The 62209-nt window shown below is 49.2% G+C and overlaps 2 protein-coding genes across 2 annotated transcripts; one reads left to right on the top strand and one right to left on the bottom strand.

The window, feature by feature from the left end:
- Positions 1 to 2291: 2291 nt before the first annotated feature.
- LOC122451774 (collagen alpha-1(III) chain-like) lies at positions 2292 to 17179 on the bottom strand. The gene is made up of 6 exons (XM_043484677.1): positions 17138 to 17179; positions 16269 to 16753; positions 11708 to 11832; positions 11215 to 11304; positions 10882 to 10938; positions 2292 to 2592 (listed from the first exon to the last, which is right to left on the bottom strand). Exons 1-6 carry the CDS (start codon positions 17177 to 17179, stop codon positions 2360 to 2362), a joined length of 1032 nt encoding a protein of 343 aa, XP_043340612.1. The 3' UTR covers positions 2292 to 2359.
- Positions 17180 to 34172: 16993 nt separating this feature from the next.
- On the top strand, positions 34173 to 34856 carry LOC122452461 (tumor suppressor candidate 2-like). The gene has a single exon (XM_043486091.1). The coding sequence runs from the start codon at positions 34308 to 34310 to the stop codon at positions 34638 to 34640; it is 333 nt and encodes a 110-aa protein (XP_043342026.1). The 5' UTR covers positions 34173 to 34307; the 3' UTR covers positions 34641 to 34856.
- The last annotated feature ends 27353 nt before the right edge of the window (positions 34857 to 62209 follow it).

Here is a 62209-nt window from a genome sequence, read left to right as displayed (position 1 = left end):
TGCCTGCAATGCAGGAGACCCTGGTTTGATTCCTGGGTCGGGAAGATCCCCCTGGAGAAGGGAGAGGCTACCCACTCCAGCATTCTTGGGCTTCCCTGGTGGCTCAGATAGTAAAGAATCTGCCTGCAATGTGGGAGACCTGGGTTTGATCCCTGGGTTGGGAAGATCCTCTGAGGGAGGGCATGGCAACCTACACTCCAGTATTCTTGCCTGGAGAATCCCCATGGACAAAGGAGCCTGGCAGGCTACAGTCCATGGGGTCGCAAAGAGTTGGAAACAACTGAGCAACTAAGCACAGCACAGTACTATATGCCAGTTGTTGAAGTGTGAGCTGGCTTCATTTCCAGAACCCTGTGAAATGGCTCTGTTAATCCCATTTTACAGATAAGCAAACTGAGGCTCAAAGTGAGGTTATGAGATATGTCCAACGTCATAGAAGTGGTAGCCAGTGGCTCTGGGACACTAACCCAGATGCATCCAACTTTAAAGATGGTGGTCTTTTCAACACACCAAGCTACCTCTCACCTAGAGAGACCAGAATGAAGACAGAAGCAAAGACGGTGGCAGAAAAGGGCGAAGACTGTGTGGCACACAGGCGAGGCTCCCCACTGCCTTGGCCAGGGAAGCAGTTTTGAGGTTGGGTAAGCTTTGCTGAAGAGAAGTGCAGAGGGTCAGGCCCTTGCTCATGCCTCCCTCTTTGATTGCTTGGCTGGACTGCCCACTGCCTATGGGAGCTGGCATCCCACTTAGCACTGCCTGACTTGGTTCTCTGAGTGTGTGAGAGGCCAAGACACAGCAAAGACCTGTCCTGTGGATAAACCAGCCCTGTCCCCTCCCCACAAGGGGGAAACACTATCTGTCCAAGAGGGACCCTTGTTCTCAGGGCCCAGGGAGCACGCAGGAGATGTCAGAAAACAGAAGGGGTCTGACCTGCACGGATGAACATGGCTGTCAGCCCACACTTGCCCGCCACTGCCTGACAGGTGAGCAGCTGTACTCCACATCTGTCTGTCCATCTGCATCTCAGGGGCCTGCAGGGAGCTAATGCTCCTCAGATGGGGGGCCTGGACCTGAAGGTCCTCCTTTGCTACAGGTGTTAACCAGCAGAGAACAGGCAGGGCGGGCTGGGAAGGAAAGTGGGCCTCAATTACCCTCCCAAACCTGAACCCCCTCCCCACTGCCAAGCCCCCCTCCGCTCCCCCACAAACTCCCCTAGCTCTGCCTGCCAAGCTCTGCAAATTACCACACATGCCAATAAGTCATTAGGAACCAGAACAGCAAATGTGGGGTTGCCATGGAGACCAGCACCGGGAGCTGGCAGCCCTGCGGGCCGGCCCGTGGCCCCTGTGTGCTGCGCGCAGGGCTGGCAAGGCCAGAATGCCCGGCAGAGGGGAGAGGCGGCCCCCGCAGGCGCGGGCTGCGGGGGGCAGCAGGCCAAGCCTCCCGTCCTCCCTGAGGCCCTGCGCGCTGCCAGAGGGCAGGAGCACCAGGCCAGCAGGCAGCCCCTCCCTTCAGAGAGCTGCCTCTCTGCCCGGAGGAGGTGATGAAGCACATTCGGGGACCAGCCCTGGGGAGGAAAGCTGATGCCCCAGTAACCTGAGCAGCTGGCCGGAGTCTAGAGGAAGAAGCCCCTGAGGGGTGAGGGCAGGACTACGCTCAACCACCCTCTCCCACCTTCCTAGACGAGGAACTCACATGCGCTTCGGCCCAGGGCTTAGCACATACACCCACTGGCCACAAACGGGTGAGTAGATGGGAATGAACATGGTCAGTACCCGAGATCTCTGACAGGACAGGAGCAGGCTCTGGACCGAACACGTTTAGGGGGACCTCCGACAAAGCCACTTCTCTCTGGGCCTCGAGTTCATCATTGAGAAAATAACCAGACTGTGTTCCAGACACAGTGTACCTCAAAAGGACTCTGCTGAGCCTCTGAGTTCTGGAGCGATTCCTCCAGTCAGGATCAGGAGGAGGCTGAACAGGGGGGGCTGTGGTTCAGCATTGCTCCAGCTACAGCAGCTGGTATTAATTTCCTGTTGCTGCGGTAACATACTACCACACATTTAGTGGTTTAAAGTAACATAATTGTCTACAATTTGAAATGCCAGAAGTCCAAAATGGGTCTCGTGCATGTGTGCTAAGTTGCTTCAGTCATGTCTGACTCTGCAACCCCACGGACTGTAGCCCATCAGGATCCTCTGTCCATGGGATTCTCCAGGCAAGAATCCTGGAGTGGGTTGCCATGCCCTTCTCCAGGGGATCTTCCCAACCCAGGGATCAAACCTGCGTCTCTTACTTCTCCTGCATTGGCAGGCAAGCTCTTTACCAATAGCACCACCTGGGAAGTCCAAAATGGGTCTCACTGGGCAAAAATCAAGATGTCAGCAGGTATGTGTTCCTTCCTGGAGTCTTGGGGAGAGCCTGTTTCCACGCCTTTTCCAGCTTCTTGAGGCTGCAGCATTCTGTGGCTGATGGTCCCTTCCACCTTCCAAGACAGCAACGGCCAGTCTTCCTCACATGTCATCACTCTGACACTGACTTCTGCTCCCTCCTCCACATTCAAAGGACTTGTGATAATAACATGGGGCCCACCTGGATAATCCAGAATAATCTTTTCATTTTAAGGTCAGCTGATTCACAGCCTTCATTCCCTTTGCCCCGTAACATAACAAATTTACAAGTTCTGCAGATCAGGAGGTGAGCATCTTTGGGAGGCCATTATTCTGCCTACCACAAATATAGCTTTGTTTTGAAAAACGGATCAATTTCTAGCAATGTTTGAAAGCCACGTGACTCTCAGTGGCCATCAGTTTTAAATGCTCCGACCTGGACACCTCCTTTTCTCCCTGGGGGACCCTTGCAAGGAAATTCAGAGGAACTCTAGGGCCTGCCCATTGAGAGTGAAAGCTGGCAGCCTGGGCTGTCCCAGCAGGGTATGCAGAGAGGTGGGTCTCTGTGTCCACCAGAAGAGCCCTGATTTGGGGAATCCACCAGTCTCAACTCTTTCCTCTCCCATCCCTCTGTATCCACATATTTGCATTATCCTGCAGTCATCTGTTCTTGTTTTTGCTTCCGGTCAGGTCGGATGGAGCTGTGTGGGCGGTGTACCCAGGCATGCAGTGAATGACCTCCCCATCAGACCGGGTGACCCCAGAGGCCACGTTCTTGCTTGCTTTGCACCCCACTACCCATTCCCAGCCCTGGGTGCTGCATCTGGTGCAGAAGGTGCACTAGCTTGACAGTCAAAAAGAAGAGATAGCATCTCTTCTCCCCTCACTGTCCCCCTCCTAAATCCATCCAGAGGAGCCCCCAGATGATCTGTAATAAACTCCAGAAACAGCACCCAAGTTCAGAAAGCAAAGGTCTTAGAATCTCCCGGCTAGCACGTCTCTAGGCCCCTTGGGAGCCTAGACTTGCCCTGGGGGAGACGGTGGCCCTCCCTTACAGCATAACCTCTTCTCACTCCTGCTAGATAGTCTCTGCCAAACTGCCTGGGACCCAGTGGAGCTGAGTAACCAAATTCTTATAAGAAGGGTACCCTGAGTATTTATCACAGCCCTAGTGTTTTTTGATTTTATGCAAATTATTCACCCTCTCTCAGCCTTTCTTCCCCCTTGGTATCAACCGATGGCTCATTCCCATTCCTACTTTTATCATGTGCCCCAGGGAACTCTGGAGAAGAAATTTGATAGAGGAGGGGAAAGTTGTTCTTTGGAGGTGGGGCCCTGGAGAGATTGAGGAGAAAGTGAAAATTGCTTAGTCATGTCTGACTCTTTGCGATCCCATGGACTATATAGTCCATGGAATTCTCTAGGCCAGGATACTGGAGTGGGTAGCCTTTCCCTTCTCCAGGGGATCTTCCCAACTCAGGGATCGAACCCATGTCTCCCGCATTGCGGGCAGATACTTTACCAGCTGAGCCACAAGGGAAGCAAGAAGAATTAGCATTTATTGAGCTTCTACTTTGGAGCAGGCACTCTACACAGATTAGCTCATTAGCTCACTTGGATGGGAACCAGGGCTCTGGAGTCAGAAAGACTGGGAGCTGAATTCCGGGCTGCCATTTGCTGGCTGTGTGTGGCCTCAGGCAAGTTACTTAATGTTTCCCAGCTTTAGTTTCCTCAACAGCAAAAGGGGAGAAAATAACATCTACTTCACAGCATTATGTGGATTAAGTGAGATGAATGCAGCAGAACTTCTGGCACATCACAAGCACTCAGCAACTCTGCTGTGATCATTAACAAGCCTATGAAGTGGGTGCTATTAATCCAGATGTAGAGATGAGGAGACTGAGGCTCAGAGAGGCAAAACGCCCAAGGGCATACGGTCAGGGAAGGGATGTTAAGCAGCTCTGGTTACAGCTCCTCTGGTCGGCAGGCAGCCCCAGGCTCAGGCCTGCATCCTGGAGGTGACGGTGCTAGGCTGCCAGGGGCCCCGAGGAGGGAGAGCGGACCGCTGGGGAGAAGGCTTCGCCCAAGTGACGCTTGGCTCAGGTCGGCCGCTGTCAGGCAGGGGAGGCACCACCAAAGACCCCACCCCACTCCAGGGCTGTCTTTCTTCATACTCCAGAAGGAAGCCCGACCCCCAGGACCCAGGCAGACCCTCTCCAAGACAAACAAAAGGATGGGGGCACATCTGGGCAGAATTTCATTTCCATTTCGCGCTTTCTCTCTCTCTAGTTGCTCAGTCATGTCTGACTCTTTGCGACCCCATGGACTGTAGCCCACCAGGCTCCTCTGTCCATGGGTTTTGCCAGGCAAGAATACTGGAGTGGGTAGCCACCCTCTTCTCCAGGGGATCTTCCCGATCCAGGGATCGGGCCCAGGCTTCCTGCACTGGAGGCGGGTTCTTTACTGTCTGAACCAGCAGGGAAGCCCCATTTCACTACACATGAAACTACTGTGATGTTCTAGGAGTAACCTACCCAAGAGGAGCCTAGGCAGTGAGAAATGAAGAAGAGAAGTTGGCTGCAGACAGGGCCCCAGGGAATTGCAGAGAATCGAGCCCCGAACGTGAGGAGGCTGGGGGCTCATGGATGGCCCCAGACTGCGAGACATTGGGTCCATGAAAACCACCAGAGAGCTGGGGCTGGGACTGAGAAGAGCAAGAGGGTTTCAAGGGACAGAGGGCAGCTGGCTCTGCAAAGGAGAGGCCAAGAACACTGAAGGGCTGCCTTCCTGTTCCCCGAGAGCATAAAGGGGACCCAGAAACCCAGGTGATGGGGAAGGGCCACTCCAGAGACAAACGCCTGCCCTTGCAGCTTCTACACCTGCCGCCTTACCCCCAGCCACACACCCTCCCCTGGCCTGGCCACCGGTCCCCCCTCACACCCCACAAGCTCCCCTCCAGAGAGTCCTCCTCTCTGCAGATCCAAACCCCACCCTGTTTTCCAGGCCCAAATCAGCTGTACCTCCTCAGGGAAGAATATACTCCCACACAGAGCTCACAGCTCTGATAACATTTATAGTCTAAATCACACAGTTTAGCACTTGGTTTTAAATACTGTCTGGTATTATTCCCTCTTTATTTCTTGTGACTGTAAGTTTTGCCTTTCCAGTGACCAGGAGGTTTCCTTACCAGTAAAGACTGTGTCTACTGTTTCTTTATCTTCTCTCCCCTCTACCCACTATTGCCTGGGAGGCCGTGCCCTTCATGAGATGACTTGTTGGGACAATGTGGATTGACTAAACCAGCTTCAAGGCCTGGAGAACTTCTTCCCACCTAGTAAAACATGGAAATGGATGGCCCCAACCTTGGGGTTTCAAAGTATCAGACCATACCACCCCCTGTCCTAAATGCTGCAAAATCTCCCCTCACTCTGAGAAAAAAAAAAACTCCCTAGCCCAGCTCCACGGCTCGCCAAGATCCGCCCTCCTCAATCCCGCCAGGCACAGCCCTGCCTCCAAGTCCTGTACCCGCACCTTCTGCTTTCCTCATGCCACTTTCTCAGCAAGGTCAGCCTGGACAAAGCTAGAGTCTCCTCCTCTAAGGCTCTCCTATCCCCCTTCCTGGCTTTATTTTTCTGTTTAGCACTTGCCAACTTTCTATTAGGTTGGTACAAACATAATTGCAGTTTGGGACTGTGACTTTTAAATCATTATAACTAAGCTCAAATACTCTCTTTGGGATTGGAATGAAACTGACTTTTTCCACTCCCGTGGCCACTGCTGAGTTTTCCAAATTTGCTGGCATATTGAGTGCAGCACTTAAACAGCATCATTGTCTGTGTGTTAGTCGCTCAGTCATTTCTGACTCTTTGCAACCCCACAAAGTGTAGCCTGCCAAGCTTCTCTGTCCATGGAATTCTCCAGGAAAGAATACTGGAGTGGACTGCCATTCCCTTCCCCAGAGGATCTTCCTGACCCAGGGATCAAACTCTGGTCTCCTGCATCACAGGCAGATTCTTTACCATCGGAGCTACAGGGAAGTCAATCATCATTGTTTAGGATTTTAAATAGCTCATCTGGCATTTCATCACCTCCACTAGCTTTGTTCGTAGTCATGCTTCCTAAGGCCCACTTGATTTCACATTCCAGGATGTCTGGTTCAGTAGTGATCACACCATTGTGGTTATCTGAGTCATTAATATCTTTTTTGTATAGTTCTTCTGTGTATTCTTGCCACTTCTTAATATCTTCTGCTTCTGTTAGGTCCTTGCTGTTTCTGTCCTTTATTGAGCCCATCTTTGCATGAAATATTCCCTTGGTATCTCCAATCTTCTTGAAGAGATCTCTAGTCTTTCCCATTCTATTGTTCTTTGCATTGTTCACTTCAGGCTTTCTTATCTCTCCTTCCTATTCTCAGGTACTTTGCATTCAGTTGGGTATATCTTTCCCTTTCTCATTTGCCTTTCACTTCTCTTCTTTTCTCAGCTACTTGTAAGACCTCCTCAGACAACCACTTTGCCTCCTTGCATTTCTTTATCTTGGGGATGGTTTCAGCCACCACCTCTTGTACAATGTTACGAACCTCTGTCCATAGTTGTTCAGGCACTCTGCCTACTAGATCTAATCCCTTGAATATATTCCTCACCTCCACTGCAAGGCTAATCACCTAAAGGGATTTGATTTAGGTCATACCTGAATGGTCTAGTGGTTTTCTCTACTTTCTTCAATTTAAGTCTGAATTTTGCAATAAAGATTTCGTTGTCTGAGCCACAGTCAGCTCCAGGTCTTGTTGCTGGCTCAGAGAAAAAGCAAGGGAATTCCAGAAAAACATCTACTTCTGCTTCATTGACTATCCTAAAGCCTTGGACTGTGCAGATCACAACAAACTGTGGAAAATTCTTAGAGATGGGAATACCAGACTACCTCCTGCGAAACCTGTATGTAGGTCAAGAGGCAACAGTCAGAACTGAACATGGAACAACAGACTGGTTCCAAATTAGGAAAAGGAGTAAGTCAAGGCTGTACATTGTTACTCTGCTTATTTAACTTATATGCAGAGTACATCATGTGAAATGCTGGGCTGGATGAATCACAAGCTGGAATAAAGATTGCCGGGAGAAATATCAACAACCTCAGATATGCAGATGATACCACTCTAATGGCAGAAAGTAAAGAGGAACAAAAGAACCTCTTGATAAAGGTGAGAGAAGAGAGTGAAAAAGCTGGTTTAAAACTCAACATTCAGAAAACTACGATCATGTCATCTGGTCCCATTACTTCATGACAAATAGATGAGGAATAAGTGGGAACCGTGACAGATTTTAATTTTCTTGGGCTCCAAAATCACTGTGACCAGTGACTGCAGCCGTGGAATTAAAAGATGCTTGCTCCTTGGAAGAAAAGCTATGACAAACCTAGACAGTGTATTAAAAAGCAGAACATGACTTTGCTGACAAACGCCCATCTAGTCAAAGCTATGGTTTTCCCAATAGTCATGTACAGTTGTGAGAGTTGAAACATAAAGAAGGCTGAGCACCAAAGAATCGATGCTTTCGAATTGTGGTGCTGGAGAAGACTCTTGAGAGTCCCTTGGACTGCAAGGAGATCCAACCAGTCCATCCTAAAGGAGATCAGTCCTGGGTGTTCACTGGAAGGACTGATGCTAAAGCTGAAGCTCCAATACTTTGGCCACCTGATGTGAAGACCCTGATGCTGGGAAAGACTGAAGGCAGGAGGAGAAGAGGGTGACAGAGGATGAGATGGTTGAATGGCATCACCAACTCAATGGACTTGAGTTTGAGCAAACTCCAGGAGATAGTGAAGGACAGGGAAACCTGGTATGCTGCAGTCCATGGGGTTGCAGAGTTGGACACAACTTAGTGACTGAACAACAACAACAGGGTCAAACACATCTTTATTAATCAAAGTAGGAACCATTACAATCAACACAGTTTTGCCAACGAGAAATGTTTGCTAATTCCTATGGCATAAAAATTCATGCTTTGGGATTCAACCAACTCTTGGAAAGCTTTTTCTGCCTCCTGCTGGTTGTGGAAGTGTTTTCCCTGCAAAAAGTTGTCAAGGTGCTTGAAGAAGTGGGTTGGGGAAAGGTCAGGTGAATATGGCGGATGAGGCAAAACCAATTCTTTCAACTTTTGAAGCACTGATTGTGCAATGTGGGGTTGGGAGTTGTTGTGGAGAAGAACTGGGCCCTTTCTGTTGACCAGTGCCAGCTGTAGGCGTTGCAGTTTATGGAGAATCTCATGGATTAGCTGAGCATACTTCTCAGATGTAATGGTTCACTGGGATTCAGAAAGCTGCACTGGACCGGCAGCCGACCACCAAACAATGACCATGACCTTTAGGGGGGCCAAGTTTGGGTTTTGGGACGTGCTTTGGAGCTGCTTATTCCAACCACTGAGCTGGTTGTTGCTGGTTGTCACATAAAATCCACTTTTTGTCATATGTCACAATCCAATTGAGAAATTGTTTGTTGTTATTGTGTAAAATAAGAGAAGATACTTCAAAATGACGATTTTTTAAATTTGAGGTCAGCTCATGAGGCATTCACTTATTGAGTTTTTTCACCTTTCCAATTTGATTCAGATGTCGAATGACCACAGAATGGTCAACACTGAATTCTTCCGCAACTTCTCGTGCAGTTTTAAGAGGATCAGCTTTGATGATCCTCTCAGTTGGTCCTTGCCAACTTCCAATGGCCAGCCACTGTGCTCCTCATCTTCAAGGCCCCCATCTCCTTTGTAAATCCTTCTGAACCACCACTGCACTGTAAGTCCATTCACAGTTTCTGGGCCAAATGCACTGTTAATACTGTGAGTTGTCTCCACTGCTTTATGACCCATTTTGAACTCAAGAAAATCGCTCAAATTTGCTTTTTGTCTAACATCATTTCCCTAGTCTAAAATAAATATAAAACAAACAGCAAGTAATAAGTCATTAGCAAAAAAACATAAAGCGAGAAATGCACGTTAAAATGACATATAACATAACCACATTTAAGAATATATTCCAATATCAATAGGCAAAGTTCGACAATGCAAAACTGCAATTACTTTTGCACCAACCTAATAATACATAGCTGACTACTGAACGATGTGGGGTTTGGGGCACTGACCCTCTCTCTGCACAGTTGAAAGTCTGAGTTTAATTTATAATCAACCCTCTATTTTGTAGTTCTGTATCCACAGATTCAGCCAAGCATGTTAGGGGTAATGTAGTGCTTCAGCATTTGCTACTGAAAAAAAAAATGCAGTTAAAACCTATGTGGTTCAGGGTCAACTGTACTATTTATTTACTGTATCCTCAGACAATAAAGTATAAACTCTGTAAGGGTGATGATCTCTGGTTGCTTAGTTATTTGTACCCAGTGTCTGACACAGGTGCTTCATAAATACTTGCTGAACGAAGACACCCCAGCGCCACCCTGGTCTGAGATGGCTGAGGCACAGCTGTGCTCAGAGCAGGACAATGGACAGGAACTTCTGTAGGTTCTCCCTAGATGAAAGTGAAAGTGACTCAGTCGTGTCCGACTCTTTGCGACCCCATGGACTGTACAGTCCATGGAACTCTCCAGGCCAGAATACTGGAGTGGGTAATCTTTCCCTTCTCCAGGGGATCCTCCCAACCCAGGGATCGAACTCAGGTCTCCCGCATTGTAGGTGGATTTGTTACCAACTGAGGCACAAGAGAAGCCCAAGAATACTGGAGTGGGTAGCCTATCCCTTCTCCAGCAGATCTTCCTGACCCAGGAATCGAACGGGGGTCTCCTGCATGGCAGGCAGATTCTTTACCAACTGAGCTATCAGGGAAGCCCAAGGGTTCCACAATTCCAATCCCGGGCCAACTCTGGGCAAGCAACTTCTGCTGGGAGGGCTCTCCAAGGAGCTGGTGAAGGGTGAGGGTGAGGACCAGGCAGAGTCAATGTCAAGTGTCCAGCCCCTCCCCTCCGCCCACACAGCGTTCACACTTCCAGCCTGCCCATCCGCTGCCCCTGTGGTCGCTCCATCTCCTGGGCATCACCACCCCTGTCCTCCCAGTCCAGACACTTTCATCACCTGCCTCTGATGCTCACTCTGAGAACACTGTGTAAAGGAACACAGCCTTCCCTGCCTTTCCTCTCTCCTCGCCCTTTTCTTCCCACTCTGGAAGGGATGAGGGAAGACAGACCTGCTTTTCCTGGGGGACCCACGCTGGCTGCCTCACAATCACTGCCCCTTCTTCCACATGTTTGCTCCTGGAGGCTCTGCCTTGCAAGATGTTTGCAAAAAGGAACGCTTGTTCTTGTTCTTCCCAACACACAGGAGTCTCATCCCACTGGCAACACCAATCGCAAGCTTTCCCCCTGCCACCGCCGTGTCTGGACTCTGCACTCTGGTTCCCAGGAGCCACTGGGACCTCAGTCACTGGGAGCAGACCTCTCCCAGAAGTCACCTCTGCGTTGGCCCCACTGCTGTGTCAGCCCCCAGGGACTTACTCTTAGGGTGCAGCTCCTCTGAGGTCACTGGCTCCATGTGGTCCCTGAGGCACTTAGCTGAAGCAGAAGGAAAAAATGTTGGTTCTCCAGGAGCTGTCATTTGAGGGAGGAAAAAAAAGGGAGACCCTTCCTGAAGGTCCCCAAAGAGGGGCAGGCAGCCCCTGGCCTGGACAGGACTTGTCCAAGGGGCATCTTTTTTTTTCATATTTTTTTTAATTGAAGGATAATTGATTTACATAATTTTGTGGTTTTCTGTCATACATCAAGAGGAATCAGCCACAGGTACACCCAGCTCCCCTCCCTCCCACCTCCTTCCTTTGGGGAGCAGCTTACCGCAGGAAGTGGAGGAGAATGGGCAGGATGCCACCAGGGCACCTCTTGGCCCAGGAACACTGGGTTCTGGGGGCGTAAGGAGCAGGAGCCCTGCAGTCAGAGAGAATGTTGAGTCCTCCCTCAGGTTTTTTCTAGCGACATGTCCTTGAGCAAGTTACTGAACCTGAGTCTCAGTTTCCTGGTGTTTAAATTAGGGATAATAAGGGGACCTACCTAATGGGGTACTTTTTGAGGGCTTAATGGAATAACGTAGGTAAAGCACATGGCAGAGTACCTGGCGTATAGTTAGTGCTCCACAAATGCCAGCTGCTGTAATTAATGCCATTACGACGTGTGAGGTGAAGGCTGAATAACAGTCAGTGCCCCACGAACCCTCTGCCTGCTCTTCATCTGGGAACGTCAAGTCCATCAAACGCTGAGCAGCAGGGAAGGTGTGGGTGGAAGAAATGTACAGAGAGAAACTGAATTCTAAACCAAGCCTGGTTGAACTCACCTTCTAAGACGGGCACCTTCTGAGACCCAGGCCCAGGCGTCTCCGGGGTCCCAGGAAGAGCAAGGAGGCAGAGAACAAGGCCCGTGGCCACACTGGCTTTGGAGCAGAGACTGCCCGATGAAGGCTTAGAACAGTTAGGATGCCACGGTCACAAGACCAACCCTAGCAACCCTAGGGGTACACCAGGCCCCCTGCCCAAAGGCCGACTGTTTGTGGCTGGAGGGTGTTGGAATGCTCTGGATGACCTGCCAGCCCCACTGGAAGCCCAGCTCTGAGTGCTGGAAACAGAGGCTGAAGTGGGGTGTGTCCAAGGTGCTCCTGCTCGCCACAGAAGACAGCACGCATGCAGCAAGGCCCTTCCACATGCAGTCCTGGGCACCAGGGCCTTTGGCCCACTGCCTCTGCCTGGCTGACTCCTTTCCAAGCCGCGCCCCAGTATCCTGTCCTCCAAGGTCAATTTTGTAAACTGGGGACAGACATAGTCACCTCTTTATCCGCTATCCCTGTATCACAGCACTTGTTTCATTACAAAGACTAACTGCTCTATGTGCTTAGTCGCTCAGTCACATCCGAATCTTTGTGACCCCACGGACTGTATCCACCAGGTTCCTCTGCCCATGGAATTCTCCAGGCCAGAATAGTGGCATGGGTAGCCATTCCCTTCTCCAGGGCATCTTCCCCACGCAAGGATCGAAGCCAGATCTCCTACATTTTAGGTGGATTCTTTACCATGGGTTGGGAAGATCCCCTGGAAAAGGGAACAGCTACCCACTCCAGTATTCTGGCCTGGAGAATTCCATGGACTGTATAGTCCATGGGATCGCAAAGAGTCGGACACGACTGAGCGACTTTCACTTTTACCATCTGGACCACCAGGAAAGCCATGTATTATAGCACTTGTTTCATTATTGTAAGGCTAACTACTCCATTTAATAAGACTAAGAATAATATTTATCTGGCGCTTACTGTGCCAGGCACTGTTCTAAACTCAGGCCATGCATTAACTCATTCAATCATCACAATTCTATGAAGTAGGTACTGTTATCATCCCATTCATACACAAGGAAACCGATGCACAGAGATGTTAAGATAACCTGCCCAATATCACTCAGCTAGAAGTCATGGGGCCTGGATTCAAGCCCCAGCGATGTCGCTTTAGAACTCCTAGAAGGCAGGGGCCACACCTGATGTGTTTCTATCCCTCGCACCTAGCACTGGGCTGAACGCACAGCAGGTGCTTACAAAAGATGGGGAAAGCATGTGCCTGCATACTGCTAACATGGCGAATGTCCCAGCCTCTGAGCTGCAGGACAGAGGGACCAAGGCCCTCTGGAAAGCATCAGGTAAAGGCATCCTTCTTATGCACCCTCTCTTAGCAAGTGCACCGCATACTGCAGTCTGTCCTGCCCGCTGAGCCTTCTCCTGCACGTCTCCTGCCTTCTGGTTCTTGCCTTTGTTTATCTCCTGCCTTTGTCTGTTCGTCGGTCACTCTCCCCTTGTCCTGTCCCGTTCAGCCTCCATCCATCGTCCCTGCCCTTCCGTATAGTTCTTGCAGGCTTGAAAGCCTTCCACCCTCATTCTCTGCCTTAGAGCTTTTCTAGAATCCAGACTTGCCCAAGGAAGCTGAGAACACCAGTGACACTGATTCGTTAGACTGGCCACAGACCAAGCTCCTACACACAGACCCTGAATGAAAACAGCGACCTCTGCTTACGTGTGTGTGTGTGACTGCCTGCCTGCAGCATGTCACAGACCTGTGTGGGATTAGGAAGACTCACTGCCCTGTCTCTTCTCCCAGGGGCCCAGCTCCTCCAGGGAGCCTTTCCTGATCCCTTGAGAAAGCTTATTCATGCAACCATTCAGCAAATCTTTATATATCTTAATATTCTGAGACAAGGCATGCTTCTGCAAAGTTTGGTTAAAATGTAACCTTCAGAGAACTGCATAAGTTACCAGCTGTCACAGACACAGGTGCCAAATGAACTGCAAAGAGGCAGTGATTTCAAAACGGAGACCTTTGTGACCTGGGACAAGCGGCTTATCCTCCACAGTCCTCAGTGTCCTCAGTTATAAACTGGATGATAACCCCAAATTTATAAGGTTATTAGGAGGATCGAATCAGATAATTTTTGTAAAGTTCCTGACAGATTGATGCTTAGTAGGTACTCAATAATAAATGCTTCTTTCTCCCTTCTCCATCTAAGACACTGGCCTTCTATTCTGCTCTCCCAGATAAACGATGAGATATGAACTGGTCCATCCTTGGAGGTCAGAAATGTCTTAAGGACAGGATGACCCTGGGTCTGTACGCTTTGCAGTATCTGGTTTATTGTAAGGAGATGCGCCTGTCATATTAGAGGTTACTCAGTATGATCAAGATGACAATTTGCTAGGACTGTTCACACCCCTCCCCCAGCAACACCACAAGTAATGGGTAAAGAGTCTGATGGGCAGAGACCTGATCGGCTGGGACGTCCAGATACAAATTCAGCCCTGAGATATAAAGGTTTAATGGCTGTACCCTCAGCTCCTAAAATAGTGCTAAGCAGAGGAGGTGCTCAATAAATTGTTGAATGAATGAATTTTTTTTTTTAAACAATGGGTTTTCTTTCCCATTTCAAATTAAAAAAAAAAAGAGAGAGGGGGTAGAAGGGGCAAATGCCCTGGTTCAGGAGTGATGCCAGGGGAATGCAGCTGCCAGGCCAGCCACCCAGGCTCCGCCCCTGCAAAGGGGCCGCAACAAAGCTACCAGCACAGGACAGGTGTTCCCACCATTAGGAGGCTCCGGAGCCAGGAGCCCATGCACCACCCGGCTTGTGGCTGAAGCTGCAGGTTACAGAAGAGAAAGGGAAAAGGTGCACACAGGCCTGGAAGGGAGGGAGGGAGAAGTCTGGGGAGAGGAGGAGGGTGAGAGAGGAGGGGGAACTCTGTGAGGGGATGGGGAGAGGAAGACACTCCTGAAGGAGACAGGAGGAGCACCGAGGGGGAGAGGCACCGGAAATAAGGATGAGGAGTGGGTAGGAACTGTGGAGAGTTCCAGAGGAAATCTGCTGTCTCAGCCTGGGTGGAATTCGTCTTAGCGAGACTTCCGAGTTCCCCCTGCCACTCAGCGTCTCCTCTGGGTTGGGCTGTGCAGGGGGAGGCTGTCGATTTGGGGGTGCCCCTAGATGCCAGGTGTCTGCCAGACCCTGGGCAGGTCCCAATCCTGAAGCCTGAGGTGGTTAGCTCCATCCTTTCCAAACAATGAGGTTTCACCCTAGGTCTAGGAGGTGGCCCCTCCCCAGCCACCAAGGGAAGGAGACTCAGTGTGAGCCAGCCCAGGGGAAGGAAAGGTATCCAGAAGGCTCAGACCCCTCGCTGGTCTCTCTTTCCATCTTCTCCCCACAAGGGCACCTGGCCAGCCAGAAAAGTGGGTCAGGCTGCTCACATGTGACTTTCATCTAACAACAACAGGCAAGGGGGCCTCGGTGCCCTGTACACGGCCCTACCCACCCCACACCCAGTGCTCCTGTTGGAGGGAACTTTAAAGAGCAGTGGGCAGTGGGAGAGGATCCGTGCCTTCTCATTCAGGAAGAGGACATGGGCCAGAGCCCATCCCAAGCTGTCAGGGAAAGGGGAGCCTGCGGCTACCAGGGCGCATGGAAAGACCCAGATCTCCCCATGATGATGGCCAAGCTGGCAGGGAGCCACCTCTACCCCCTTGACCTGGGGTACGGGGGGGGGGGTCTGTTTTCTCTACCACCCACCTTCTGGGGTCTTCAAGAAGAGGGCCCAATCGGCCCATCTCTAGCAACCGAGCGCTGCGCCCAGCCCACCCCCTCCCGACCCTGCCGGCTGCCCAATTAGAAGCTGCGTTGGCTCCAACAGATGGGAGCTGCGGCAGGCTGAAGAAGAGAGCACAAAGCCCAGCTGACATTTTCCTTCCTTTTCCTCTGGTGGGGGAGGAAGGGCAGGGCCCGCCGAGGAGCACAGCAACATCCCCCGGACCCCCCTCCTCCAGGTCCCAGTCTCCGCACCTCCGGGGCTTCTCCGAGCTCAGTTTCCCCCGACCCGGCGGCTCCCCGCTGGCGGGGCAGCCGGAGCCCGCGCCGCCCTCCGCCCGCAGGACGGACGCACCACCTGTAGCTGGCCCACCCTCGGTCGGCCGGCGGCCGCGGCGGCCCGGGCCGGCCCCTCCTCCACGCCGCAGGTCCCCGCGCAGAGGCCGCGCACAGGCTCCGGGCTCCAGAGACTTCGGACCGACACGAAGGCCACCTTGGACGCCCAAGCTCCCGGGGAGGGCAAGTCCGCAGGCTCCGGAGCCCTCCCTGGCGAGTCTGCCCCCGTCACGCCCCCCCTAAGATCGCGGCCCCCCGACGTCTCGGGGCCCCCGCTCTGCCGAGCCACAGTTCGGGGCGGCTCGGACGCCCCTTCCTCGGGTCCAGCCCGCGCGGCCGGCGACCTTTCCGGTCTCCGGCCCTCCTTCCCCGCCCCCGCGCGGACGCCCCCAGCCCAAGCCCCCAGCTGGCCCCCCGGCCCCCCGGCCCCCGGGGCCCGCCTGCGAGCCGCACGGCACACTCACCCCGGGCGCCGTCTGCTGCCCGTGCACCGCTCGGCTCCCGCCCGGGCCGGGCTCAGGGAGGCCGCGCGCACAGGCCGGGGCGGGGTCGCGGGCGCCTCCCCGCCGCGGAGTTTTCCTGGGAGTGGTCCCGGGGCAGAGCGGGTGACGGCGCCGGCAGAAGCACCCGCTCCCCGCCCGCGCCGGGCCCGCGCGCCCGGCTGGAGGGCGGCGGCCGAGAGCGGCGCTTCCTCCGCCCGCCGCGCGTTCGCGGGTTCGCGGGTGCGGCCGGCAGGCCCCCGCGGCGCCCGCGCCCCTCCGCGCGCCCTCCGCCCGGCCTCTTCTCGCCGCTGCGCCGCGCCCCGGCCTCCCCAGCCCGCGCCGGGCGCCTCCTCGCCGTCTGCCTGCCGCGCCGCCCCCTCCCTCCAGGCCCGCTGCCGTTTTAACTCCTGAGTGGCCGGCGGCCCGCTCCCGACACAGCCCGCGGGAGGCGGGGCCGGGGCCGGATGCTACGGCTGGGCCTCCGGGGCCGCGGCGCCCTTGCGCCTTCAGACGCAGGGCTGGTCCGAAAGAAGAAGGGAGATCCGAGAGGGGAAAGGGGCCGGTCTCATATTGCCTCTTACTCCCTTGGAAAGGAAGACAGAGGGGAAATTCCGCAGCTTTTAGAGGACAGGTGCAACTCACAGGCACAGCATTTTTGCCTTGCGCGGTGCTGTTCCCCCCCCCCCCCCTTCCCCCTAAGTTAACAGCGGACTAAGGAATGCAAACAGTGGGATAGAATTTGTCTACGGGCACAGGCGTCTTTTATCCTAAAGAATAGTGTGGAATATACACCCCACCCCCGCCAGTTCCATACACTTCTAGCATGGCCCCCTGAGCACGGTAGCTCTGACCTTCTGGAAGGTTCCATCCTGGCCTTTAGCAAAGGTGTCCATCTCCATAGGTATTAGACAGGAACTGGCAAGCCCACTCTGGGGCTTGGCTTGGGCGGATGCGTTGTGAACACCAGGAAAGGAGAGCAGGGCGCTGAAGGTGATGCTCGGCTGCTACGTGGTGGCTTACAAAGGCTGGGTCACCACCCCTGTCAGAGCGTAGGAGCGTGTGTTTCCTGCTGGGGCCAACTGCTTGAGTCCCGTGCCTCAGTGGGGCCTTCAGCCTGGACCACTCAAAACAAGCTCAGGGCCATGACAGGCCACACTCTTAACTGATGGGTTCTGACCAGAGCCTGCAGAAGCAACCGTAGAGAAGCAGGTGGGCCGGAGCCCAAGGGATGGGGAGTCCTGCCAGGAGTGGCATCCGGTCTTCCTTCCTTCATCCAGTGCTAGAGCTCAGCTTCGAGCTTCAGAGAGCTTTTTGGCTCTGTCTTCTCCAAGGGCACAGCCAGTGCTAACTCCACCCGCGGAGGCTTTTATCAAATCAGCCTCAGGGTCTGTGTGTTCTGTATGCGCGCAGGGGGTTCTCACCTCCGTGTATTCATCAAGCACGTATTAAGTTCCCATTGTACCTCCTAAACCACTCCCATGGCATGCTCTCCACCCTTGCTGTGGGGCATGATGGCCTCTAGGAGCTTAGAGGGACAAGTTGGAACTACAGGAAGCAATTTTAAACATTTAAAGGCAAGGGAAGTGCCATAGAAATACAGAAAGAAAAGGCTGTCATAGGTTAAGGTTATTCAGGAAAGCTTTTATGGAGGAGGTGAGCGTCAGGCTGAGCCCGGATGGAGGAGCTGACAGAAGACAGGGACCAGCAAATGCAAGCAAGTAGAGACGGCAGAGCAGAGTGGGTTGCTTGGCGGGCAGGGGGCAAGGGAGGGAGTTTGTGGAGCTACTATTGGACGCCAGGCGTGGTCACACACCCCTGTCCCTCTCATTTTATCGTCTGAGTTGACTCTCACACCCCCCTTTAACAGACAGTAGAATAGAGGCTCAGAGAGTTTAAGTTCTATAGGCAGAATTTGAACCTCTTCTTGGAACCACAGTGCCCTTGCTGTAACACCATGCTGGGTCTGCAGAGCAAAGAACATGAATTTCCAGGCTGAACAGTTTAGCCTTGGCCCAGAACACAAGTGATTTGGGATAAAAGAAGCTGGAAGATGGGAGGCTGGAGAGAAGGCTGTTAGTGGAACAAAAGGGAGGGTAGCGGTGAGACTGGAGAGTAAATGCAATAGGCCTCTTTGAGAAGACTTGGTAGAAATTTGACACTGACTGATTGCTTGAAAGGGGCCAAAACTTGACTCTAAGCTTTTGAGCAGGAGTGTTGGAGTCCCTTGTCAGTTCACCATCCTGAGGGACGATGTCAGTGTATTCAGGCTAATCTTACAAAGGAGGAAGTGTCACCAGCCCTTTACCAACTCAGCGACACTCCAGCGCCCCAGCCCCTGAACACGTATCCGTGTTGCATAGTGTGTCTTAGCTCCCAACCCAGATGGGAAACTTCTGGAGGGCTAGGACTTCCCACATGGCGTTGAGTCGAGATTAGTGCCTTATGGTTGTTTAGTCGCTAAGTCAAGTCCAACTCTCTTGCGAACCCATGGACTAGAGCCTGCCAGGCTCCTCTGTCCATGGGGTTTCCTAGGCAAGAATATTGGAGTGGGTTGGGGATTGAACCTGAGTCGCCTGCGTTAGCAGGCAGATTCTTTAGCACTGAGCTACCAGGGGAGCAATGCCTTATAGTAGATGCTCAATAACGGATAGTTACAGAATAAGTGGGGTGAAAGCAAGTAACGTTGCCAGTTGGCTGTTTCTAAGTGGCAGACCCTGTAAGACGTGTGCTGGGTAAGGGATAAGGGAATTGTATTGTCTCTGGGCAGAGAATGGGGGAAACCTCTTGCTGACTCCAGATTTCTTACAATCCAATGGACCTGAGCATTGGTTTCAGAGCCTGAGGTTTGAAACTCTCCTCATCACTTAGTCTTTTCTTTGGGAAAAGTGCATTAACTTCTCTGAGTTCCAGTTCTTTTCTGTGTAAAAAAATTCAAGTAATAGCAGTTAATACTTTTTGAACACCTACTACACATAAGGCATATTTATGCCTCAGCTCACTGAAAATTCCATCAACCCTAGGACTCTGGAGACGGGAAGACAAAAGAGGTTTAAAATTATGTAACCAGTACATAGTAGAGCTGAGATCTAACTCAGGGTATCTGATGATGGAGTCCTAACTCTGAACCACTAGCCTGCACCACCTCTTTAAGATGAGGGTAGCGATAAGCGCGTTCACTGGGACTCAGAGGATTGTTGTGAGATGTCACAGGGATACGTGTGTCTGGCAGCGAGCATGTTATCGGGCATGTAGCACATCTCAGTAAATGGCCGTCTCTCTCTCTCTCAACTCGTCTTCCATGGCTTCCATTCCGGACCAGACACTTTCCTGGGGAAAGATGGGCACTCAACTCAGTCCTTTGGAAGCTCTTAGGTAATTACCCGGGAGATTTAATGGCCTGGGGAGTGACCTTTTGACCTCCAGATTTAATCTCTAGGCTTAGCTGTGCATCACTACTGCCAGAAGCCTGGGACTCTGTGACCTCAGAGTGTCTTGGGAGAAGGATGCCGGATTACACACCGCTACAAATGATTCTCAGCTCAAGTCCGCTTGGCTCTTTCCTGTAAGAGTCAGACACTGAGCTGGAAGCATGCTGTTTGTGTGGGGGAGGGCGATGAGGAGAGAAGGGGTGCTCCTGGAGCCTGGCGGTGAGCCAAGTTAGAGAAGGGAGACTGCAGGTTGGTGCCACCTCTTTCAACGGACCCCCCGCTGTTGGCTGCAGCCTCTGCTCAGCCCCCACCTCAGGAGGCCCTGAATGAGGCCTTTGGAGTCGCTGAGGACTCAGCTCCATAGAGAGTGTGGCCCCAGAGCGGTGGTCCTCAGGCTTAAGCATGTGTGCAAATGCAGACTCACAGGTCCTACCCCAGAGTTAGATCCTCTAGTTCTTGGAATCTACAGTTTGGCAGAGTCTCTAGGTGATTCTGATTCAAGTGGTGGTTGAAAGCTGCTTTGAGACACTGGTGTGGGGTGTCCGTCACTCTCTGATCACTCTCTGCCTGGGCACAAGAAGTACAGAGCCCTATATTCTGTCTGTTGGGGAACAACGGTGAAAGGAGAACACGGGGTCCCTGCCAGAGGCAGATTCTCGATGAAGCTGATGAAGTTAAAGCTTTATGGTTGTTCACTTGAGGGGAGGAAGGGAGGGGAGGTTGGTTTACAAACAGCAAGCATTTTTATGCAAGCATTTCTGGTGAACTGAATGAAGAGGTATCAGAAGAAAAGGACCTGAATTTCCAAGGTTCACATAAATTGTTGTGGTTTTTCTAGTTCTAAAGAAATAAAACCATTGGGCCTAATTTTGTATTTGTTCTTTTTCTTAAGAGGGCCCCACAAAAACTGGATCTTCCCCTGGCCCCTGCCTTCAGGGAGCTCCCAGGACCCATGGAGCCCAGAGAACCAGAGAGGCAAGAGGACACTGCAGATGGTGGAACTGAGTGGAACTGCAGGGAGTCCTCAAATGTATCTTGGGTTATATTCCTGGAAAAGGTACTGCAGGGAAAGTGATGTAGGTTGAGTCTGTTTTTGCCCAGAAACAATGTGATGATGGAAATTATAATTCTCACCAAGGTCCTGGTGCCCAGCTTTTTATAGAAATAAGTATAAACACCATAAACATCATATTTAATGACTCTAAGTGAGACACCTGCACTCTGTATTTGTTAAATTGACTTTGAGTATATAATATAATATAAAACAGCTAAACTGGGCAAAATGGTAACCAAATCCCATTCTGTTTAATTTAACGTATTCAGAAGATTCCTGGGAGAAACGCTCTTTTGGGGGAAAGGAGGGAGCCACAGAGGGGGCTACAGAGTCTCCCCCTTCCCTCCATTGTTGCTGTTCAGTCGCTCACTCGTGTCTGACTCTTTGCGACCCCATGGACTACAGCACTCCAGGCCTGCCTGTCCATCACCAACTACCAGGGTTTACCCAAACTCATGTCCATTGAGTCGGTGATGCCATCCAACCATCTCATCCTCTGTCGTCCCCTTCTCCTCCTACCTTCAATCTTTCCCAGCATCAGGGTCTTTTCCAATGAGTCAGCTCTTCACATCAGGTGGCCAAAGTATTGGAGTTTCAGCTTCAACATCAGTCCTTCCAATGAACACCCAGGACTGATCTCCTTTAGGGTGGACTGGTTGGATCTCCCTGTAGTCCAAGGGACTCTCAAGAGTCTTCTCCAACACCACAGTTCAAAACCATCAATTCTTTGGCGCTCAGCTTTCTTTATGGTCCAACTCTCACATCCATACACGACTACTGGAAAAACCATAGCTTTAACTAGACAGACCTTTGTTGGCAACGTAATGTCTCTGCTTTTTAATATGCTGTCTAGGTTGGTCATAACTTTTCTTCCAAGGAGTAAGTGTCTTTTAATTTCATGGCTGCAGTCACCACCTGCAGTGATTTTGGAGCCCAGAAAAATAAAGTCTCTCACTGTTTCCACTGTTTCCCCATCTATTTGCCATGAAGTGATGGGACTGGATGCCATGATCTTAGTTTTTTGAATGTTGAATTTTAAGCCAGCTTTTTCACTCTCCTCTTTCACCTTCATCAAGAGGCTCTTTAGTTCTTCTTCACTTTCTGCCTCAGGGTGGTGTCATCTGCATATCTGAGGTTATTGTTATTTCTCCCAGCAATCATGATTCCAGCTTGTGCTTCATCCAGCCCAGCATTTCTCATGATGTACTCTGCATATAAGTTAAATAAGCATATAAGCTAAGTAAGTTCTAACAAGATTAGAACTTAACAATAGAAAGATTTTACTAGACCCATTCCCATAATATACATTCTAAGATATCAGGATTAGTCAGAAGGTTTCCAGGAAGGAAAAACTGTCCTCAAGTAGGATATATTGTTGTTATATAATCCTTAGTACAGAGTTCAAATTGAGTTGTTTGCTGTGTAATCATCAGTTCTAGGCTTAACACCTTTCACCTTAAGCTATGAAGATCCTCATAAGTATCTTATTTGCAGAATCTTTGGAATAAATGGCCATGGTTTGATAGAGACCGTGGTAAGATATACATTGAACACCACAACATAGTACACACATAAGATTTCATGAAACTGGAGCAAAAGTATTAATAAAAAATTATTAAGAAAAATTAATTAGTTTTATGTAACTAAGACTAAGGAATGTCGAGAAAAAAAGATGTTTGTCCTTTCCTCCTCCTCGAGAATTCCAGACATCTGTCTCCTCCTTGAGAGCCCCAGACCCGTGTCTCCTCCTTGGGGACCCTGGACTTCTTATCAACCTGCCTAGGAGTTGACTCAGTCTCACATGTTAAAAATAAAGTGTTTACTCAAATCCAGGTTTTTTCCATGGCATGACTTCTCTGATTTTTTTCTTTGCCAATCAGACTCTGTTCATTTATGAACATTTTATTTCAGAAGTGGTTGGCAGGGCAAAGAAACTGGGACTCCCTCTAGTCTAATCCTGTCCTTTTCTCTTGGCACTGTCTCTAACCCCTATATTTTCTTTTTTTTTAATTAATTAATTTTTTTATTGAAGGATACTTGCTTTACGGAATTTTGGTGTTTGCTGTCAAACCTCAGCAGAAGTCAGCCATAGGTGTACATAGATCCCCTCCCTCTTGACCCTCCCCCCATCTTCCTCCCCATCCCACCCCTCTAGGTTGATACAGAGCCTGTTTGAGCTTCATGAGCCACACGGCAAATTCCTGTTGGCTAACATGGCTAAGTCTCCATGTTACTCTGTCCATACATCTCACCCTCTCCTCCCCTCTCCCCATGTCCATAAGTCTATTCTCTACATCTGTCTCTCCATTGCTGCTCTGTAAATGAATTCTTCAGTAACATTTTCCTAGATCCCATATATATGTGTTAGTATATGATATTTATCTTTCTCTTTCTGACTTATTCACTCTGTGTAACAGGTTCTAGATTCATCCACCTCATTAGAACTGACTCATATGTGTTCTTTTTTATGGCTGAGTGATATTCCCTTGTGTATATGTCCCACAGCTTCTTTATCCATTCATCCACTCCATTCATTCTTTATCCATTCATGGACGTCTAGGTTGCTTCCATGTTCTAGCTATTGTAAAGAGCGCTGCAATGAACAATGGGATACCTGAGTCTTTTTCAATTTAGGTTTCCTCAGGGTATATGCCTAGAAGTGAGATTGCTGGGTCATATGGTGGTTTTATGCCTGGTTTTTAAAGGAATCTCCCATAGTGGCTGTATCAATTTACATTCCCACCAACAGCGTGAGAGCATTCCCTTTTCTCCACACTCTCTCCAGCATTTACTGTTTGTAGACTTTTTGATGATGGCCATTCTGACTGGTGTGAGGTGATACCTCATTGTAGTTTGGATCTGAATTTCTCTAATAATGAGCGATGTTAAGCATCTTTTGATGTGTTTGTTAGCCATCTGTATGTCTTCTTTGGAGAAATGTCTGTTTAGGTCTTTTTCCCACTTTTTGATTGGGTTGTTTGTTTTTCTGGTATTGCATTGTGTGAGCTGTTTGTATATTTTGGAAATTAATCCTTTGTCAGTTGTTTCATTTGCTATTATTTTCTCCCATTCTGAAGGTTGTCTTTTCACCTTGCTTATAGTTTCCTTTGCTGTGCAAAAGCTTTTAAGTTTAATCAGGTCCCACTTGTTTACTTTTCTTTTTATTTCCATTACTCTGGGTGGTGGGTCATAGAGGATCTTGCCATAATTTATGTCATCGAGTATTCTGCCTATGTTTTCCTCTATGAGTTTTATAGTTTCTGGTCTTACATTAGGTCTCTAATCCAATTTGAGTTTATCTTTGTGTCTGGTGTTAGGAAGTATTCTAATTTCATTCTTTTACATGTAGCTATTCAGTTTTCCCATTTCACCATTTATTGAAGGGGCTGTCTTTGCCCCATTGTATATTCTTGCCTCCTTTGCCAAAAATAAGGTGCCCATAGGTGCATGGGTTTATTTCCAGGCTCTCTATCTTGTTCCATTGGTCTATATTTCTGTTTTTGTGCCAGTACCATGCTGTCTTGATGACTGTAGCTTTGTAATGTAATCTGAAGTCAGGAAGGTTGATTCCTCCAGCTCCATTCTTCTTTCTCAAGACTGCTTTGGCTATTCATAACACCTGTATTTTCTTTCTTATTTTCTCTCAGAGAAGGAATTCTTTATGGTCTTACTTCCAATATTTGAATTAATTCCAACAGATCTTAGAGCTCACAGGACTCTCCAGAGATCACTCCTAAGGTCTGTCTCAGCAGCCAGTGCCTGGGTCTAATTTTGCTTTCTAAACTCATGCTTCTGAAACTGTGCATACAAAAGAACCACCTGGGCAACTGATTAAAATGCACTTTCCTGGATCCCACATAGATCTGAAGTGGGGCTCCTGAACTGCAATTCTGACCTGTTCTTTAAGTGATTCTGAGGAACACACTTTGAGAACACTACGTATTTATAAACCATGGATAAAATTCAGCTCCTAGCAGGAAGCTTTCTGATTCACTCATGATTCTGATCACTCCTCTGTTTCTCTTCTGCAGGAATAGTCTTATTTTTGCCACTTTATGTTTATTTGCAATCATTTGCACTTTGAAAATTTATTTTATCTGGGTATCCTGCCTTCCTACTTAAATTATTAGCTCCCTCAAGGAAGTGTCTCATTCATTACTATTTCCCCAGAGTGCTCAACAGAGGACCTTGCTCATGGCAGACTTCTCAGATGCTCTCTGTACATAATACAGAATCCTCCCATATATCTCCCTGCCCCTTGCAGCCCCTGTCTGCTTCGGTGGTAGTCTGTACCCTGGGTGCTCAGGGCAGGGGTAAGTGTTTGAGTTGTTCCCTGGATCAAACAGCCTTATTGATTGGGTGATTTCAGCTCTGTCTGACTTTGTCCTTTCCATCTCGCCTCCATAGCGTTAGGGAGAAGTGAATTGGTAAAAACTGATGAGTCTAGATGACCCTGCTGGGACTGTAGCTTCATCAAAGCTATTATGTGCTTCCCATCCAGAAACACGTTGAAGAGCAAAGGCAGGGGACTGAGCAGCAAGGCTAGTACTAGAATGAGGCAAGCTAGCTGCCTAGGGAGCAAAATTTAAGGCAGTACCCACTCTCACATGCCTTCCCTGGGTGCTCAGTCAGTAAAGAATCTGCCTTCAAAAAAGAAAAAGAATCTGCCTTCAGTACAGGAGACTTGGGTTTGATCCCTGGTGGGGAAGATCCCCTGGAGAAGGAAATGGCAACTCACTGCAGTATTCTTGCCTGGAAAATCCTATGGGCTACAGTCCGTGGGGTCACAGGAATCGGACACGACTTAGGGACTACAGCACCAGCACCGCCACTCTGAGATGCTGACCTTGCACTTGCAGGCCCTCGAGAGTGGGCACCTCCTTAACTTTCGGCTCTAGGCAGCTTTCCTCACCCTGCTCCCAGCGCTGCTAAGCAGCCTAAAGCAAGCATCCTGGACCCTAAGTTTTGACGCTTAAGCCTTAAAATGACGGATGACAGAGGAAGGCATGGGCACTGTCCTATCCCTGGATTAAATGCTTCTTCAGGCAGAGTTCAGCTTGGCCCATTCTCCTGTCCCAAGGCATTGTCTCGCATGATAAGCAGCTTGGACAAAATTGACTCTAAGCTCCCGGTTCTGTGCAGGGAGTGGTCAGTGTGTGGCCTCCCTTGGTCCTTATGGGTTCCACCAACTCAGCCCCATGTCCTCTGGTCAAAGTCTGCTGTGTCTTTTTTGTTGTTCTTCGCTTTCCTCCGCCTCTGCAGTTCCCCTGCCTCCCCATCCCATTATCCCTGAGAGCCACTTGTCAAAGGGATTAAAATCTTCACTGTCAGAAAACTCATCCTTATGTTTTATCCTTATTGCTCCTCCTGCCACAAACCACATTTCTTCCTGTTTTAACCTCGGGGGAGATGAAGAACAGCCTGTCACCGGTCACCAGCTTCTGTATGTGGGAACCCCTTAGCCTTTGGCGTCGTAAAGTCTTTTCTATCTTTTCTTCAGGCATTGTAAATGCATCTCCTTTGCTGGGGGTCGGGGGCGGGGTTCCTTTTCTTTTCTGGGAGAAGAAAAATTTTGAAAGGAGGGAAGAGAAAAGCAGGAGAAAGAAGAGAGCTCAGCTGTAAATTAGTCCATCACTTCCCGAGCTGAGGGAGGCTGGTCTGCCTGAAGGCACGACCTGAGGCGGTGATCCCCCCTACAAGTGCTGAGCTCCTTGCAGACCAGGACCCTGGCAGACAGCCGGGCATCTTGGGTCACTTCTGTCTGCTTCTGCCCGAATGGCTAATGGTGCACATTCATTCACAGACCCCAGACCCCTGATTCTTCTAGATGGGTCCCACCCGTGAGACAGCCTCTGGAACAAGTTGCCCCTTGCTCACTAGGACACTCCCATCCCAGAGGAGTGGGACTTTCAGACTCCAGATGGAAGAACAGGAAGCTGAGGCCCCAGGTCCGGCACACAGCCCCTCTTCTTCCCTGCCCCCATCCCCCCACACAGTGTCAGAGATGACCTCCCCACACGCTGAGGAGGGTGGCTGGAGGAGATGACTAATGCATGTCATTTTCAAGATGCTCTCTCCGCAAAGAAAAGTACACTCAGATCCAGGTTTTAATTGTGTGTGATTTTAGCTGAGATGGCGTTAATTTATTTCCTTTGCTACTTCAGCGGTTCTTCCTCTTTCATCACAGTGAAATTATCTGGAATGTATCTTTTTTTTCTTAAGGACAAAGAGAAGCTGATCTCGCTCCTTTTCCTCTGATTGAGGTTTGGAACATTCTAGGAGCTGCCAGATGCGTTTAGTGGGTGCGACAGGATGGAGGCCCTACAGTTTCCCACTGCCCAGCCTTCCTATCCTACTACTACCAGATTTGCTGAAGGGATTGCTTGATGTGGCAGGACCCTCACTACCAGACCAACCTTCTGACAAGTTCACCAAAAGAAAGGATTTTTCAGCCAGGGCCAGCTTCAGTTAGTTTCCAAAATACATGGTGCATTTTTCTTGCAGAACCTTCAGAGAAAAGGGAAACATGTGGACATCCACAAAGGGCTTATTGGAGGAGGGGACAGTGTCAGAGAAAGATGGGATAGGTGGCCTCGAAGGGCCCCTGACTGGTGGGCCAGAGCTTGTGCTCTTTGGCTTAGGTTGGAAGAGTCTATCTGAGAAAGTGGGCAGGGGCAGGGCGAATATAGTAACCTGATAATATAATGGTTTTTTTGTTTGTTTTCTTTTCATTCAGATTTTCTTTGTGATGACCATAAAAATAGTACACACCCTTTCAGAGATTCAGCAGCATCTCACCCCAGAACTTTATGCTCTTTGTTCTATGTATCTGCACTAGCTGAGAACATTTCATCAAGCCCAACTGGATGTAATTTTTATTATAAAATAATATTAATTTTCCAAACATAGAATTATAATATCATTTGAATATGTTCTTTCAGTCTCTATGTAAGTCCCACATTGGAGATCAAATTTCCCCACCCCTCTCCATGGAGAATCACTGAATCACTGCCATAATATCCAGCTCAGGATAAGCAGAAAAGCACCAGCCATGCCAGATTGGGACTATCCAAGGACACTTTAGTCTCTTGTCCAAGTCGCTCCCTCATCTTGAGAAATCAGTGTCTTTTTCAGTCATCTAGGCACATAGGAGATAACTCGTTAAGTATATACTGCATGAAACTTACATTATTAAATTTCAAGTCTTCCTCAATTTACAGTGGGGTCACATCCCAATAAACCCATCATAAGTTGAAAATATCTGAAGTCAAAAATGCATTTAACATAACCTACTGAATAGCATCGCTTAGCCTAGCCTATCTTAAATGTGCTCAGAACACTTAACATTTGCCTTTGTTGGGAAAAATCATATAACACAGAGCCCGTTTTATAATAAAGTGTTGAATATCTCATGTAGTTGATTGTAACTGTACTGAAAGTGAAATATAAAATGTTTGCATGGTAAGAAGTGAGAGGGTATCAGATTGCATGTCACCAGCCAGGGAAAAGATCAAAATCTAAATCTCAAGAAGGGTTTCTACTGAAGGGTTTCTTTTGTACCATCATAAAGTCAAAAAAATCATTGTTAAACCATCATTAAGTCAGGGACCGTTTGTCTTGTCAAATGCTCAGCACACTGCTGATGTCTGACGGTGACCAAGTCCTCAATCAGAGGTAGCCACTGTCCCTAAGGCCCCCAACACCTGCCTTCTCCACACGTCCTGTTGTCTGCCCTCTGTTAAGAAATGCTGTCTGGTGAAGATGCTAACTTTCTCAAGGTACCTTGGACAGCCCTCAACATTCTCTTGTTTTCCTCCCGGATATTGACCATCTACTGGTTCCTCTAGGTTGAATCAGACGCCTAGCACATTGCTGGGCACGTGAGCCTCCACTGATGCCTGCTGAGAGAGTGACTGAGCAGTCTGGTGCCTTCCACGTGGCTGCCCCTCCGGTCCAGGGAGGCAGAGCCAGGGCAGGTTGGGGCTGGATCATGATGCAGCTCCTTAGTGAACAGGTGAGTTCTTCTGATTGCATTCTTTATGCGCAGGGCTCTGATTTACCAGAATGTGCTTAAGTCTTGAAAATCATCTGGGCAACCCATCTTTCTAGCATGTTTAGGGGTTTATTGGAGGAAAATATTACTTTGCTATTTAAAATTTGTTTCTAAGTTCTCTCTAGATTGCTTGAAATAGCTCTGCAGTTCAGATAGCTCTTCCATCCAGTTGTTTTTGCCCATTTCCCGCTGTGTCAGCTGACATCTCAGTCTCTGTAGCATGATAAGTATCAGTCGCTTTCCCAGTTGGACCTGGCCAGACTTAGTGGCCGCCTCTGATCATGTGCTGGAGTTGTCTGCACTTCCCAGATGTGCCTGTTTATTTGTCCCAGTTGCTGTTTCTTAAAAAATAAGCATATACTTACCATATGATCCTGCAGTCATCTTTCTAGACATGTACCCCAAAGAAATGAGAACTTATGTTCACATAAAATCCTGTACATGAATGACCAATTTTATTTGTAATAGCCCCAGAGTGGAAGCAACCAAAAATGTCATTCAGAGGGTGGATGGTTAGACAATCTGGTCCCTCCACACCACAGAACACAATTCAACAACAGAAAGGAATGAACTAGTGATACATGCAACAACTTGGATGGCTCTCAGAGCATTGTGTTGAGTGAAAAAAGCCGATTTCAAAAGTCACTTCTGCATGATTTTGTTTATACAACATTCTCAAAATGACAAAACTGTACAGATTGTACAAAGAACTGGTTAGAGGAGGAGGGGTGGTTTAAGAGGAGAAGAGGGGTGTGATGTGATCATAAAAAGGTAGTATGAGGTATGATGGGAGCAATTCTTCATCTTGACTGTGGCACATGAATCTACACATGTGATACTGGGCTTCCCAGGTGTGGCTAGTGATTAAGAACCCACCTGCCAATGCAGGAGGCATAAGAGACGCGGGTTCGATCCCTGGGTCGGGAAGATCCCCTAGGGGAGGACATGGCAACCTACTCCAGTATTCTTGCCTGGAGAATCCCATGGACTGAGGAGCCTGGTGGGCTACAGTCCATAGGGTCTCAAAGAGTCAGATATGACTGAAGCAACTTATCATGCAGGCACACGTGTGATAAAACTGCATAGAAGAAGATACACACCACACACATGAGTGCATGTAAAATTGGTGAAATCTCAATAAGGCCTGTATAATGTACCAGTATTCAATTCCGATTTTGTTTTTAAAGAACCTCTCTACCCTTTGTTACTACTGTTTGTCAGTTGCTGGGCTGCCTTTGATCTCTGGCTTGATGTTCAGGATAGGTTTGGAAGGACCAGATTCTGCTGGCATTCTTAAATATTAGGACAGTAGCTAAAATACTTTAGTTCTCCTTCTAACCTACAATGAGTCCATCTCCCCCAGAATCATTATAATCTGGTTTGGGAGCTCTGCATATTTCCATCCTGTGCCTCCTCTTGGGGTATTGTTTCTAAGTGGATTATCTACCCTGTGAAGCAGGAGTATAAACATATTTTGTTTATTTGATTATTCTAACTCTAATCAGCTTCACCTTCAAGTTTAAGGAAGATCTTGAATTCAATTACCAGAAGAATTGCTTCTGTTGCTGCTTTATTTTGGGGCTGTGTCTGCATTCTCTGAACCCGTGGTGTGTACCTGGAGATCCGAGGTCTCACCCTGCTGTTGGCATGGGTTACAGAGAGCAGCTTGCCCTAGGGGAGTCCAGGGTAGGGTCCTAAGACTTGCTTTAACCACACTCACCCCTTCCCCTTGTGAACAGCTCCAGGAACTCTGCTGTCTCTCCCTGCCCTAATTCTCTGGGAGGGAGAAACCCAGGCCTGTCCTGCTTCGATCACGTGCCATCTCCTTACTGCTCATCTAGGCCCACCCTCATCTTTTCCATCCTGATCTCGTGGGGCTCCCAGGAAGGTAAGCAATCATCCAGGAGTGCATGTCCCCCCTTTCTTGCCTTGTGTTTAGGTTTGCATGGACAAGACCCCTCATTTTGTGGATGAAGACCCTGAGACCTTGCAGCAGTTAATGGCAGAGCTGGTCTACAGCCCACCATGGGACTCCATGCTGCTTCTTTCGGAGAATGAGTTTCATGCATTTATTTCTGGCTAACTGTCCCGGTTTGTTAACTGGGAGACTTGGTGATGATAGATGTGGGACTTCACATGAACTATCCTGGCAAATAATTCAGAGTCAGCCATGTGGTTCTGTGCCCCAGCCCCTACTTTTCCTGGGGCTGGTGTCTCAGAAGGGGCTGGGGGACGAGGAGAACTTAGGAAAAGGGAGATGATGCCTCTGGTCCTTCTGGACATTGCTTTGCTTTTTGGTGCTCTGGCCCTTCGGAGCACCAGATTTACACTGAAGGATCGGCCCAGTCCAGGGCCAGGAGGGCCGAGCTTGAGGGTGTGGGCAGTTGCAGTGATGCTGGGGAGTACTGTGGGCAGACTGAAAAACATCCTCCAGTGGGCTAACCAAATGTCCTCCCGAACCAACACACACACACACGCACATGTATGCAAACATGCATGTCATGGGATTTAAGAATACTTCTTTCTGACCTCTAGTATGGTACATAGGGACATAAAGGTTAAGCTCCATCTGACCTAGTTTGAATCTTGACTGTGTCCCTCCCTGGTCTTGTCAGTTTGCACAAATCTTGTGAACACTCTTAGCCTGTGTTTCTTCATCCCTAAATAGGGGTAATGAATAGCGTCTATCTCACAGGGATCTCACGAGTCCTGGATGAGAAGATGTGTAACGCGCTCAGATTAGTCTCTGGCACTCAGTGAAGGCTCAATAAATGTCAGTTATTTTGACAACGCTGATTATGATGATAGTGACTATGAATGTTTTTTAAATCGTTCTATATTTGTGTCCCTCATGTTTCAGCTTAGAAACTAGTTCCTCGAGAAATCTTGCCTGAGTCTACAAGCAGGGATGGAGGGCCCCTCCTCTGGGTCCCCTAGCATGCAAACTTGTGTACCTTACTATCTTCACATATGTTGTTGGTCTTGCCAACTAGACTGAGTTATCTGAGATCCGCATCCATAGTTCATTTCTCTAGCCCCAAGGTTTAGCACAATGCCTGACAAAGAGTAGGTGCTCAAGAAATATTTGTTGTGGTGGAGATGGTGTGGAGAAAAGGGAACATTTCTATGCTGTTAGTGGGAATGGAAGCTGATGCAGTCACTATGCAAAACAGTATGGAAGTTCCTCAAAAAACTAGAAATAGAGTTGCCATATGATCCAGCAATCCCACCCCTGGGCATATATCTGGACAAAAGAAAGAAAGTGAAGTCGCTCAGTTGTGTCCAACTCTTTGTGACTCCATGGACTGTAGCCTACCATGCTCCTCCATCCATGGGATTTTCCAGGCAAGAGTACTGGAGTGGGTTGCCACTTCCTGTAATTCAAAACATACATGTTCATGACAGCACTATTTACAATAGCCAAGACACGGAAACCACTGAAACGTCCATCAACAGATGAATGGATAAAGAAGATGTGGTTCGTATATTGTTGTTCAGTCACTAAGTCGTGTCCAACTCTTTCAACCTCATGGACTGCAGCACTCCAGGCTCCTCTGTCCTCCACTGTCTGCCAGAAATTGCTCAAATTCATGTCCATTGAGCAGCTGAGGGGAGCTGCCCCGCACCTGAGGGCAGGGGCGGCTGCCGAGGAGAGCTACCCAACTTCCAAGGTAAGGAGCAGTGGCTGTGCTTTGCTGGAGCAGCCATGAAGAGAGGCCCCATGTCCAAGGTAAGAGAAACCCAAGTAAGATGGTAGGCACTGAGAAAGGGCATCAGAGAGCAGACAGACTGAAACTACAATCACAGACAACTAGCCAATCTGATCACATGGACCACAGCCTTGTCTAACTCAATGAAACTAAGCCATGCTGTGTGGGGCCACCCAAGACAGCTGGGTCATGGTGGGGAGTTCTGACAGAATGTGGTCCATTGGAGAAGGGAATGGCAAACCATTTCAGTATTCTTGCCTTGAGAACCCCATGAACAGTATGAAAAGGCAACAAAATAGAACACTGAAAGATGAACTCCCCAGGTTGGTAGGTGCCCAATATGCTACTGGAGATCAGTGGAGAAATAACTCCAGAAAGAATGAAGGGATGGAGCCAAAGCAAAAACAACACCCAGTTGTGAATGGGACTGGTGATGGAAGTAGGGTTCGATGCTGTAAAGAGCAATATTGCATAGGAACCTGGAATGTTAGGTCCATGAATCAAGGCAAATTGGAAGTGGTCAAACAGGAGATGGCAAGAGTGAACATTGACATTCTAGGAATCAGTGAACTAAGATGGACTGGAATGGGTGAATTTAACTCAGGTGACCATTATATCTACTACTGTGGGCAGGAATCCTTTGGAGGAAATGGAGTAGCCATCTTAGTCAACAAAAGAGTCCAAAATGCAGTACTTGGATGCAATCTCAAAAATGACAGAATGATCTCTGTTCGTTTCCAAGGCAAACCATTCAATAGCATGGTAATCCAAGTCTATGCCCCAACCAGTAATGCTGAAGAAGCTGAAGTGGAACAGTTCTATGAAGACCTACAAGACATTCTAGAACTAATACCAAAAAAAGATGTCCTTTTCATTATAGGGGACTGGAATGCAAAAGTAGGAAGTCAAGAAACACCTGGAGTAACAGGGAAATTTGGCCTGAAACAAGACCAGGAGCTGACTGTGGCTCAGATCATGAACTCCTTGTTGCCAAATTCAGACTGAAATTGAAGAAAGTGGAGAAAACCATTAGACCATTCAGGTATGACCTAAATCAAATCCCTTATGACTATACAGTGGAAGTGAGAAATAGATTTAAGGGACTAGATCTGATAGACCGAGTGCCTGATGAACTATGGATGGAGGTTTGTGACATTGTCCAGGAGACAGGAATTAAGGCCATCCCCAAGAAAAAGAAATGCAAAAAATCAAAATGGCTGTCTGAGGAGGGCTTACAAATAGCCGAGAAAAAAGGGAAGCGAAAAGTAAAGGAGAAAAGGAAAGATATACTCATTTGAATGCAGAGTTCCAAAGAATAGCAAGGAGAGATAAGAAAGCCTTCCTCAGTGATCAATGAAAAGAAATAGAGGAAAAAAATAGAATGGGAAAGACTAGATATCTCTTCAAGAAAATTAGAGATATCAAGGGAACATTTCATGCAAAGATGGGTTCAATAAAGGACAGAAATGGTATGGATCTAACAGAAGCAGAAGATGTTAAGAAGAGGTGGCAAGAATACACAGAAGAGCTGTACAAAAAAGATCTTCACGACTCAGATAATCACCATGGTGTGATCACTCACCTAGAGTCAGACGTCCTGGAATGTGAAGTCAAGTGGGCCTTAGGAAGCATCACGGAGACAGCGGAGCCTGCGGAAGGCGGAGGCAGCGGCGGCGGCGGCATCTGCAAGCCAAGGCCCAGGCAGGGCATGGTGGCGCCGACGGCCTTGTAAGAGCGAAGTTACCGCGGGGCCCGCCATGCGCCGGCGGCCCTGACATGGGCGCCAGCGGCTCCAAAGCTCAGGGCCTGTGGCCCTTCACCTCGGCGGCGGGGGGCGGTGGCCCAGAGGCGGCGGTCGCTGAGCAAGCTTTGGTGCGACCGCGAGGCCGAGTCGTGCCCCCCTTCGTATTCACGCGCCGCGGCTCCATGTTCTATGACGAGGATGGGGATCTGGCTCACGAATTCTATGAGGAGACAATCGTCACCAAGAACGGGCAGAAGCGGGCCAAGCTGAGGCGGGTGCATAAGAACCTGATTCCTCAGGGCACCGTGAAGCTGGATCCCCCCCGCATCCACGTGGATTTCCCTGTGATCCTCTATGAGGTGTGAGCCTGGGGGGTGGCAGGCATAAACACCCCCTGCCCCAGCAAGACACCCCCAGGCTCAAGGTGTGGCTTCCACTGAGGAACCTAGGCTGGGGCCACAACAGTGAATAAACTCCACTGGCCTGGAACCTTCAGCTGTGAGCAGGGCAGTCCTACAGTGCTGGTTGGGTATTGGTTTGTATGTGGACCAGAGGTGGCTGGAAGCTGGTGAGGGCTAATGGCGAAGTTACCAGTCCACCTTTCCCAGCAGTCCCTACAAGGAGCATGGCAGGGCACATGCTGGTCAGGAATGCCTGGTTCCTGTGCCCCTGCCTGGCCTGCATTCTTCCAAGCTTGCCTAGGGCCCAGCCCTGCTAGAGGCTGCAGCACTTTACAAGCAAGGTCTGCCTTTTTCCAGCCCCAGGGCAATGGGAGCTCTACAAAAGTGGGAACTTCCTTTCCCTCACTTCCTTTACCCTCTCGTTGGAGCATTTTAGCCGTTTGCTACCTCGATTCCTCCTGTGTTGGATAGAGGCTGGGGGCAGAACAAGCCTGATTTTTCCTGCCCACCTGCCCATTTGTTCCCAGCCCCAGATGGATGAACAATTTGCTGGCTGTTAATAGGAATAGGGACTGGTGTGGGAGGTTTCTCCCTCTACCCAGGGCTGGCCCGATCCCTCCCCACTGCAACTAGTTCCCCCCCCCACCCCAAGTTGAGAGGGCATAGGATGGGGATCAGGAAGGGCTCTGGATGCCTGTGCCCCATCCCACCTACTGTATCTAATCCCCCTTGCCCTTACACATCCGCCACCCTGTGGTGAGGCACAGCACCCTAGGGCTGGTGCCAGTAGCTCTGAGGAGCCCACCACCCTTTTTCCTACAGTATACCCCTCCCTTCAGGATCAATCAAAAGAAAAGTACTGGAGCCCCTGGATAGGGGCGGAAAGGAGAGAACAACCATAATAGGAATACTTAAAATGTGAAAGCTTGTAAATAGTTTAGTCCATGATGTTGTTGGGGGCAGAGTCTGATTTCTACATAGAAATGATTTTTTTTTTTTTATTCCTTACTGTGCAAACTCTGTGCTTTAAGCGTGTGAGAAATGGCTTGGGGAGGGTAGTCCTCAACCTAGGAAGGCTGTTGTGTTATTTGTTCAATAAAGTTATTTGTAGACCCTGCAAAAAAAAAAAAAGGAAGCATCACTACAAACAAAGCTAGTGGAGGTGATGAATTCCAGTTGAGCTATTTCAAATCCTGAAAGATGACGCTGTGAAAGTGCTGCACTCAATATGTCAGCAAATTTGGAAAACTCAGCAGTGGCCACAGGACTGGAAAAGGTCCATTTTCATTCCAATCCCAAAGAAAGGCAATGCCAAAGAATGTTCAAACTACCACACAGTTGCACTCATCTCACCGCTTAGTAAAAGTAATGCTTAAAATTCTCCAAGCCAGGCTTCAGCAATACGTGAACCGTGAACTTCCAGATGTTCAAGCTGGTTTTAGAAAAGGCAGAGGAACCAGAGATCAAATTGCCAACATCCGCTGGATCATTAAAAAAAGCAAGAGAGTTCCAGAAAAACATCTATTTCTGCTTTATTGACTATGCCAAAGCCTTTGACTATGTAGATCACAATAAACCGTGAAAAATTCTGAAATAGATGGGAATACCAGACCACCTGACCTGCCTCTTGAGAAACCTGTATGCAGGTCAGGAAGCAACAGTTAGAACTGGACATGGACCAACAGACTGGTTCCAAATAGGAAAAGGAGTATGTCAAGGCTGTATATGGCCGCCCTGCTTATTTAACTTACATGCAGAGTACATCATGAGAAACACTGGGCTGGAGAAAGCACAAGCTGGAATCAAGATTGCCGGGAGAAATATCAATAACCTCAGATATTAGCTGTCTAGATTTGTCATAACTTTGCTTCCAAGGGCCAAACATCTTTTAATTTCATGGCTGCAGTCACTGTCCACAGTGAGTTTGGAACCCAAGAAAGTAAAATTTGTCACTACTTCCACTTTTCCCCTTCTGTTTGCCATGAAGTGAAGGGACTGGATGCCATGATCTTAGTTTTTTGAATGCTGAGTTTCAACAGAATATTACTCATCCATTGAAACAGTGAAACAGAGACTGCCCCAGCAGTCCAGAGGTAAAGAGTCTGTGCTGTCACTGTAGGGGAAGCTCATTCACTGGTTTGATCCCTGGTCAGGGAATCAAGATCCTGCATGCCTCACAGTGCAACTACAAAAAAAAGAATTAAACAATGCCATTTGCAGTAATGTGGATAGAACTAGAGATAGTAAGTCAGAGAGAGAAAGACAAATACCACATGTTTCACTTATATGCAAAATTTCACACATGACACAAATGAACTTATCTATGAAACAGAAAAAGACAGACATAGAAAAGAGACTTGTGGTTACCAATGGAGAAGGCAGAAGGGAGGGAGGGAAGGATTGGGAGTTTGGGATTAACAGATGCAAACTAGTATATATAGAATGGATAAACAAGGTCCTACTGTATATAGTACAGGCTTCCCAGGTGGCTCAGTGGTAAAGAAGCCACCTGCCAATGCAGGAGACACAGGAGGAGACATGGGTTCAATCCCACTCCATTATTCTTGCCTGGAAAATCCCACACACAGGGGAGCTGGTGGGCTACAGTCCAAGGGGTCACAAAGAGTTGGACACAACTAAGCGAGCACACACGCACTGTGTATATTGAACTATATTCAATATCCTGTGATAAGTCATAATGAAAAGAATATAAAAAAGAATGTATGTGTATGTACTGAATCACTTTGCTGTAGAGAAGAAATTAACACAACTTTAAAAATAAATTATACTTCAATAAAAAATATTTATTGAACAAATGAATGAGTAAAGGAATGAATGAGTGAATGAAAAGATAATATGTAAACTCAGGACTCAATATCCGCTCTCCCTACTGAGACAAATCCTGCCTCTGGGCTTTTGCTCATTCCATTTCCAACTTCTGAAATGTCTGTTCCTGCCTTTCCATTTTTCTTGAAGATTCCCCTCCGTCTGGAGTCCCCACCTCCTCTGTGAAGCCTGCCATGATTATTGGGAGGAGTACCCACTATGATCCCTCCTGGGTTAGAGTGCACACGGGAATTATTTGGAAATGACTTGGACTGTCAGTTACCCCACCATCATGCCAGGGTTTTCTGCTCCACTGTGGGCCGCTCAAGGGCCCTCAGGGTTCCTTCCCCAGCATCTTGCATTCTCCTCTTTGAGGGGAGGCCCACGCAGGCTGCTGAATGGAAACAGCCTGACTGGGGCTGTGGTGGGAGGGTGGGCGGGTAGGTGAGTGGTGCTGGTCGGGTGAAGGATTGGAAAGGGCGGCCAGTCGCCGTCAGCAGAGGGAGCCTGCCTGGGCAGGAGGGAGAACGGAGGGGCTTCCGCCGGATGTTAGCCAGGGTCCGGATTAAAGGATGCGGCAGGGAGTTACCTAGGCTCGCAGTTCTAAGGACAGGGGTTTCTGAGTGGTGGAGGTGAGCTTGTGGTCTGGGTGGCTGCAGAGCTCGGAGCTGTGGCTGGGCCTGAGTGTCTGTGCTGAGCCACGGCAAACAGGCTTCAGCAACAGAGTAGCCACGACCTGCCCAGCTTTCCATGGCTCGAATAGCTGTCTCCCCTGCTCTAGCCCAGAACCTCGGTTTTCAATACTTATCTGGGTGACACCCTCCTGGAGGCCCCGGGAGACACCGCCCTTCCCCTCTGCTCTTCCAGCGTAATTAAGGAGAGGAGCCAGGCCTTGACACTTCTCTCCGCAGGGGAGGCTGGTCTGGGCCTCAGGATCTGACCAAACACGTCCTGTGTTTGCCCCCACAGAAGAGTGGCTGTGAGACGTGGCCAGCTCCCTGGCCGTCCTCCCGGGTCCAGCAGGCATGCCCAGGTGGCGCGCACCCCTCCCCGGACTGGCCCGCACACTTGGCCCCTCCCGTCTGCCTGCTGCCTCCTTCATGTGCTCTCAGCCCTCCCCTCCCTCCCCTCCCAGAACCACATTTAATCCCTGTAGGTGCTGGTCAGCTGCCCTCTGCGGGCCCACGTGCGACGAGCAGGGGGCCCCAAAGCAGTGTGAGGTGTCATTCTGTAGAAGCCACCCTTCCCCAGGGCACAGTGCCCATCATCAAATGCTGCCGCTCGTGGCCCTGCGGTCTGCAGGTGAGCACAGCCATGGCCCGCCCGTCCCGGCAGGGTGCGCCCCGGGGGGGGAGGGCGCTGTCATCACCCCTTCCTTCTGCTGCACATCCTTCCTGGCGGCTCCGGGGAGAAGGGGCCACAGGGCAGACCAGGGATGCTCAGCCAGGAGGCGGGAGGGTCTGGGCACGTCCTCGTTTGTCTGGAGGGCCAGGAGCTTTCTCCTTGGGCGTCCAGCGCAGGGGTCCAGCCTTGAATGTTTCCCATCAGGCCCCCTGGAATGTCTCTCCTTCCTCACAGGCGCCTGGAGGAGTCACTTTGGAGGGGCTGTCACAGAGCACGTCAACTCCCCTGGCCCTGAGACAGCAGACAGGCTGGGAGGCCCAGGCCCAGGGCAGACATTGTTCCCCTGGCTGCTTATTTCTTTGGTTTGTGGCTGTTTGACAACAGCAGTAAAAACAGCTTATAAATTAGGTGCCCGGCTGTAAACTGCAGAACAGCCGCGGCTCAGGGAGCTCTCCTCCCCCGGCTCCTGGCTTCCCAAGCAGGGCAGGACCCCGCGTCTCCCAGCTCCGGGCCGGCTCTAGGGGAGGGCTGGGGCCGTCACCCCCTGATCCCTGGGGCTGCTGTGGCTCCTCAGAAGCCCTTCAAACGTAAAGATGTTTATGTCTTTTCCCTGAGGTCCAAATTACAAGCAGGAAACTGGAGCCTGGGGAATGTAAACCAAGGGATACAAGGTAGGAAGTTTTTGGGCAAGCTTGATTTAAATCAGCCTCCAGCAGGTCTCAGATGAGGCCCGTGGGGAAGAAGAGCTGCAAGAAGAAGGCAGGAGGCCTGGCATCCAGGAGTTCAGAGTGCCTTGCTGCACCCTGACATGTCATCCATCGTGAGCTGGTCCCTCTCCCAGCCTGTTCATGGGGCGGTTACTGCAGTGGGAGGGACCCCCTTCTGCCCCCCAGTGGAACTGAAGACGGCTTTCTGCACTCAGACAGCAGACTGTTTCTCTGGCCACAGAAAGTCACTAGCCCAGCCCTCTAGGGAAGTGCCTTCTCTCTACCCCTTGGCAGAGACAGTATCTGTCTCTTGCAGCTTTATCTTCCTGCCCCAGCCCCAACGGGAGCCTCAGGCCTGGGTCAGAGCCCAGGGAGCTGTCTAAGCTTCCACCCAGTCATGCTCCACGCAGACTGTCTGCGGAGGGGCCCCGGGCCGTCTGTACCGATTAGAGCTCACCCTTAAAGTCACTTCCTGAACCGCAGACAGGGCCGCCTGGACGCAGCACCCAGGCCCGCGCTCTGCCCCTGCCCTGCGCCCCAGCAGGGCCGTGCGGAGCTGCTGCAGCTGGCCTATTCCTCTGCATTTGCTTCTGTTTTCTCTGCCAGTGTCGCATCACTGCCTGTACAGGCAGCCCACGTGAGGAGAGCCTCGGGCACGGGAACAGGGCTGCTCCCTTTCCTAGGTCAAGGATTCTGCTCTCAAACAGGCCTGGGACGACAATAGCAAGGACGACACGCAGGAGACCCAGGGGGAGGGCGCCCAGGTGACGTGTGTGCGTGTGTGCATTCACACAAGCAAAGAAACCAGCACTGAGGGGCAGTTCACAAGTCTTACAGGGGCTGCTTTTTCCCAGGCATTTTAGATTTTTACATATTCCTGGTCTTTTAGGGCAGTTGCCCGCACATTCCACCTTGGTCCAAGTCCAGGAGGTCTGAGAGGCTGTATTAGACCAATGATGGACTTGACACGTTTTAGACCGATGAGCTACCAAATAATATGCCATATCTTTTTGAGAAACAACACATTTCTGACCCAGTGGAAACATCTGGGAAGTACTTTATCAAATCTAATAAGCTGTGTGACCTTAGGCAATTCAGTTAACCTCTCCGAATTCAACTTTTGTCTTGGAATTTGGGAAAGTGATCCCCGTGAAACTGCTTTGAGGAGCAAATGAGATAATGGATGAGAAAGAGCTCTGAAAAGTCAGAGTGCTCTAGAATGTCTAGATTCTAGAGCAGTCACGACTGTTATGATCAGCAGGTGTAGACTGTGGTAAGTACCAGAAAGAAGCTGAGTGTTCCGTGAGACCTTACCGAGCCCACTCTCTTACCTCCTGTGCTGGCTAACCTGATCTTCCCTTTCTTTCCCATGTGGTGCATGTGATCTAGTCATTTTACACACACGTGTGTGCACCCCAGATGCTGTTGACTGATGCTTGACCAACTGTGCTGCCCCCAGTACCCAGGATCCCAAATGTCTGCACAGGGTGGGGCTGTGGACCAGGGGTGAAGGCGCTTTGCGTGCAGGCTTGCTCCTCACCACCCTTAGCTGTACTCGAGGGCCTTGGAGACTTAAAGGTGACTCTGATATAAGTCTGGATTCATCTGGGGGTGGGGGGTGGCGGCTCTAGGTCAACAGTTTCTATGGTGTGGCAGGGTGACATGCTGGGACACCCTTTGGCTATCCGATATCTAGTGTAGCCTTCCAGAGTTGAGGGTGGGCTCTCGAGTGGGTAGTTTCCCCCAAAAAAATAGGGATCTGTAAGATTCAGAAAATATGTTTACAGGCCATTAGGAATAGCCGCAGTCTCACCGGTGGGTTTAAACTTAAGAGGTGTTACTGTTTCAGCAGAATGGGAATCGAAGGGCCTTTCTCATTAATGAACTTTAGTTTCGATTCTGGAGAAAGTCTTCCCCACCAACCTGTCCACCTCAGAGGTTCAGGCCGGCCCGCCCTCTCTCTCTGCCTCAGCTGGGGGGTTTTCCAGCACAGAGAACTGGCCAGGGGTTCCTGCAGAGCCCCAGCCCTCCTCCCACGGCCATCACACAGGACCCTGCACAGGGCTCTCTGTCAGCTGCGGCCAGCGACAGTGCAGGACCGCTAGGGCTTCTGTGGGCTGGTCCCAAGGTGAACAACACTCAGGAACGGTCCAGCTTTCCTGAGTCTGAGATCGCAGGTAGCTGCAGGGTGTCCACACAGAAGAGGGGGCCGGGTCGGTGTTGGGGTGGAGTGCGTGGGTGACCTGTGTGCCCGGGATAGTGCCCCCCAGGCTCTCTGCTGCTTCCACTGTGCTAGGAAGAAAAAGGCCTGACACTAAAACATTCCTCCCTGCTGTCCCCAGCGCTGCATTTTCCCACCCACTCCTCTGGCTTAGTATCGATTTAAATAGAGAGAAGGCAGGTGGGGCAAGTGAAGAGTTCGACCAGGGGAAGGAGAGGTGGAGGAAAGCAGAGAGGGGAAGAGGAAGGGGAACGGCGCGGCGGGCCGGGAGGGGGGAGCAGGAAAGATGAGAGCTGGCAGAGGCAGGGGACGGGAGAGGAGGAGAAAGGAGGCAGACGCCGGGAGTGGCAGGGATTCCTGAGGCCACCACCCTCCAGCCAACCGAAGGGATCTGTCTCCTGCCAGCCTGCCCCTTCCTGGGGAGGATGGAGCAGGGCCGTGCTGGTCCTGGTGATGAGTCCTGGGTTCCCTGGGACTAAGCGTCCCCCATCCGCGCCCGCCTGGTGGGAGGCCTCTCTTCTGCGCCCCACAGCTCCACCACTCCCGGTGCCCAAGCTGCACCCCTCAGTTCCTTTCTGCAGCGGGAGGCACCCTGCATGAAGGGCTGGCCTCTGTCTGCTCCAAGGGGAGAGGCGACCTCCGAAAGGAGGCCCCACCCTCCCCTGGCCCCGGGGAGCGCCCAGCCCTGCCGGGGGCAGGCTCTTTGGGGGATGGGGAATCGCACACCCCGGGCTCTGCTGTCCTCACTCCTCTCTGTCCAGGGAGGGCTTCTGGGCTCCGGGTTTAGGAAGAGACTCGCAGACGCAGACGGCGTGGTTACGGCACAGTTGGGTTTGCCTGTGTTGCCATGACAACAGTGCGGCTGCCTCGGTTCGCTCCCAGCCGGTACTCAGCTCCTAGCACAAGCGAAAAACCTCTCTCCGCCTCGGTTCCTCCCGCTCAGTCCCTCTCCCCCGACCGTCATGCCTAACTTCCGTGGGGCTTAAATCCCTGCCCCTCCGGTCTCTCCCTCTGGAAGACCACAGGCTTTCCTCTCCAGTCCTCCTGAGAACTGTGGATTTCCAGGAGCTGGTGCCAAGCCCTGAGGGAGACGTGTCCTGTGCTAGAGCCGGGAGCAGGGGGCAGAGGACCCGGGTGAGGTTTGTGGGAATGCTGGGCCTCACACCTCCACCATCCTCTGAGAGTACCCTCTCCTTCCTCAGAGTACCCCAACCCGTTCCCAGCACCCCTGCATCTGACAGGACCCCCTCCGCTCCCTCTGACCCAAACACCTGAGGCCCCCTCTCTTCCAGTTCTCAGTCAAAATTTGCCTCCCGGTCAGCATCTGCTGTTTAAACCCTGACCTGGGGCCCCAGGCTCCCCCCAGCCCCCGGCACTTAAGCACCCTCAGTGTTGACCTGCACCTGCACCTGCCCTCCGTGCCCATGCCTGGGCTGGGTGTGGGGGTCTGCCTCCCGCAGTCGGAGCAGCCTGTCTTCTGTCCACCCTCTCAGCCCTGCACCAGAGCCCTCTCCTAGGGCGGCAGACCCATCTGTGTACCCGGGCAGCGTGAGCAGCCCACTACCCCCTTCACCCTGCCTCACCTGCCAGGCCCCACAGGGCCTTCTCTGACATCAAGACATGATATTAGGACCTGGGTCTCTGCCTCTGGACTCTGAGCTATAGGGCAAGTTAGCTTTGGGCTTCTAGGGGCCACCTTCTCCATCAATGGCAGGTAACAGTGTCTTGATTAATATATTTACCCATCATGCTGGAACCTTCTTGACGACAAGAGATGTATCACCCCTACCAGACTGGTGTTCCTGGGGCAGGGGCCAGTTTCCCCCATCAAATGGGAGCTCCCCAGGTAGGCCTGTTTCTTAAGCAGATTAGGTCTTGGTAGATAACGGGCATTTAAGGCTCATCATCCAAGGTTCAATTCTTTATCTGGATCACTTTATAAAAGTCATACCTGATTATAAACTCCACCTGGGTAGTAACTATCTTGCTTGCCCTGCAAGAAGCTGAGCCTAAAGAGAAAGGCAGGTAATCTTTGCCTTTGGGGGATTTACAATCCGGCAAAAAGCCTTGTCTGTGCTCTGACAGATGGTGTCCAGTGGGGGCCTGCAAAGAAATGGCCATACCATCAGAGAGCAGGTCTGGAAAATCTGAGAGAAGGTCCCCAAACCAAGTCCTGAAGGAGGCTCAGACACTTGTCATCTGGGTAGGGTGGAGCATGTCCTTCCTATGGGAGGGAACGTCCTCTGCAGAGGTGGAAAGTCGCCCAGGGCTTAGAAGGCGCAGGCGAGCCTGAGAAATGAGGGTGAGGCCAGGGCACCCTAGTGCTCAGGCGCATCGTTCCTTCTCCTGGCCGGGACCCTCTTTTGCAGCAAACCTTCATGGAATCATCTTCAGTTGTGTGAACTCTGCAGTTGTTGAGGGCAGGGTGAAGACGCTGGGCCACACCTTACCTCACCTTCAGGTTACCGTCAGGCAGAACCCTCAGTGGCAAGTACCAGTAACCCGTCTCTGTTGGAGACACAAATGAATTCTGAAATGTATTGAAAGATAACCAGTGTGATCTGCTTCATTGGCTTGGGAGACAAGTCAGGTCACAGATGTTTTTTAGTATTTCAGTTAAATCCTCTGAGCATCCATCCACCTGCACAGTTTAGCAGGAAGCCCCGTACCTCTTTCTTGATGCCCCTGTCTTCCGCCAGAACTCCTGGCCCTTGTAACTGTAAGGAAAGTCCTAGGCCTTGTGAAGTGGGAAGGGATGGGTGAGCAGATAATTGGAAGGCCTGACCAGTCCATGGTGCATCACTGCTCCTGAAACGAGGCTCTGACAGCAGTCTCCCAGGTCCAGCAGCGCTTTTCCACGGCTGCCTTGATGTCCCTGCTGCTCAGCTTCTCGCACAGACCAGCACAGGGATGCTCCGTTCCTGGGCCTCAGACTCACTGCAGATGAATGTGTGCTTACGCGCTCAGCCACGGTCCCCAGAGGCAGCCTTCGCAGCTGGACTGGGGAGCATTGCTGGCCACAGCCTTACTCTGGGCCAGAACCAGCCGCTCTGCTACCAAGATAATCTGGGCTCCAGCGTTACAGCCAGAAGGTCAGTCTAGACTAGTTCTTCCCCAGTTGAATTGTGTATTGTATTAGAATTCCTACAGAGCCTGTTCACACAGACCTCAGAGATTCTGACTGAGCGGGCCTTGGATGGGGCGTAACCGTTTCATCTCGTGCCACACGATGCCGGTGCAGGTACCGGGCTCCCTGCAGAGCCTGGTCTAGCACCTTCTTTCCTCAGGATGAGTTCTCCCTTGGAGACCTCGGTGTCCATTCTCCCCAGTGGTGTCTACAGTCACCACTGCTTACTGAACTTAAGATTGGTGACTTGGTCATGTTCTTTTCACGAAGCTTCTTGAACCCTGTGCAAATTTGTCTAGTCCTTCCTCAGTTATCTTTGAACCCACCTTCCCAAGGTGGGGTCCCTGGATCAGCAGCATCAGCTGGGAACTTGTTGGAAATTCAAATTCTCAGGGCTCACCCTGGAGCTACTGTACTATGTTCTTATATGTGGTTGTCAGTCAGGTGCGGCCATAGGAAGAGACACCAAGACGCTCAGGGGAACATGTTTATTATACTCACAGCTTCTAGAAGCTGGAAGCTTGGCACATAGGGAGGGCCACACGAGGAAGCACGGTCAGGAGGTAGGAGGCGCAGGAGGGAGGGGGCAGCACAGCCCTTACTGGGGCTTCTGTGGGAAAAGCTGCGCTGTGGTGTTCCCAGCGGTCACATGTGGATGTGAGAGCTGAACCACATAGAAGGCTGAGCACCGAAGAGGTGATGCTTCTGAACTGTGGTGTTGGAGAAGACTCTTGAGAGTCCCTTGGACTGCAAGGAGATCCAACCAGTCCATCCTGAAGGAGATCAGGCCTGGGTGTTCATTGGAAGAACTGATGCTGAAGCTGAAACTCCAATACTTTGGCCACCTGATGTGAAGAGCTGAATCCTTGGAAAAGACCCTGATGCTGAGAAAGATTGAGGGCAGGAGAAGGGGACGACAGAGGATGAGATGGTTAGATGGCATCACCAACTCAATGGCCATGAGTTTGGGTAAACTCCGGGAGTTGGTGATGGACAGGGAGGCCTGGCATGCTGCAGTCCATGGGGTCACAAAGAGTTGGACATGACTGAGTGACTGAACTGAACTGAATTGTGGGAAAAGCAAGCAAGACAAGGCTGGCAGGTTTGCACAGTTCTGGAGGGCTCTGAGTGATAAGGTGTCGCTAGTTGCCTGGTACCCAGCCTTGGGATGATTAAGGCAGAAGCGTTGCCTCCTGGGGTGTCCCAGCCAAATATTAGAAGAGGTTTGGCTCCAGATTGGTTAGTTTGCATATCAAAGGAAGATGTGCTCTCAGCTGGACACTTTGCTACCTGATTAGCCCAAGAGGCAGTCCCTCTTCCCAGCCAGAAATGTTTTCAGGATTACAAAGCGCCTTACAATACAAAAAATAAAAAGTATAAACATACACTGACTGATATAGAAACTCAGGGGCGGGGCTCAGCCCTCCACTTCAACCCCTGCAGGTGACGGTGACGCCCGCTGAAGTGTGAGACCATCCTACACCAAGATACCAGAGAGGCCGCCTTCGTCAAGTGATTAAGCAGGCCTGGTCACTGTCTCCTCTTGGGGAGCGCCTTCCCTAGCTCTACCTGAGCTCCCGCGACTCCAACTCCGCAGCTGCCCATGCGGCTGGGAGGCGGCGCAGGATGAGGGGTTGTGGCACTCTTTCCAGTAAGCTCTGCCTGGCTCTGTGTCTGGGTTTGTCACCAGCTTCCTCGTGTCTCCTCGGCAGAAGTGAGGACTGCACCCCTGAGCTCCCAGCCCCGAGTCTCCTTGCTTCTCCTTATCACCCCCCGGTGTCCTTATCTGTAAAATGGAGATAATGCTCACCCCCGGGATTACAGAGACATGCAATGAGGTGATGTGTGCGGAAGCACCCAGCATATGGTAGAGGCTTGATAGATGTTAGTTGAATTTTAAATTACTTCCTTCTCCTCCCAAGTTTGCCAGTCTCCCTTTACTTCTTATTTCTGCCCGTACTCTGGGCGTTCGTCAGGCCTCAGGAGCCCTCTCGTCTCTAGAAGTGTCTTCTCTTTATAGAACCAGCATCCTCACGCCCCACAGATTTGGTGGGGAGAGGAGCACACCCTCAAGAATCAGGTGGCAGAGGGCAGAGTTGGGGGCGTGCAGGTTGCCCCGGCACCCAGGGATCTGTGACTGAGCTGGCCTGCTCCAGGCGTCTGCTTGGCCGCTTCCAGCTAAAGCCCAGTTCCCGCTCCTCTACCAGGCCTCTGCCAGCCCCGCTGTGGCAGCGAGAGCCCAGAGGAGGCCCCTGGGCTCCTTTCCTGCCTGTCACCACCGCAGCCCCATCTCCTCCCGCTCCCGCCCCTCTCTGCCAGGGTGCCTCTGCCAACGGTTGGCTATTTATATCCCAGCAGCTGCTGACAGACAGCTGGGAGCTGGGAGGCCCTGACGCCAAGCGAGGCAGAGATGACAGGGCGGTGGGCAGTGCTGTCACTCTGGCAGAGCCCGGCCCCCTTCACCCAGGGGGTGAGACCCAGGCGCTTCAAAGGGGAGGGAGCCAGGACTCCGAACCTGGGGATGGCAGGCGACTGGGGTGGGGCTGGGGGAGATCGTGACCGGCTGAGGTTTTCCTGAGGGGAGAGAGCTGTTACAGCTTAATCATCCAAGCACTTGCCCTTGGTGTCTGCTGCTCAGGGGCTGTATGACCTTGGTTAGGTCACTTCCTTATTCCAGGTAAAGTGAGAGGGTCAAACATGATGGGTGTTCTCTAAATTCTTTCCTAGCCACATTAGTAGAGTGATTATAAACACAGATTCTGGATTCTGAATTCTGGCTCTGTCACCTGTTTGCTGTGTGACCTTGGACAATTTACTTAACCTCTCTGTGCCTCTCTTTCCCTCTCTGTAGAATGAGGGCTCTTAATAGCATCTATATCAAAGGTTTTTTGCAGGGATGAAATGAGCTAATTAATATATTATGATGGCATAAGAGTGGGGCCTGGCACATAGTCATCTAGTCTAGATAAAATCTCAAGTCTATGATTCTTTGAATGTGTCTCCTTGCTCTAAGAAGTTAACTGTATTAGAAAATATTAAAAAAGTGTGGTCCCCTCTTTATATACATTTGGCAGGGGGAGGGAAAGGTTTCATGGGTTCATGCACCTTGTATTATAAAATAAGTAGCCTGAAAGTTAGAAAATGTGTGGGCTGAGGCTGTGTTTGTTCTGAGCCTGAGACCTCCTCTTCTAGCTGTTCCTTCACCAGTAATCTCTGGGGACTCTTTTTGTTCAGAATAGCAAACGGTCAAAAGGTTACTGTGCTCCTTTTCTGACCCTGTCCGTCATTCTTCACCTCTCTGTGCCTGTCTTCCTCCAAACCCTTTGCTGTCCTTCTATTTTATAAACTAATACCTGGTCTGGGAGAGAACAGAATTCCAAGCATTTAATTAAGCCCCTGGGCACAGCTGTGCCTACACTACCAGCCTAGCTGTCAGGGTGAGGTGAGGCCTGAGGAGGAATCTGGGGGGCGGTGACCTTGGAGCAGGGAGTCTGTCTGTCCCTCCACCAGCTCTGAGCCCCGCGGGGGCAGACCCCTCAGATTTCCAGCAACACCTCCTTAGCTGCGGTGTCAGTGGACAACTGAGGAGCTGGATGAGGGTCCCTTCTCTCTTTCACTCATCTTGGCCCTCCTGTTTAGAAAAGGAATATCCTCATAATAGAGGAGGAGAAGAGAGGGAAGCAAAGGAAGCTGATGGGTTACCACGGAAACCAGCTCAGCACAAACTCAGCTTCAGCTAATAGTTGACTTGCAGAAATACTTCCTCAACCACTACTTAAATGAAAACACACACACACAATGTACGCATGTGCATGCACACATATCTGCATGCACACACACACACACCTGTAAAAGAGTAACAGTCAACCCATTCTTCTCTAATCTCAGGAATTAGGCTCTGATGTTCAAGTCCAGATAAGAGGCGAGGATGAGATGAGTCCATTCTCTTTTGGAGAAGCTCCTTGCCATCCACTCTCTTCTTAGGAACTTGGGACATTGGTTCCAACATCCTAACATTGTCCAGAAGTCACATATGGGAGAAGTCCCATATGCATTGCCCAGAAGTCACATATGCATCCCCAAACTCCCTAAATCCTTTGCTGAGTCATGCCGGTTACAGACCTAAGCTGTCTGGTTCCAAGGAGTCTTCTTCCCTCAGCTGATGCCTCAGTAGTGGAGAAGAAGGGAGTGTCCAAACTGGTTAGTCATTTATTAAATATTTTCTGATGACTTACAATGCACCAACATGCCAGAAATTAAAAGTGATAATACAATTAATAAATAAAACCTGGTCCCTGTCCTCAAGGAGCATCACAGTCCAGGCAGTATGTGGTATAACACAAATTATCTGTTACTAATAATAAAGGATCACATTTGCTAGTGATTTTTATATATGCACGAATACTGCATTCAAGGTGACCCTGCTGTCATCATGCCTCCTTGACGAGAGAAAGAGAGCTGGGGCTTGGGAGAGAAAGGGCGAGATAGCATTCGCTAACACCCTCAGCCCTTCCAGCTCCTCCGTCACTCTGCTTCTGCAGTCACCTGCCCCAGCTGCATGGCTCCAACCCCCTCCCTCCGCGGGTTAGCTGCCTTCTCAACTCAAAAGCTACCTCCTCCTGAAGAGGGTCAACCTTATGCCCTACTGGAAGCAACACAGTTTCTGCAAGACTCACACTGAGAAGGTGCTTTTAAATTAGCACGCTGTCCACAGGTTTAAAGTCCACACACACTTACACAGTATATCATTTAATCACCAAACAGCCCTTTAGGTCCCATTTAACAGGTGGATTACTGGGAGCCAGTCAAGCACAAGGTCGCACAACAGTTGGGATCCAGCTCAGGTTCCCCCAGGCAGGTCTGCAGATCTTGAACATGTTCACTCGAGTCCAGACAAGAAATTTGAGTGGCCAGTGGAGTCAGGCCTGGAGTCAGCCTCATGGTTTGCAAAATGCTCTGTTCAAATGTCTCTTTATCAGAGTTCTTCCCTGACTACCTTTTCCAAATTGTGTTGTTCCTCATATGGGGCTTCCCAGGCGGCACAGTGGTAAAGAATTTGCCTGCAATGTAGGAGACCTGGGTTAGATCTCTGGTTTAGGAAGATCCTCTGGAAAAGGAAATGGCATCCACTCTGTTCGGTAGTTAGAATAGGAAAGAGGAGTCCAAAATGGCGGTGTCTAAAAGATAAGGAAGGGAAAAGCCCTTGAAAATAGAACAAAGGAAGGTCCGAGGACCAGAGTGAGGACCTCAGGTAGAACAAGCAGCACTCCTGGCTAAGTCAATTTACATAGGGCAGGCCCAGCGGGAGGAAAAAACATATAAAAGGAGGAGCCAAGCGCTCTCTCTTCTGTCTCCCCTGCGCACTGGCGCGCTCCTCCACTCTCTTCTCTTCGCGTCTTTGGGTTGGCATGCCGTCACGCCTCGAGGATGGATTTTCCTGCTATTTTGTAAATAAAATAGAGCTGTAACACTGATTTGTCTAAGAGCTATAGCACCGTCTGTCCAAGACCCTAGAGCTGTGACACACCGAGGACTTTAATGTCCATCACTCCAAATCTTTGTTGTGATGCGACAGAACCGAGTAGCATACACTTGCCTGACATCTATGGTGCCGTGACTCGGATTTAACCCTACTGCCTCTTACAGATGTCAGGCGAGAGAGAGACAGAGAGAGACAGAGAGACAGAGAGAGACAGAGAGCACTTGGCTCCTCCTTTTATATGTTTTTTCCTCCCCCTGGGCCTGCCCTATGTAAATTGGCTTAGCCAGGAGTGCTGTTTGTTCTACCTGAGGTCCTCACTCTGGTCCTCGGACCTTCCTTTGTTCTATTTTCGTGGGCTTTCCCTTCCTTGTCTTTTAGCCACCACCATTTTGGACTCCCGTTCCCTATTCTAACTACCTAACAACTCCAATATTCTTGCCTGAAGAATCCCATGGACAAAGGAGTCTGGTGGGCTGTAGTCCATCTCTCCAGCCTGGATTTTCTTCTTCATACTCATTGCTATTTGCTCTAATATATATTCACCCATTTGTGTATTGTCTGTCTCCCTTCATTAGGTTGGAAACTCATATCTAACTTATTCACTGCTATATTCCCTGAACCTGGGATATTGCCTGGCACTCACTGTGTTTGTAGATGAGTGAATGAACGAATAAACGGAACCTCAAACAATCTCCCTGCCTTCTGCCCTGCCCACTTCGGGGAAGCCAAAGGTCAGCAGAATGTGGCAGCTGAGGAAGTGGTCCCAGACCATCCCAGGGACAGAACTCACCCCTCCTAGGGACCCCAGAATCTCAGCCGGGGCTGCCAATGGACAATTTCAAGGCTGAAATGGACCAGAGCTTCCCAAGAGCCTCTGCTCAGAGAGGGCTCAAACTTTTAATAAGACAAAATAGCATATGTAACAGTTTGGACTTTGGCGCTGTTGTTTCCCACTCCTACACACACACACACACACACACACACACCCCACACACCACACACACACACACACACACACACCCTCCCCGCACTGCTTAGCGTCATTAGAATCAGCGCAGCCCCAGCGGCTGCAGAGAGGCCGGTTTTCCCAGTCTCTGCTCCCCATTGCACAGCCAACTTCCTCCCGCCCCTCATTGTGGCTTCCAGAGCTCCTCTGGAAACTTCTGATTTGCATCTCCAAAGAAATAAAATAAATTCCACTAAACGCTGTTTATTTTTCCTTCTGTTTGCCCTGAGGCAGACCTGTTATGGCTCCTGGGATCCAGAGTGGGTAATGAAGATGATTTCTGTGGTTGGGGAGCTGGGGACCTCAAGGGTCTTCACAGTAAAAAATAAAAGGAACTGCAACTCCACTTTGAAAGGGGTAGGGGGTGAGGGTGGGGAGACACAGTGGAGGAAAGAAAAAATGGCAACAAAACCTGCCTGACACAATTACAACCACATTTGCATAACAGAGACAGAGAACTCACTTAGAAGGAGTGGTAATTAGATTCTCCAGTGATTAGGGACACATTCCAAACCTGGGAAGAGGAGATGAAAACCCAGCTTTGAAGTGGAAAAAGCTATAAAGAACTGAGACTCGCTAGTGGGTGGTGGGAGAGGAGGAGGGTGACCTGCCAGCAAGCAAAGGTTTTCAACCCAGACCTGTTTATCCAGATCCAATAGGATAGTGTGGAAGGTCTGCAAACCTGCACTCTGGGGCAATTTCCTGCCGAAGGGCACAGGCCCGCTGAAACACACCTGGGCATTCACGAAAGCAGGGGCCTGGCGGCAGGAGCCAGGGTGAGGCCCCTAGAGGGTAGAGGAAGTGGAGCTCCAGCAGGCCCTGGACGTCCACTGTGGGCCCTGCCTTTTACTCTGAGCAAAGGAGAGGCTGCTGGAGGACCTGGGGGAAGAGCAATGACGTGACAAGATTTTCCATGAAGACCATTGCAGTTGCTGTTTGACAGAATGTACACGCCAGGCTAGAAGCAGGGGACCCAGGTCAGGAAGTGAATGTGGCGGTCTGAGGGCCGTGTCCATGGGTAGGAAGTGCTAGGAGCCCACAGAATTGGCTGCTGGATGGAATGTAGAATATGAGAGAAAAGATTCGAGGATGATGCCCAAGATCTTAGCCTGAGCAACTAGGGCTACCGTTTATTGGGTTGGGAACGATTAGGGAGGGAATAAAAGCTCTATTTCATAGATATTACTTTTGACATGCCTGTTAAATATCCAGGTGGAGATGTGGTGAAGGCAGTTGGAAATTGGAGCCTGGAGTTCAGGGAAAGAGGTCCGGGCTGGAGGTATGAATCTGCATATAGATGGTACTGAGAGATGGTACCATATAGATGATGAGAGATGGTACCATATAGATGGTAATGAGAGATGGTACCATATAGATGGTAATGAGAGTAGATGAGGTCACCTAGGGAGTTAGGAAAGAAGGGAGGGAGGTCCAAGGCTGAACCCAAGGCTCTAGCTGTTGAGAAGTTCTTTCTGGCATTTTGGTCATATCAGTCTGAGTAAACTGAGGCCTAGATCTCAAGCAACAGGAGATGGCAAAAGTGAACATCAACATTCTAGGAATCAGTGAACTAAAATGGACTGGAATGGGCGAATTTAATTCAGATGACCATTATGTCTACTACTGTGGGCAAGAATCCCTTAGAAGAAATGAATTAGCCCTCACAGTCAACAAAAAAAGTCTGAAATGCAGTACTTGGGTGCAATCTCAAAAATGACAGAAGATCTCTGTTCGTTTCCAAGGCAAACCATTCAATTCCGCAGTAATCCAAGTCTATGCCCCAACCGCTAATGCCAAAGAAGCTGAAGTGGAACAGTTCTATGAAGACCTATAAGACCTTCTAGAACTAACACCAAAAAAAGAAGTCCTTTTCATCATAGGGGACTGGAAAGCAAAAGCAAGAAGTCAAGAGATACCTGGAGTAACAGGCAAGTTTGGCCTTGGAGTACAAAATGAAGCAGGGCAAAGGCTAACAGAGTTTTGCCAAGAGAACACACTAGTCACAGCAAAAACACCCTCTTCCAACAACACAAGAGACGACTCTGCATATGGACATCACCAGATAGTCAATACCAAAATCAAATTGATTATATTCTTTGCAGCCAAAGATGGAGAAGCTCTATACAGTCAGCAAAAACAAGACCGGGAGCTGACTGTGGTTCAGATCATAAACTATTGCCAAATTCAGACTTAAATTTCCTTAAAGGTAAGGAAAACCACTAGGCCATTCAGGTATGACCTAAATCAAATCCCCTACAACTACACAGCAGAAGTGACAAATGGATTCAAAAGACTAGATCTGATAGAGTGCCTGAAGAACTATGGACAGAGATTCGTGACATTGTACAGGAGGCAGTGATGGAAACCATCCCCAAGAAAAAGAAATGGAATAAAGCAAAATGGTTGTCTGCAGATGCCTTACAAATAGCTGAGAAAAGGAGAGAAGCAAAAGGCAAAGGAGAAAAGGATAGATATATCAATCTGAATGCAGAGTTCCAAAGAATAGCAAGGAGAGATAAGAAAGCCTTCCTCAGCGATCAGTGCAAAGAAATAGAGGCAAACAATAGAATAAGAAAGACTAGATATCTCTTCAAGAAAATTAGAGACACCAAGAGAGCATTTCATGCAAAGATGGGCACAATAAAGGACAGAAATGGTATGGAACTAACAGAAGCAGAAGATATTTAGAAGAGGTGGCAAGAATACACAGAAGAACTATACAAAAAACATCATCATGACCCAGATAACCATGTTGGTGTGATCACTCACCTAGAGCTAGACAACCTAAAATGTGAAGTTAAGTGGGCCTTCGGAAGCATCACTACGAACAAAGCTAGTGGAGGTGATGGAAGTCCAGTTGAGCTATTTCAAGTCCTAAAAGATGATGTTGTAAAAGTGTTGCAGTCAATATGCCAGCAAATTTTGGAAATTCAGCAGTGGCCACAGGACTGGAAAAGGTCAGAGTTTTCATACCAATCCCAAAAGAAAGGCAATGCCAAAGAGTGTTCAAACTACCGCACAATTGCACTCATCTCACATGCTAGTACAGTAATGCTCAAAATTCTCCAAGCCAGGCTTCAACAGTACATGAACCGAGAACTTGCAGATGTTCAAGTTGGGTTTAGAAAAGGCAGAGGAGTCAGAGATCAAATTGCCAACATCTGTTGGATCATAGAAAAAGCAAGAAAGTGCCAGAAAAACATCTGCTTCATTGACTATGCCAAAGGCTTTGACTATGTGGATCACAAAAAACCGTGGAAAATTCTTCAGGAGATGGGAATACCATACAACCTTACCAGTCTCCTGAGAAACCTGTATGCAGGTCAGGAAGCAACAGTTAGAACTGGACATGGAACAATGGACTGGTTCCCAATTGAGAAAGGAGTACATCAAGGCTGTATATTGTCACCCTGCTTATTTAACTTCTGTGCAGAGTACATCAGGCGAAATGCTGGGCTGGATGAAGCTCAAGCTGGAATCAAGATTGCTGGGAAAAATATCAATAACCTCAGGTATGCAGATGACACCTCCCTTATGGCAGAAAGAGGAAATGAAGAGTCTCTTGATGAAAGTGAAAGAGAGAGTGAAAAACCTGGCTTAAAACTCAACATCCAAAAAATGAAAATCACGGCATCTGGTCCCATCACTTCATGGCAAATAGATGGGGAAACAATGGAAACAATGACAGGCTTTCTTTTCCTGGGCTCCAAAATCACTACAGACAGTGACTGTAGCCATGAAATTAAAAGACACTTGCTCCTTGGAAGAAAAGCCATGACCAACCTAGACAGCCATATTAAAAAGCAGAGACATTATTTTAGGTTTTTCCAGTGGTCATGTATGGATATGAGAGTTGGACCATAAAGAAAGCTGAGCCCCAAAGAATTGACGCTTTTGAACTGTGGTGTTAGAGAAGACTCTTGAGAGTTCCTTGGACTGCAAGGAGATCCAACCAGTCCATCCTAAAGGAGATCAGTCCTGGGTGTTCACTGGAAGGACTGATGTTGAAGCTGAGACTCCAATAGTTTGGCCACCTCGTGTGAAGAGCAGACTCATTGGAAAAGACCCTGATGCTGGGAGTGATTGAGGGCAGGAGGAGAAGGGGACAACAGAGGATGAGATGGTTGGATGACCTCATCGACTCAAAGGACATGAGTTTGAACAAACTCTGGGAGTTGGTGGAAGACAGGGAAGCCTGTGTGCTGCAGTCCATGGGGTCACAGAGTCAGACACGACTGAGCAACTGAGCAACAACAGCAACTACTGTGGATTCTAAACTGTGAATTCTCTTTCACACTAAAATTTATTCACCTGCAAATCGATGCTCAGGGTGTTTTGTGAATCGTGCGCAGAGTGGGGAACAAGTTAGTTGCCAGAGGCATGTGTTCCGAGGTGAAATGAGGCGCCCCTCCGCCTAGTTATGTCTGCTCTTCTTCTGTAAACAAGTGCCCGTCTCATGGTCTGTTTAGTAAAGATATTTTCCTTGTCTTTACCCTTTTGTTGGTGATGTTGCTGTTTACCACGGTCCCCACGCACAGTGCTGAGGTGCCATCTGGTGCTGGTGAGCAGAGGAGGCTGTGACGCGCCCTATGGGGAAAACATGGCGGTTAGACGAGCTCCCTTCAGGCACAAGTCGTGGCGTTGTTGATCGTGAGCTCATTGCTAATGAATCAACGATATAATTTACTAAAGTTTCTTTAATCGAAAACACGTATAAAACAAAGTTATGTGTTGACTGGTTGACGAAGAGGTGGTGACTAGGTCCTCACAGGAAGCTCGCCCTGTATTTCCGGAGGAGCAGTGGCTCAGGCTTTGCTAAGTCAGTGTCCTCAGTCATTTGTGGACCCTAACTGCCGTGGATAAGGAGTGTTACACCCCAGTGCGAGCCACCCCCGAGGCAGCTGCAGAAGCACTAAGGCATAGCCTGTGAGAAGCAGCTTTCCTGACTAGAGTACAACACCTGTATGGTCTATTTTGTCCGTTCTCTTATTGTATCCAGTCAAAACTGCTTTCTAACATTACTTAGGTTTGGTTCTTTTCTTTCCCATCCCTTTCAGCATAGGTGTATGGTACATTTACATACAATTTTATATAATAGAGTATTCCATTTTGAGTTCCTCCAATACTCTGGCTATTTTTTTTTTAATTTGCATACAGTAACATTCATTTTTCTTGCTGTGCACTGCAATAGGTCTCAACAAATGCACAGAGTTGTGTATCCACCACTGCAGACATGATACAGAATAACTACATTACTCCAAAATCTCCTTTGTCCTGCCCCTTCATAGTCAGTCTCTCTCCCCAGCACTAACTCCTGGCAATCACTGATCTGTTTTAAATGTCCCTAAAGTTATAAACATTTTCCAGAATGTCGTTTAATGGAACCATATAGTATGTGGCCTTTTGAATCTGACTTCTTGCACTTAGCAAAATTCAGTTAAGACTGATCCACATTGTATCTCAACTAGTACTTTATCCTTTTTATTGTCAATAAGTATTCCACTCCACAGAGATACCATGCTTGCTTGCATGCTCAATTGTGTCCGACTCTGCGACCCCACAGACTGTAGCCATCCAGGCTTCTCTTTCCAAGGGATATTCCCGGCAAGAATACTGCAGTGGGTTGCCATTTCCTTCTCAAGGGGACCTTCCCAACAGAGGGATTGAACCCAAGTTTCCTGCGTCTCCTGCATTGGCAGGTGGATTCTTTACCACTGAGCCACCTGGGAGTCCCTCATGGAGGTACCAGAGTTTGTTTATTCATTTACCGGCTAAAGAACATTTGGGTTGTTCCAGTTTTTCATGATTTTGAATAAAGTTGCTGTAAACATTCATGTACAGATTTTAGCATGAATATGTTTCCATTTCTCTTAAGCCAAGGAAAATGAGATTGTTGGGTTGTATGGTAGGTATATGTTTAACTTCATATGCAACTGCCCAACTGTTTTCCAAAATGGCTGTATCACTGGCAATATTTCTGTTGTTCTACAAGCTCATTGGCACTTGATAATACTGCCATATATAAAAATAATTTTATAGCCATCCTAACAAGTTTGTACTGGTATTCCATTGTGGTTTTAACATTTCCCTAAAGAGTAATGATAATGAACACATTTTCATATGTTTATTTGCCATCCCTATGCAGGTCAGGAAGCAACAGTTAGAACTGGACATGGAATAACAGACTGGTTTCAAATAAGAAAAGGAGTATGTCAGGGCTGTATATTGTTACCCTGCTTATTTAACTTATATGCAGAGTAGATCATGAGAAACGCTGGGCTGGAGGAAGTACAAGCTGGAATCAAGATTGCCAGGAGAAATATCAATAACCTCAGATATGCAGATGACACCACCCTATGGCAGAAAGTGAAGAGGAACTAAAAAGCCCTTTGATGAAAGTGAAAGAAGAGAGTGAAAAATTTGGCTTAAAGCTCAACATTCAGAAAACTAAGATCATGGCATCTGGTCCCATCACTTCATGGGAAATAGATGGGGAAACAGTGGAAACAGTGTCTGATTTTATTTTTTGGGGCTCCAAAATCACTGCAGATGGTGATTGCAGCCATGAAATTAAAAGATGCTTACTCCTTGGAAGGAAAGTTATGATCAACCTAGACAGCATATTAAAAAGCAAAGATATTACTTTGCCAACAAAGGTCCATCTAGTCAAGGCTATGGTTTTTCGAGTGGTCATGTATGGATGTGAGAGTTGGACTGTGAAGAAAGCTGAGCACCAAAGAATTGATACTTTTGAACTGTGGTGTTGGAGAAGACTCTTGAGAGCCCTTGGACTACAAGGAGGTCCAACCAGTCCATCCTAAAGGAGATCAGTCCTGGGTGTTCATTGGAAGGACTAATGCTGAAGCTGAAACTCCAATACTTTGGCCACTTCATGCGAAGAGTTGACTCATTGGAAAAGACCCTGATGCGCGAGGGATTGGGGGCAAGAGGAAAAGGAGATGACAGAGGATGAATTGGCTGGATGGCATCACCAACATGATGGACATGAGTTTGAGTAAACTCTGGGAATTGGTGACGAACAGGGAGGCCTGGCGTGCTGCAATTCATGGGGTCGCAAAGAGTCGGACACGACTGAGCGACTGAACTGAACTGAACTGAACTGACTGATATCTCCTTTGGAGAAATGTCTATTGTAATCTTATGTCCATTGTTTAGTTGGTGTTTGTTGCCTTATTGTTGAGTTTTAAGGGTTCTCTATATATTCTGAAAATATAGTCCTTTGTAAAAAAGGTGATTTGCAAACATTTTTCCCCAATTTGTGGCTTGTCTTCTACTAACAGTGTAATTTGAAGAAGAAAAGTTTTAAATTTTGATAATATCTAATTTATCATTTTTTCTTTTATGAATCATGCTCTGGTATTGTATCTGAAAAACTCCTTGCCTAGTTAAGGTCACAGAGTTTTTTCTTATGCTTTCTTCTAGAAGTTCTATCATTTTATGTGTCACATATGATCCATACATAAAGTGGTCCATATGATCCATTTTTAACTAATTTTGAGTTAGTTTATATAGAGTGTGAGATATAGATTGAAACTCATTTTTGTGCATATGTGTATCCAGTTGTTTCAACAGCATTGTTAAAAAGACTAAGACTTGAGTAGTCTTTTTAAGTCAATTGAGAAAAAAAAACAGTTTCACAATGGATTGAGATGGTACTGATTCTCAATTCTGGCACTGATTCCAATGTATTTTTTTTCCCAATGCTACCAAGAAATTAACTCAATTCTGACAGTATCTACCTAGGACCAGTATCATATCCCACAATTCCAGGGCTCGGTCTCATAAGAGTGCACCTCCCCACCTGAGATGCCAATCGCAGTCCATTGCCTGTGTTTCTGATTTGTTGTTCAATGGCTCCTTGTGTCCAACTCTTTGCAACCCCATGGACTGCAGCATACCAGGCTTCCCTGTGCTTCACCATCTCTTGAAGCATGCTCAAACTCATGTCCATTGTGTCGGTGATGCTATCCAACCATCTCATCCTCTGTCGTCCCCTTCTCCTCCCACCTTCAATCTTTCCCAGCATCAAGATCTTTTCTAATGAGTCAGCTCTTCGCATCAGGTGGCTAAAGTATTGGAGCTTCAGCTTTAGCGTCAGTCCCTCTGATGAATATTCAGGGTTGATTTCCTTTAGGATTGACTGCTTTGACCTTCCTGCAGTACAAGGGACTCTCAAAAGTTTTCTTCAATACCACAGTTCTAAAGCATCAATTCTTCAGCGATGAGCCTTCTTTACAGTCCAACTCTCACATCCATACATGACTACTGGAAAAACCATAGCCTTGACTAGATGGACCTTTGTCAGCAAAGTGATATCTCTGCTTTTTAATATGCTGTCTAGGTTTGTCATAGTTTTCTTCCAAGGAACACGCATCTTTTAATTTCATGGCTACAGTCACTGTCTGCAGTGATTTTTGAGCCCAAGAAATGAAGTCTGTCACTGTTTCCATTGTTTCTCCATCTATTTGCCATGAAGTGATGAGACCGGATGCCATGATCTTGGCTTTTTGAATGTTGAGTTTTAAGCCAGACTTTTCACTCTCCTCTTTCACCCTCATCAAGAGGCTTCTGATAGATTGGCTATAAATCACCACCACCCCCTCCTCAGTTCAAATAATTTGCTAAAGAGGCTTACAGAACTCTGAGAAACAGTTTACATATTGTTTATCAGTTTATCACAAAAAGATGTGATAAAGGATACAGCTGAACATCCAGAGGGAAGAGATGAGCAGGGTAAGTGTGTGGGACAGACATCGAGTTTCCATGGCTCACACTGTCCCAGTACCTTCATGTGTTTATCAACCTCAAAGTTCTCTGAACCCCATTGTCTTGGCTTTTCGATTGAGGCTTTATTACATAAACATGATTGATTAAGTCATTGCTATTGACAGCTGATTCAGTCTCCAGTCTCGCTCCCCTCGAGGTCAGGAGCGCAGGACTGAAAGTTCCAGCCCTCCAATCACATGGTTAGTTTCCCCTGCAACCAGCCTCCATCCTTAGTTGCTTTCCAAAAGTCACCTCATTAACATTAACTCAGGTGTGACCGAAAGGAACTTGTTGTAACTATCAGGACATTATTGCTCTTATTGCTTAGAAAATTTCAAGGGTTTTAGGAGCTTTGTGCCAGAAATAAAGAGCAAATATATATATAGATATACATATGTATATATCTCTTTATATATTTCTTTTTATAAGTCACAATATCACACATGAGAACTAGGAGAGGATGGAAGAGGGATCAGAGAGATGGTTCTTGTATCAAACAATCCAACAGCAGCTCAAAACCAGAGGTGATTAAAAGAAAATAAGTCATCCGGGAAATTATCCCAAGGGTTTGTATTTTGCATAAGTCATTAGTGGGGAAAGGTTGCTGAGTCAACCTCAGGCAGATCTTCTGGGGAGAAGGAACTTAGCTGACATCTTAGTACCTTCAGCAGTGAGGTACATTTCTTTCCCAGGTTCTGGCTCTTGGCATGGCCGGTGACAGGGCTGCTGCATCCTGGCTGGAGCCAGGCTGACTCCTGGGCCCAGGGCAAAGGTTGTTTTGCTTGCTCCCACAGCGAACCCCTTGCAATAACAGCACCAGTGTATCCTGGTGCTTTGACTGCTCTCTCCCTGGGCTCCTAATGGAGATTGACGGGCTCTAGCGTCCCAGATAATTCTATGTCAGTTTCAGCAGCCTCCTGTACCTCATTAGACAAAAGAAGAGAGAAATGAGCAAAGAAAGGATGTCAGCCTCAGAGTAGAGGGGGCCTGTTAGAGTGAGCAGCTTTCAGAGATGACAGGTAGTGAAGAAATTGTCTGGGCCTGCCAACTGGCCCCTCCAGGTCCTGGGTAGGCCACTGGGACACCTTCAACGAGGCACCGCAGCAGGGTGCCAGGGTGGACTGTTCTGGGTTTCGCCGCAGGCCGTGCTGACTGTGGGATGGAGAGAGGGCAGGCTAAGAGAGGCTGTGTTGTCCAGCTGTTGCGTCTGAGGCTCCTCCTGGTGGTGGCACCTATCCAGGAGATGTCTCTGGGTGCCTAGGTGTGAGCAGCAGGTAGGTAGAGTTTTGGGAGTCCAAACCTCAACTGATTTATCCAAACCTTTAGGATTTCACTCCAGATGGATAAATTGTAACAGGCTATGGGTGAGAGAGTCCTGGAACTACGGGAAAATAGGAATCTGTCATTGTCCCACACTAGTATCCTGTCCCCACCTTCCCCCGGCCAGAAGCACACACCGACTTAGATACACACATAACACTCCAAGCACACACATATTGAGCCTCTTGTACAAAAGCACACAACACTCGCTCATCTACTTGTACACAATTTTGAATACACTAGACCAGATATTCATGCCCAAGCCACACGACACATACAGGTTTGTGCTTGAAACATTCGTCTGCAAAGTTTTTGTCTGTGGCTTATGGCATCAGCCTTTTTGCCATCTATTTACATCTTGTATACAGCCCACATGCACGTTAACACCCACCCACCATTCTCACAACACACAGCATGCACTCGAACACCCAAGCCACAAACATACTCAAGTACCCATAAACATGTGTGCTTCTCTCATCTTTTCTGTGCGGGAAAGCTCCCCACCATGCCCAGCCACTCAGATGCCTCCACGTGTGAACACGCATGTCTTCCCTCTCCCCCGCAGGCTCTCGGAGTTGGGCTGGTGTTCACATAGACTGGCAGAGCAGGGGTGGTCTCCACCTCCCTCCTGTCATTGACATGCAGCACCTGTCCTCTCGCTCCGGCTTCTGCTGGCTTGAATGCCAGAGTCTGCCTGGCATGGAGCCCAGAGC

This window comes from Cervus canadensis, chromosome 13 (assembly GCF_019320065.1).
Source record: "Cervus canadensis isolate Bull #8, Minnesota chromosome 13, ASM1932006v1, whole genome shotgun sequence".
NCBI lineage: Eukaryota > Metazoa > Chordata > Mammalia > Artiodactyla > Cervidae > Cervus > Cervus canadensis.
The sequence above is the reverse complement of the archived record's forward strand: the minus strand, read 5'-3'. Positions and strand labels throughout refer to the sequence as shown.

What these genes read in the sequence shown, in the direction of transcription:
- LOC122451774 (XM_043484677.1), bottom strand. Translation starts at nt 17,179, where the DNA reads ATGGACACCTTTGCTAAAGGCCAGGATGGAACCTTCCAGAAG. An exon ending in ATTCTCCTCCACTTCCTGCG is followed by an intron (nt 10,939 to 11,214) that starts GTAAGCTGCTCC and finishes CTTCTGCTTCAG; the next exon opens with CTAAGTGCCTCAGGGACCAC. An exon ending in AGAGGAGCTGCACCCTAAGA is followed by an intron (nt 2,593 to 10,881) that starts GTAAGTCCCTGG and finishes TGGATTATCCAG; the next exon opens with GTGGGCCCCATGTTATTATC.
- LOC122452461 (XM_043486091.1), top strand. Translation starts at nt 34,308, where the DNA reads ATGGGCGCCAGCGGCTCCAAAGCTCAGGGCCTGTGGCCCTTCACCTCG.